Source organism: Colossoma macropomum, unplaced genomic scaffold (assembly GCF_904425465.1).
Source record: "Colossoma macropomum unplaced genomic scaffold, Colossoma_macropomum, whole genome shotgun sequence".
Lineage (NCBI taxonomy): Eukaryota > Metazoa > Chordata > Actinopteri > Characiformes > Serrasalmidae > Colossoma > Colossoma macropomum.
In genome coordinates this window covers 16885527-16957615 of record NW_023494787.1, presented here as the reverse complement: position 1 = coordinate 16957615, position 72089 = coordinate 16885527, and positions in this window count along the sequence as shown.

The window sequence follows — 72089 nt, the reverse complement described above, 5'->3', positions numbered from 1 at the left end:
TGCAGGAACAAGGATGCTACAGATTATGGTTGTAATTTCTGTTGTTACTGTTTATAAACAACTGTTAATTATGATTTATGAATTGAAGATATATGTTCAGAAACAGAAACAGCAAAAATCACAAATGTAATCTAGCATCCATATGCCTGCATATATGCCCTCAGCATTTAGGTATATAGTGATGTTTTGTGCACGTTTATAGTTCACAGTAAGTCATAAACCACATCATCAAGTCTACATGACCTTACTCAAGCTGTCGATGCAGTTAGAGTGGGCTGCGAGACGTTTTGGGATGTATTTACAGAGAAGATTTGGGTGACCACATGTTTGTTAGCAATGTTAGTCTCCTATCTCCAGTTTAGTGAAGCAAAATTTGGACGCCAAACATGTCTTGACTGATTGACTACATCTGGGAAAAGTGGGTTGATTTTCATCAAACTGTTTCTTTAAATTAGTTTAAAGCTGCGCTATATAAGATGTTTTTGTTAAAACTTAAGTAGAAGGACTGAGTCAGGAGGAAGAACATGCTAAAACATCACATCTGTGCACTGCTGTGAGTCACAGTGTAAAGCAGGCCTGTTAAACTGGGGACCTTCTGGACTAAAGTGCTGAGATTGGTGTTTACTCTCATCTAACGCTCTGAATTCAGTCATGAAAACCTTACTAATTAGCTGATGAGCTGAATAAGGTGTGTTTAATGAGGCAGTATGGCGAATTCTGCAGTGTTTTGGCCCATGTGGACTGGAGCCTGACACACGTGGTGTAAAGCCCGACATAATAATTTAAAAGTAAGAGGCGTCAGGTTGGATTTTTGTGGGAGCAAAAACATCATATGCCTTTGCATATTAACATCATAGGCACAGGCTCAGAAAGAAGGTCTGACTCGATATTTACGTATTAAATGCAACATGAAGTTTATACTGATGAAGATATGATGGCAATAGTAGAGAATTCTGTTAGATCCTTGGAAGATTAAAAAACTATAATGCAGTATTTTGGCATTTCTACCAAAATCGGCCTCCAAATCAACAAAACATACATAGTGGCTTCTATAATGTGCTTTAAAGCTTTCTGTTCTCTCCCTGAGTCCAGGGAAATCACTGAAATTATTGTCAATAGTGATCAACTGTATGCTACAGATGTGACAGATTTTAGGTTGAAAAATACTGGAATATTAATTTTAGACTTTTGCCTCCTAATAGCTTCCAGGATACTTATTACATTAAGGATTCTTGCTTACTTGGTTTGACTCTTTAAATGAAGGAGCAATGAAAAGTGCCATAACTGTTCCTCCTCTAATCCTGCAGTAGTGAAAATGGACTCTAGCGGAGATGTAGTAGAATGTGAATGAGTGTAGGCATGCTCAGAGGATTGGAGAGCAGCATATGGGGAGGGCATAGCTGGTGTTGAGCTGTGGGGAGAGGGGGCTGGAGGGAACTGAAGGTGTGTGATCCGTCTGTCATTTCTCATTAACGCCAGCTAACGGCATCGGGCCTGGGGGCACCATGCTGCCGTCTCTGAGGGGCCCACCACCCTCCACATTATCACCTGTCACCATTTCCAAGGATGTCAACCTCTCCTGTCTCTCCCTTCTGCCCACTTTTTATCCCCCCCTGTGCTTAATGGAGACATGATAATATTGTCTGTTTCTCCTCTTAGTTTGAAACCTAGCTTTGTGCTTGGTTAGCCATACTAAAACTGAGAATTGCAGCGAAACTGACAACAAGAGCAGCTCACCTTCCCTCTCTCCAACTCTCCAAGTGTGGATGACAGGATTTGACAATACAGCAACTTACTCTCATAGCAGAGAAAGAAAAAAACTGAAACCTGAAAGAGAGAAAGAAAAAGACAGAAAAGAAGTAGTGCACAAATGAGGCTTTCAGGATGTATGACAGTTCAGACAGCTTCATGAGCGGCTGCAGACAGGGATTAGTGTTGGGGGAGATTTTTAACCATCGTTACTGAGCCAATTTTGCTTTGTGAATGATTGGTTAAGCTGTGATGAATAACATAGCATGGATGTGCAAGTACCTTAGGCATACAACCGAAGAAGTGGCTATGCATTCTTGGGTAGGATGAGTGGGGCACATCTAACACACTTTGTTTTGTACTAAAAAACAGTAAAAATATTTGGTCACACTTTATTTGGATGGTTCTCTATAGATGCTCTACAGATATTTAAATCATTAACAAACTTTCTGGTGATATTCAGTTGATTATCAACAACATTATGGTTAGGGTTAGGGTTAGGAGTAAGTATAGGTTTTGCTGTGAGGTTAGGGTTAGGTTTAGGGTTAGGAAGAGATTTAATAAACTCTTTCATACTAAACTTAAAGTTCAGTTGCATTTAATGAAAATTTAGTTGAATGTTACTTAAAGACAGACTGAGCATTTACAAAGCATCTACAGTGGACCATGCAAATAAAGTGTTACCAAGTATTTGAGCAAGATTAAGCATTATTTTATATGCCCAACCTCCACATCTCTGCTACAGATGAAAACTTAAACTTTGTTTCAAACACCTACCATTTGTGACAGCACGTTACCACGTAGCCCTTAAAACAGACTGAGAGGTTGAAACAGTTGCTAAAAAGTTTGGTAAATCAAAGCAGACAGTTAATTTAGTACAATTCTATGTTGGTTGAATCAGCTGAACTTTTTAATCTACAATGCTGTGAAAAAGTCAGACCACCTTTTATTTATTTAATTTCCAGTCAAAATGACCATTATGTACAAGTTTTTTCAGAAAAAACATACAGAAAACATATATTTAACAGAAAATTACACCTCCAAAGTATACACACTCCCCAAATGTTGACTCTTAGGAGATGTTTGCATTTTTTGTTTCTCACAATCCAAGTAATCCCAGACACATTCAATGATTTTGATATCTGGGCTCTGGAATGGTCAATCCATTGTCCTGAGGACACCAGCAGCTGCTTTGTTTGATTTGCAAATTCTCTTCCTTTTTGTCTATTTTTCCTTTTCTCAGTAAAGATTTCTTGACAACAACACATCCTTTCAGACTCATAGTGTTGAGTTGTCTTCTCACAGTGGAAGGATGGACAGAAACACCTGTGGATTTTTCAGATCTGAATCAAGTGGAGCTTGATGTTCTCCTCTCTCTCAAAGATGAAAGCTTTAAGTGCTGTTTATCTGATGTGGACGGTTTTATTGGTTTACCAGGTCTTGCACAATTTGTAGCAGTCTAAATTTCTTTGTATCTATTTCTAACAGTGGAGTTTGCATGTTCTCCCCGTGTCTGCGTGGGTTTCCTCCGGGTACTCCGGTTTCCTCCCACAGTCTAAAGACATGCAGTCAGGCCAATTGGAAATGCTGAATTGCCCCTAGGTGTGAATGTGTGTGTGATTGTATCTGTCTGTCTGCCCTGCGATGGACTGGCGACCTGTCCAGGGTGTATCCTGCCTTCCACCCAATGACAGCTGGGATAGGCTCCAGCACCCCACCGCGACCCAGAAGGATAAGCGGTTTAGATGATGTATGTATGTATGTATGTATTTCTAACAGTTTTAGGAACTCCTTTCCCTTTTCCCTTGCAAGCATATATATATATACAGGAATATCCCCTGAAAATAAATATACTGTTATATAAATATATCTTGTACTTAATAGTTGTTTTGACTGTAAATTGAATAAATGAAGTGGGGGTCTCTGACTTTTGCACAATACTCTAAATATATACAAAGTATATACAGTATATATGATTAGTGAAAACGTTGTGCAAAACCTATTTTTTGACACAAAGTAGAAGCAAAAAAATAGCACAAGAAATGAAATGTATATAATTTTAAAGAAATTTATAGTACATTTTTAATACGTATGTGCATAAAAACAAAAAAAAAATGAATTTATGGGGAGGATTATGGAGTTACCCTATTCTGGACATCATTCATTGTGTAATTTCTTTTTTTTTTACAACATCCAACAAATGTTTTGTGTTTTAAATGTTTTGGCATGTAATAAATTTTAATGTGCTAATCATTTTCACATTAACAATGCTGGATTTATGTTATTGAAAACAGAGATACAGTAATATATCCTTTTAAAAACCTTTGAGTGTAGGTTTTGTGATTGCTTGCAACAAAACAGGGGCCAAGTTCCCCTCAATTCCTCACTATGCTTTAAAACAGCCTTAGGTCTCAGCCCTAGATGCAGTCGGAGGAAGTTAGAGGGAAAAAAGACATGAAGAGAGAGGAAAAACAGCGTTTAAGCCCCCCTCCTCCTCAGAGTCTGAGAGTATGGTGGATATCCATCAGAGGCTGGTGGTGGGGGGTCTGATATTTATCAGTGGAGGCTGCTATCGCTGGTGGGGGGATGGCTCAAAACACAATCAATAATACCACTCCTGCACTACGATGATGTGGCCGTATCCATGGGCCATGTGGAGGAAGAGGACCGGGGGAGGCCGCTGGTTAATTAATTCCTCCGAGTCGTGACTTCAGGCAAAGTCATTACATGTGCCTAGGAGGCAATGGGGCAAGAGGCGTGTGGTCAGGGGTGGATGGGCTGATGGCTGGTCAGAATGTGGAGCCTATGAGGGGCTAAAGGACAAAACCAGCAGGGGGCCTTCTGGGAAATAATACAAGCCAGCCTACATCAAACAGCACCATCCACAACACAGTCCATTACAAACACAGTTCATGTGGGAAATGACTTTTCCTTCGAGACGCACTCTGTGTGTGTTGTGTGTGTGTGTGTGTGTGTGCGTGTGTGTGTGTGTGCGTGTGTGTGTGTGTGTGTGTGTGTTTGTCTGCACCTGACAGTGGGGACACCTTGATTGATCTGAAGCTGCCGATTGGAAAGACTAGGTGCTAGGTGTTAGAGAGAGAGAGAGAGAGAGAGAGAGACAGAGAGAGAGAGAGAAGGGAAAGAGGGAGAGACAAAGAGTGCAAATAAGACAGAGAAAGAAAGAAAAGGCAGAAGAAAAGAAAGAAACAAAAAGATTGATAGAGAGAGAGATGGGGAGAAAAGGAGAAACAAACTGTGAGACAAGAGGTTGTGAAAGAAGAGATTGAGAGAGAGAAACAGAAAAATAAGGAGAAAAAGAGAGACAAAGAGTGCAAAACAGAAAGAAAGAAAAGAAGAGAAGAAAGAAACAGAAAGAATGAGAAATAGAGAGATGGAGGTGAGAAAGAGAGAGAAACAAACTATGAGACATAAAGAGACATGGAGAGAGAGAGAGATAGAGAGAGAGAGAGCAAGAGGAATATAAAATATATAGAGAGAAAAAAAGAAAAAGAGAAAAATAGAGAGGGAGAAAGAAGAGATTTTGAGAGAGAGGACATAAGCGAGAAAGAGAAAAAGGGTGCAGAAGACAGAGAAAGAAAGAAAAGAGAAGAGAAAAAAACAGAGAGAATGATGGAGAAGAATAAACTGTGTAAGACAAAGAGACATGGAGAAGGTGAGAGAGATAAGACAGAGATAGAGAGAGAGAGAGAGAGAGAGAGAGAGAGAGAGACAGAGAGAGAGAGAACAGGGGAGAGAAAGAAAGAGATGACAGTTGTCCTCTGTGGGGAGAGAGATATATCCTGACTCCTCCATTAAAGCGACGGAAAGGAAGAGAGAAATCTATAACACCCTGACAGAAAAACTGACCAGCTAAACTGTTCCCACTTTGTGCTTTTGGCCGAGGGTCACCAGGCTGTAAACTGGCCCCTGTCGTCATGATGAGAAATAAGCCCTCATCAGCGGGGCGTCCCCCAATCCATCTGCGCTGTGGCAAGGTGCCCCTTCTGTATTATTCTGATCTCTAAAAATACATCAGACTTGAGGAATCAATAGCTCCACACTTTGCCTTGCAGCGCTCCATGTACAGCACATGGTGTAACATCAAATAGAGATGCACAGCCTCTCAGAGGTGTTTATTAGCATTATTTTTCTTTGCCTAAAAAAACAGACTTATGAGAAGTAATATATTTTACCCCAGTAGGGCAGTGGACCTATACGTCTTGAGCTGAAAGAAGTCTTTTTTTAGCGGATGCCCTTTCCGTGGCTTATAGTGAGTACAAGTCCATTGACGCAGCAGTCTGTTACAAAAATAAATAGCTTGTCAAAGTAGATAACTAAATAGGTCATCCAAAACAACAGCACACGTCCCATTTTTTCACTTTAATATCGCCTGGATGAAAAAGATAAAAAGAACAATATATACAATGAACTTTATGGGATCTGTCATGACAATTATCAGTAATGGTAACATCATTATTATATTATAGAGCAAAATCTGTCAGGACAAATCATAACAAATGACATCTTCCATAACATGTTTATGTAGCACAGATATGTAGCACAGACAGTGTTATACACAAAGTTTTAAGGAAAGTGTTACCATTGTTTTCTTGGTGTATTCTGTTCATTCATTTTGGGGGCTTCTAGTGTTGATTTAGTTTTTGAAAACTGTAATTTTCACTTTATTACAGTTAATGAGTGCAGTTTTAGTAATAGTTTCCTTTAATGATAAAATCCTTGCTTCACTGACTTTTAAAAATATAGCGGAATTATTTTTGATGCCAAATAGAACCATTTCTAGAAGATTCTGTAAGTAACCATGTCCAACTGTTTTTTCCATCATAAAGAAGAACCATTTAACCATGTAAAGAATCATTTATGCATTAAAAATGTTTCTTTTAATGCATAAATGATTCTTTACCTTTGATTTCTGTTTTATTTATATTTTAAACCACTTATGTGATAAAGAACCCTTAAAGATCCCCCTTTATTTACTGCCTTAAAATCCCAGGCTTGCATACTAACACTTATTATTCATTAACTACAAGAACTTCAATGCAAACTGATTGAGCTATTTTTAGGTTATGGAGTGGTGCTTGAAAGTTTGTGAACCCTTTAGAATTCTCTATATTTCTGCATAAATTTGACCTAAAACTTCATCAGAGTTTCACACAAGTCCTAATAGTAGATAGAGAGAACCAAGTTAAGCAAACGAGACAGAAAATATTAAACTTGATCATTTTTTATTGAGGAAAAAGTTCCAATATTACACATCTGTCGCTGCCTGTCTGCAGTTTGCTAAAGATCACATGGACAAGCCAGAAGGCTAGTAGAACAATATTTTGTGGACAGATGAGACCAAAATAGATCTTTTTGGTTGAAATGAGAAGCTAGATATATTTGGAGAAAGGAGAACATGGCATTTCAGCATAAAAACCTGATCCCAACTGTGAAACACAGTGGTAGTAGTATCATGGTTTGGGCCTGTTTTTGTTTTTTGCGCAATGAAGCTTGAGGCTCTTTTCTCACATTGTGATTGTAGCAAACACTTAATCGTGTTAATAATAGACTTTCATGATAAAGCTCCTGCATCTGAGAACAGTGGAGTGCAGTAGTGTATACCAAAGCCAGGAAACCATCACTCATTGAAGAGAAGTGTGTGCAAGGCATGTGATTAACTCTGTGTTGATATAGAATTAATATATTCTTATCATGCTTCATTCACCGGCTGTGTGCATAATGACGCCTCCTAAACGGGGCGCAGGCAAAGGCCTATTTCCTCTTTGATGGAAGATGCCTCCTGGCAAGAGCAGAATCCAAGCCAAGGTAAAGAGACACATGGAAGCGTCTGCTCATTGGCTGTCCAGGCTTTCGAGGCTTGCAGCAAGTGCTTAAATTATGCAGCATGTTTGTGCTTTAACCCCACATGCTTGAATAATGCATTTTGTGTGTTTTACTATGTAGGAGGTTCACACATACAAGCTAACCTTGAAATACTTCACTAGAACGCATGATCACTGATTATAATAGGTGAACAGGATGTTAGCCTTGGTTAATTTAACAATTTGGATATCCATCAGTCAGGGGCAGAATGAGACTTGCTCTCTCTACTATACTTGGTTGGAAAAATAGATGAAAGGAGAAAAGGTAGCTGGGAATTGGGAAATTGCTACTACTTAACATTTTTTCTTCATTTTTATTTGCTGGCCAACTAGTAACAAAATCAAAACCCTGACTATTAATATGCTACATACTAACAGTAGCTAACTAAGAGTTCTTGTCTGTATTCTCCTTGAGAACTTTTCTTTCTTTCCTTCTCAGTGCCACCTTGATTACTGAGCTCAGGTGTTTCAGCCACACCCATTGCTAACTGGTGTATAAAAATCAAGCACATAGCTATGCAATGCCTATACACAAACACTGATGGTAGAAATAGTCATACTGAAGAGCTCAGTGACTTTAAACGTGGCACTGTCATAGGATTTTTTCCACAAGTCAGTTTGTAAAATATCTGCCCAGCTGTATAAACTGCAAGTGCTATTATTGTGAAATGAAAGTGTCTAGGAGCAACAACAGCTCAGCCATGAGGCAGTAAACTACACAAACTCACAGAGCAGGTCCAGCGAGTGCTGAAGCTTGTAGCGCATAAAACTCACCCATCACTCACGACAGTGTTCCAAACCGCATCTAGAGGCAACATCAACACAAGAACTGTGCATTGGGAGCTTCATGAGCCAAGTGTTGGCTGGAGCGGTGTAAAGCATGCCACCATTGGACTCTGGAGCAGTGGAAATGTGTTCTACACTATCTGACAGTCTGACGGACAAAATCTAGGTTTGGCTGGCGGATGCCAGGAGAACACTATCTACTGAAGGTACAGTGACTACAAGAAAGTTTGGTGGAGGGGGGATAATGATCTGGAGTTGTTGTCCAGGGTTTGGGCTTGACCCCTTAGGTTCAGTGAAGAGTAATGTTAATGCAACTGCATACAAAGACATTTCCGACAATTCTATGCTTCCAACTTTGTGGCAACAGTTTGAGGAAGGTCTTTTCCTGTTCCAGCAACACTCTGCCCCTGTGCAAGCAAGGTCCATAAAGACTTTAGTAAATTTAGTGAGGAGGAACTCACAGAGCCCTGAACTCAACCCCGCTGAACACCTCTGGGATGAACTGGACCACTGATTGTGAGCCAGGCCTTCTTGTCCAACATCAGTGCCTGACCTCACAAATGCTCTTTTGTCTGAATGGGCATAATTTCGCAGACACACTCCAAAATGTTGTGGAAAGCCATCCCAGAAGAGTGAAGGTTGTTATAGCTGCAAAGGGGGGACCAATTCCATTTTAATGCCCATGGTTTTGGAATGGGATGTCCAAAAACTCTTATGGGTGCGATGTTCAGGCGTCCACTTACTTTTGGACATATAGTGTATGATTAATGAATGAAAATTGCGACACTAGTAAGCAATACAAAATGCACTCTGTATTACACTACATGTCCTGTCAATCAGCACTACATTCATGCTACCATGCCAAATGTGAACAGGCTGATGTTCTACCCAATCTATGAACTTAAACTGACTAGTTCCAATCAGCAAACTGTTTTAGGAGAGGATTTTGGGAATTCTTCTAACTCTCCCAAGTACGTAGTATGTAGTAAGTATTCAGTAAGTAGTTGGTAAGTATTCTCTGAAGATTTGTACAATGGTATCTTGGTGAGTGAAATTAGCTTATATCTAGTTAATATATCTAATATTTCTTATTTTGAGGCTGTAGCAAACTTTTTATAAGATTGTTTTCTCTTACTATAATTTCACTTGCCAAGATATTATATGCTGCAGTGAATGAAGCAGTGAAATTTCATGCAAAACCTGCCATTGCTAGTCACCCCCACATGTGTAAATCAAACCGAATGTGTAATCAGCTGCACTTATATCTCCACCGATGTTTTGCATGATCCTCTCTCAGATGCAAATGTATGAGGGAGAAAAAAAAAGAATTTTGTGGTTTTAATGTACATGGCACACAAATTGAGTTTAGATTTATATTCATATCTCGAAAGCTTTGAAAGTCAGAATAAGTCTTATTTGCATCTGACAACCTTCAACAAAAGGCTTAACACATGTGGCCCTCAGTACAAAAGAAGAGTTTATCTCAAAATGTTCACTATTGTAGTTCTTTCAACTTCAGAAGGGAAAACCTCAGGAGAATCTTTTCGTTTTTCCTTTGTGCCGAGTGACATTTGGCTTAGAGTGTGACATTTGGCTGTTGGGGGACTTGACCTTTGATAAAGTTAGCAGCCTGTGAGTCTTTAGTTAACCTGTGTTACCTGTCTTTGTTGTGCATGGTCAGATGGTCCCTAATACATCCCAGTGGCATACAGGAGGGGACACTGGCACTCTACAGTTTTTCTTTAACTCCTCATAGAAAGCTCGTCCACCTATGCACAACCACATGACCCAGAGCTTCTCCCCCTGTTTATTCACTAAAGACCTTGGCTCTGAAATGAGTCATATCTCTACTTCCACTGGGATATTTTCAGCTTTTATCTAAGCTGTGTGGTGGGCAACATCATCTCTAGACCTGAAGTCCCCTCTACCACTCTGCAGAATAGAAGGGACGAGAAAGTGTGTAGGTTAGCAAAGCGTGCTTTAGTTTTCTAAAAAGGGTGATGTGCTGTTCAATATAGTGGGTAAACTTCGGTTACACTATGTTGAGTGGTCCTTGGTAGATGACTAATAAACTCTTAACAGAGTATCAGTAACATGTCAGTGAACTAGCAGTAGTGCAGCATCTGAATACATTGAGGTAAATATCGTGAAGAAATAGTGTTTATACACTACTGACATTAAGTGGATGTTTTGTTGTTTTGCCATATGAACTAACAACATTTGTGTGCATTTAGAAACCAAAAACAGCCCTAGTTCATTTTCCAACCTCTCTTCATCCCTTGGAATTAAATAGGCTTTTTTTGTTGTTGTGCCTTTAGAACTGATATATGTGAATATCCTCTGTTCTGATTGTGAACATATACTCTGTTCTGATTGTGCCTTATTCAAAAAGCAGTCTGTACTAAAGCACTCCTTGCAACTTCAACATGAATAGGCAGGATTGATCTGCTGTAGTCTGAATAGGTGGATATACATAAATGTGTTGGTATGGAAACAATGAATTCAAATCAGCTTAGTTTGCACATATGGACAGTATTGACTGAAGTGTAAATGGGACATTTTGTAACTTCAGCTACGTTTATATTCTGCATCTTATACTTTCACTTCATAAGTGTAAAGAAAGTTGGTAATATTGTGGCATTTCAGCACGCCTGTGTTAAAAAAGTTTAAAAAGGAATGTTTGTATGCTTATTTTATATCATTTAGTTCTTTAGTATTTGTTGTACTTGTTTCTGTTACATAAAGTTTTATTCAGGGGTCTAGGTATGGCCAGTGCTGGATATTATTGTAGCAAGCTTCAAAGAGCCTAGCCAGCTAACAGCAGGAGCTCAGCTAGCTAACAATAGGAGCCTAGAGCTAGCACAGCATTATGTATTTATTGTATGCTGTTTTTCTGCTGAAATTCAAGTAAAGCTGAGCATGAGCTAGAACCTTGACTTGTCTATGTTTCTTCTGAGAACCCCCTACACTACAGTACTTTTTAATAACAAGCCCCAATAATCGTCAATCATTTTCTAATAGTTTGTCAATGTTTACATCTTATTTTAAATGATTAAGTAGGTATTTACTATCTTTTTAATGCATACAGTTTTGTTTAATGATTTGTCCATCATTATTATGTGTTAAATATATACTTCTTTTAATGTTAATAATCTTTAATTGGGCCCTCATTGTAAAATTAGAGTGCTTTATGGTGCCTAAATTATTTGTGTGTCATTAAGTAAATGCTTAATAATACAAAGAGTAGCACTTATTAATGTAACGATTATACAATAATTAACTATCATTAACAAACATTTAGATAATGATTAAGTTGTTATTCATAGGGGCCTATTATTATCAAGTGTTACCAGAAAATTGAGTATTCCATGTTATGGGCTGCTTAAGAACATGTTTTGCCCTTTTACAGATGGGAGATTTTGATACAGCAGCAACAGTATTTTACATAGCATGAAGTTAGAGTCTGGTGGCTGTGTTACGATGTCACTTTGCCATTCCCTTTGATTTAGTAAGCGTCAGTAAACATACTCCCTTATTTCCCATGTGACCCCTCCGTTGTGCGCCAGAGAACGGCTGTGTTTCCAGAGAAAGAGTAGCGTCTCCCCAGGCCTGAGCTGATAAATGCAGCTTGCATTATTAATGCAAAGTTACAAAGGAAAAGGGTCACTAAAGAAAGCCATGTCAACGCAGTGATGCATGGAGGTGGAGACGATCTACTCAAGCTTCATGCGCTAACCCGCTTTATGGCTGATTGGGTCTCCAAGAGGCATGAAGGCGCCCAAGGCCATGCGCAAGCAGACAAATACACAGAGAATATTTAACAGTTTACAGTTTATGTACTCGGCCAGAAGGCCCCATCTGGAATCTGTAAGGATTTGTTCTAGGAGACACACAAGCGCTGACCTTTGGAGCTGGAGGATGAAGCCACTCTCATGACGCTGGTGTGGAAGGATGGATGCGATGTCTGCGAGGTTTAATATCGAGCCTCAGGGCAGCCACAAAACCTTTAGATGAGAGACCTACATACAGTGCAGCTCCATTTTAGATGGAATGTGTAAGATAAATCAAAATGTACGCCCATGACATTTATTAGCGGTAACCCATGAGGGAATAGAACTGACTTGAGGGAAATATATTTTGATTTATTGGAGGGGCCTGAGCCGAGGTGAGACTGTTTTTTGTCTCTGGTGTGTGTATGTGTGTGGCAGGTGTTGTGAGATCAGGTGGTAGTTAGTAATTCACTAAGCATAATGATTCACGGGGGAGCTGAGTCATGTCCGTAAATTTCTGCGCGACACAGGTGCATATGTGTATGTGTGTGAGTGAGAAAGAGTGAGAATGATTGAGTGCGAGATGGCGAGGGAGAAAGGGAGGCAGTGACTATGGGCTACAGAGAGAAACAAGCCTGCAATGAAGATGGATGAAAGAGTGCAAGAGATTTGGAAGAAAATCAGGAAAAAAAAAGTTTGCATTTAGACTCACTGTTGTTAAAAATGAATAAATGACATTCAGCTGTCAAGCCATTTGCTTGCAGCTGAGCCTTAATGCACTGCTGCTCTAAAGGCAGCAGGAGTAGAACTCGGCAGCACTTCTTAGCAGAGTAAAGAAAAGGGGAAAAAAAGGAAGCAACCATCATCCAGTTTTTTTCATTCACACTCTTTTCCCTCCTCTTTTATGACACTTTTTTACTTGTGACCTTTGTGTCGCTCTCCAGTCGCAGCTCTAACAGTAGCACACTGAATCACCAATGGTGCTTCTGATGTGTTGGGCTGGAGTTTGAGTGAGGATAAAATTGCTTTCCTGTGAAGTGGCCTCCGCCATCTATCCAAATTTCCATTGGAAAACTCCAAATGGGCTCCTTTTTCTGGGCCTCATTAAGTTCCCTAAAGGCTGGTTTGTTGCTTTGCAGGGGGAGCGATAGTTCTTACCCAGTGGGGCTCACTGTAACAATAAATGGACTGAGGGCAAAATGGAGAAAAGGAGACATTGTTAGACAAAAGGAGGAGATGAAATAAAGCAATACACTTGTTGGTTTGTACAAGCAGCAACAGTCCAATCACATCACACTAGTTTTGATGATTTGGAGCATTATTAATTCTGTTGTTGTGAGGCGGTCAAGGGTTTGCATATTGCTGTTGTTGGAAGAAAACCTTGTATCTCCATTTTTGTCGTTTTTCAGTTATTAACATAATTGGAAAATACCTGTTGCCCTTTACATTGTGTGTAAATTTCATGAAGAATGGAACAAAAGAAATGGCCCAAAATGACTTGGAAAAAAGTCTAGTTCCATTGACTTACATTAAAAATAAGGTATGTTTTTTCCTTCTCCTGTAAAGTTACCATTTTGGAGATATCAGGTTTTCTCTCAACTACAGCGATATATTCATTATTTTACAACAGATTCAAACGCAGCTCAACTACTCAGATTTTAGGATGGATACTTTCTGTTTTATAATTCAAAATAAAAAGTATACTGTAAATCCAAATGTTTAGGTTTAAGCGATTGTTTAAATACATCACAAAGTTTACTTGAGCTGTTCATCTGTTTGAGAATAAACCGTAGAAAGTGTAAAATCAAATAAACCACAATGTTGAAGAAAAAGGTTGTAACTCATCCAGCATTTCTATAAGAGTAATAATAGAGTTTCCAGCAGTAACAGTCTCTACTCTTCTGGGAGGGCTTTGCACCAGTTTTTGGAACATTGCTGAGAGGATTTGATTGCATTCAGTCACAAGAGCCTTACTCAGGTCAGGCACAGCTGTTGGAGAATTAGTTCTGGATCACAAATGCCACTCCAACTCATCCCAGTGGTATTTAATTCCAGAGAACAAAGTTCCACTGCTCCACAGCCCAACAATGGGCCTTATTCACCAATATCTTCCTAGTTTTTTTCTTAAATGTGTTCTTGAGAATGGTTCTAAGAAAAAGTTTTGTCAGATTCATGACATAAAATTTCTGCTTAAGAACGGTTGCTGAATGAGGCCTAATGAATGCATTATACCCCTCTACCATTTCACAGTTCCACAGCCCAATGCCAGAGGGCTTTATACCCCTCTAGCTGATGTTTGGCTTTGGGCATGTTGACCTTAGGCTGCTCCAAAGCATCCCATACTATTGGCATTGCTTTTCAGCTACTTTCACCTTAAAGCTGAATTCACTAATTAGAAAGTATATCTGGATACTTATGAATATTTTACTCTTTTGGATGATGCTTTCAGTGTATGGTTGTAGTTTGGGAGGAGATTGTATGACTGTAGAAAAGGAGAGATCTCTGAGAACTTGGGCTGGAGCACTCCTGGGCAGTTTCTGCTTTGACCTACAAGGTCAGACCCCTCCTCTCACCCCCCATTGTTGAACAGGTGAGAACTGAGGGAGGACTGAGAAGTGGGGAGAAGATTGGGTACTGGTAGTAGGGTGCTTTGTCACAATAAAATGAAGATATAGATGGAAATTGTTCAGATATTAGATTAGAAGGAGGTCCATCTCTCAAACTAGTGTATTTTGAAAAAGAATCTTGTGGCATTTAGGCTTTAAAACTGCATCTTTAATGACACAGTTCAGCTTTCCTTGAATTGTTCTCAAGTAGTGTTCAAGAAAAGTGTTAAAACCTGAACATTTGTGTTTGCAGTGTACAAGAGTTTTTCCATGTTTTAGAGTAACTCACCAAAAAGTTATGTTTTTAGTAAATGTTCTTTTTCGCTTAGACAATGTGACAATATGAGCTTATTCACAATAACGTGATAGACAATATCTTCTACACTTGACAGCTTGATGATGCGCTACTAGCTGATCTATTAATTGTGCCACACTGCAATCTGTCAAGTGTTCGTCATGCTGCACAGAGACATGACAGGTTGTCGCAGGTTCTAACCTACTACTTCACTATCTGACAGGTAATTATGGTGTGTTGTCTTTATGTTGCTAAAATACTGTTTGGTTTCCTCCACACTTCAGAAAAAAAGCCAAATTTTTCTGTCATCCCTTTTAGATGCAAACATATTTCTTGAAATGCTCAGGATATACACTCACCAGCCACTGCATTTGAAACCCCTTACTTGTAGCTCCGCTTTGCTCATGTGCAGTTAGAGATTATAGCTCATCTGTGTACAATTTGTGTAAACCATCTACCAGCCCTTCAGTTTCAGACCACATGGCCATGTGTGACAGGATAATTTTGGGTGGCAGACCACTCTCAACCTAGCAGTGTCACTGACATGTGTAAAAATCCCAGCAACACTGCTGTGCCAGTACCATGTCAGTGTCACTGCTGTGCTGAGAATGGTCCACCACTCAAATAATAAGGGCTTTGTGGCCGTAGGCATAACTCCGGCATCCTGAAATAAATAGGTGTTGACTCCATAGCTGCAGAAATCAAAGTCTCTAAGCAACAACTCCAATATGATTTCTCTGTATAGAAGCACATTATGTTTCTCTTTCCACCCTGAAGAGAGTCTGAAAAAGAGCAAAGTTTGTTAGGATAGCACTTTATTTAGATTCGAACATTTTAGATACTTTCTAGACACTTACCTTTAACTAGCATTCAACTACACATTTATTGAAATCAAGAAGAATTCCACATTTTTACACATTTCTGCATTATTCAGTTGTTGAGATGTAAACTTGTATGCCAAAGGGAAAATAATAGCATGTGCTAAAATGGCATATAAAATTATCACTCAAAAATCAATAAAACATCATTTGACCAGTGGTGTTCAACAATTCGCATGTCTCAGGCATCAGGTAGCATATTAATAAATCATTTTGTGTAAGAACTTTCTGTGAGGTTGCTTTTAGAGGCTTTAAGTGCTTTAGATGTCTGGTTCCTGTTAATCACAACTGTGAACGCTTCTCAGAAAGTTTCTCTAGAATGGAGTATTTCACATGAAACCACTCTGAATGATTTTGCTTACATCTTAACCATTTAATTATGGGGAAATATAGAGAAATTATTGGAATTCTCCCAATCTTAACCCTAATGCTAACCTTAACACTGTTGAGACTCAAATGAGTTTGACAAAATAGTTTGTCAACAATTTGAACATCTGTAAATAATTTATAACGAGTGGATGAAGAGTATTATACTGTTCTATCCAAATAAAGTGAGATTGCTAGCTATGTAGTTGGGTTTCTTGTTGAAAATGGTAAAAAATTTTAAACTAAAAAAGGATTTCAAAGTTGATTTACTTAAAAAAATTATATATATATATATATATATATATATATATATATATATATATATATATATATCAGAGAAATAGAGAACAATATGACCTGAATTCAGTAATTTTTTTTGTTTTGTTTTGTTGCTTGTTTGTTGTTGGGTTTATTGTTAATAATGAACAGCAATTCTACCAGAAAGACTCAAGGTGCGGGCATGAAAGAGAACTAAATTTTAATCCTTGATAGGATTTTACAATTTAAAAGATAACAATTACTAGAAATTAAAATTCTTAAAATTCTTTGGCTTAGTCCCCAATCAACATAACATACGTTATGGTTCATAGTATTTAGTCACTCAGTTCATTCACTGGATGTGAAATGCACCACTGCATTGACACCTGTATAATATTTATGCGATTTTACTTCTTCTTTCGTACTGCACATTATATTTTATGGATGTTTTAGTATTTTCTATTATATGACTTCTTCTAATTATGCATCTGTACAATAACGCACGACAATACTTTTGTTTTGCTGTTTACTTTGTGCTGCTGTAATAGACAACTTTCCCTCTGGTATTAATAAAGTGATCTATCTACCTACCTACCTACCTACCTACTTATCTATCTATCCATCTATCTATTGATCTATCTTTCTATCTATCTTTCTATCTATCTGTCCATCTATCTATCTATCTATCTATCTATCTATCTATCTACTCTTGTTGATCTTGCTGTACAGGGACGGCAGGGGCGGAGTCTACTCCTTGGGCAACCGGGCAGGGACCGAACTGGTGGCAGTGAGGAGGAAGGAGGGGAACGTTGAAACATCAGCACCTGAAAGCAGCAAAATAGGTGCACAAGTCGAGTCATTTTAACGACAAGAGGAAGCCAGTGATTGGTCGGAGTAATGAGTGACGTAGCACTGGAATCTCCTTAGCAGAACTTATGCTAAAGCTTTCATTTCTGTGGTCAGAAACTGACCAATTTTAAATGGGGTAGAAGGCGCACAACCAAACAACAGATGAACTACAATAGTGATCTCTAGGGAAGAGGTTGATTAGCTGGAGCAGGTGTGGCAAACTGAGTTTGGGACTAGGCTCTGAAGTTGGCAGCTCTCCAGGACCAAGACTGGAGACCACTGAACTACAGTCTAAAATTGTATATGTCCAAAAAACAATAGTATTATTTTTTTTTGTTCTGATTTGATTTTTAATGTTCTGCATAATTTGAGCTCAGCAGCTGTTCTTTACATGTGTAAAATTTTAATGATGAATGGACCAATAGAAATCAACTTACATTGAAAGTAAAAGTATTTTTGCCCTCTCCTGTACAGTTTCCATATTAGAGTTACTTGTTTTTCTTTGGACAGTGATGATATGTACAGCTTATAGTACACTTTTAAGGTAGGTTGTCCTCATATAGTGCCTATTGAATAGTATGCTACAGCTGAACTACAGCAGAGTTTGTTTTAATTAATGTTTAGCACAAAGACTCCGACCAATCACTATTTCCATAAATCAGTTCAGTTGTCAACAGCCCTTTAAAATCCACTCTTCCAAACGCTTCTCATTATGATAGCTTGACAAACTCACCATGATTATGTTGACTTTGAGTGTATATGGAGGATATGCGAGTGTATGCAGGGAGGGGAGGTTGCTAATGACAGCCTTGACAGTTAATGCACATGATGGATGTAAATCAGCAGCTGAAGCAGACTCTGTGATCATATTAGGAGTGTAAACACTTGGTGAAGAAGAACAGTGTCACTCAAACTCTAAAACAACAATTAAGCACGGCACGCTGCTGGCAGTAATGCCCACGGACAGAGACTGCTCCGTAATTACTTTTAATTAATCTCACAAAATTGAATCGGTGGGAATTTACTTCTGTGACAATCATATTTCCAACATCACATGGGGACAGATCATCAAGTGTGGAGGCAGAGGCGGTGTTTTAGATTAATCAGAAAGTGCTGTGTTAGAGACAGAAGCAGAAAGACACGTAGGATGACTGACTGGCGCAGAGAGAGAAAATAGTTTCTTCGGTTCTTTCTTTCTTTGTTAATGAGCAATAATATCATAATAGGCTTGTAAGTAAGTTATTTAGAATCCATATTATTCTATACTATTATCTGTTGTTGTACTTGTATTTCTATATATTATTTCCTTTTTCTGTTATTTTTGTTTATATTAATTGTTTAATGACGTAACATTTATGGTAATAAAGCACTGCTGAACTGAACAGAGAGGAAGAAAGAGAGAAATAGAACGAAACAGTCATTGACAGAGAAGAGAGCACATTTCAGATGACAGAGAGAGCTTAACCTTTGATGACAGACATTAGGAGAAAGATAAATATGCAGGCTGCTGTCTGCGAGTGATGGAGAGCGTCTCGTCTTCTCACAGTCCAGAGCCACAGCTCTGAGAGATAATAGCAGAACGTCAAGGAATATGAAGAGGAATTTAGAATACAGTGCACAAAGGTAGTGCTTTACATAAGATTGATCTCTTCCTCAACTGTTTCTTTGCCTCACATAGCCAACAGTGAAGATAGACAGACCACTGTGACATACATGTGCTGTGAAGGGGACAATATTTCCTTTTTTTACATCCTTTCTCTCATCTGACAGTCCACCCATCCATCCATTGATCCATATATCCCTCCATCCTTCCATCCATCCATCTATCCATCCATCCATGTTTCTTCCCAACCATCCATACATCTATTCCTTAATCCATCCATCTATCCGTACTCACATAGCCAATACTGAGGATATACAGACCTTTGTGACATATGTGTGCTGTGAAGGAGACAATATGTCTATTTCATTTCTCTCTCATCTGACAGTCCACCCATCCATCCATTTATCCATCAATCCTTTCATCCATCCATCTATCCAACCATCCATTTTTCCACCAGCCATCCATCCACCTATTCTTCAATCCATCATCTATACATCCATTCCTCAATACATCTATCTATTTGTCCATCTAGCTATAGTCTATTAATCCATCTATCCATTTATCCATACATACATCTATCCATCCATACATTCATCTATCCATCCATCCGTTCGTACATCTGTCTGTCCATCCAGCAGTGCCTTTATGCATCCATCAACTGATCAATCCATGTATTTATCAATCTGTACATCTTTCCATCTAGTCATCAATGCATCCATACATCCACCCATCCATCCATTTATCCATTTATCCATCAATCCTTTCATCCTTCTATCAATCCTTTCATCCATCTATCTATCCAACCATCCATTTTTCCACCAGCCATCAATCCATCTATTCTTCAGTCCATCATCTGTGCCTCCATTCATCAATATATACATCTATTTATCCATTGATCTATAGTCCCTCTATCCATACATTCATCCATCTGTCTATCCATCCATCCGTTCATACATCTGTCTGTCCATCCAGCAGTGCTTCTATGCATCCATGAATTGATCAATCCATATATTCATTAATCTGTACATCTTTCCATTTAATCATCAATGCATCCATATATTCACCCACCCATCCATTCATGCAATTATCCATTTATCTATCTGTACATACATTTATTAATAACGCCATCATTTACTATCTTTCTATGCATCTTTTAGTTTTTACATCCATCCATCCATCCATCCATCCATCCGTTTACCCATAGTTAAACTGAAATTCCGAACAGTGAGCTTTAAGGAGTGAAAAAACTGTATACGCTGCCCTTTACTCTCTCTAAAATAATTCCAATCAGTGCTGCTGCTGTTGCTGAATGACAAGTATTTGCACGTGATCACATGTTTGTCAGTGCTTGATGTGATTGAGGCTTGATGTTAATCGAATTCTTAGAGTATTTTGCTGCCTGTTGCAGCTCTATGCAGCCTGATGCAGTGGTGTACTTGGCATTCTGTGTGCTTTAGAGGCCAGCAGAGCCGTGCTGAGAGGCTACGGGTGAGGGAGGCACAATTTCATTTCAGCAGTATAGCACAGTGCTAGTATCTCTCCCTCAGGGAGACACACTCCTGATTGTGTCCTTGACCTTCTGAGGAACTCTGCAGGAATGATATGGAGATAACATACACACACACACACACACACACTGGCTCCTCTGCCTGCCAGCACAGCCTCTGATTTGGCCGCACTACAGTCTTCTCCCATTAACAGGTGGGTTGCAAAGCAGTCGTGTGTGAATACTCAGTGTATACAGATCTGCTTTGTAACTGCTGCTCAGTAAACTTGATTAAAAATCTCATATGACATATGGCTGCATATCAGGTTGAATAAACAGCAGAATCAGAGCCATTTTGTTTGTACTGTAGGTTATGCCTGTTTTCCTTCAAAGTCAGGACATTTTTGCCCTGAAAATGTACAAAAACAAACACTGGGCCCAGCAGTTTTGTGGCAGTTTCAGGCACAAATTGGATATGTTCTGCCTACATCTTAAGCTGGGCCTACACTACATATTTTTTTTGCCTGATTGTAACCCTAAATTTGCCCCTTGCAACAAATTTTCACAGTCCAAAGTGATTTGAAATGTGGAGGAGCTACATATAAAACACAGGCAAGTAATGTATGGATCCAGACCTCAAGACACTCTCTTTACAATTTCAAGTCAGCTGCCAGTTTGTAGTGAAATATTTCTCCAGCTCTCACTGTGATGTTAGCATTTCTCAGCCCCATATTAACTAAGTTTAGCTTTGTTTGTGTAATGTCATATCTGAGGAGATCTGGGATTTTGAGTTCTTATTCATAACCAAACTCGTTATGTGTGTTATAACCTCTCTTTACCTTGTCGTCAAGTGTGAGCGCCCACAACACAGTAAGACAAGAACTTCTGTGACAAACTTACGTTAAATCTGTGATGCTCTCCTTACATACAAACCTGGTGCAACCTGAACTGGTGCAATGTCAGCCTGAATGTGCAGTTTTGGGTCGTTTGCATATTAAGTGGGTGGAGATATGACATGTGTGATAGTGTGGTAGTTGTGTGGTACTGACAGTGGCTGGTTTTACACTGATTTTCCTTGGCTGATTTGCAATGGGGTCTCAAAAGATGTGCTTTTAGACTTTTACAATGTCTAAGACTTTTAACAATGGCAGCAAATACAGAGGTCGAGCCTCGAACATGTGCTGAAAGCATGCTTACCATTAGAATAACCCTGTTTAAACTAAGATAACTAAGTATATGTGAAGACATGGAGCATGGTGCAATGATGTGGCATCAGTAGGCATGCACTGTCCATGTTATTGATTCCCAAATTATTTTTTTTCTTTCTTTTTTTTTCTTATCTGTGATAGAATTATATCCCTGTAGAATGCTTTGGTGGGAAAGAATTAGATTTATTAATATCATAATCTTTTCATCACTGAACTTTCTTTCTTTGACTTGAGCTTGTTGATGAATCCATTATTTCACTGCACCTTTTAAACCCTGTACCTCACAAGCAAACAGTTTGTGGGCGGGACTGTGCACAGTTTGCCTGATAAGCTGCAGTCTTAGTAAATCAGAAACACGGTAAGCAAATATTATGGTTGCATCAAGGCACATTTTGTACTGTACTTGCGCTCTTATTAAGGGCACAACCTAATTCATTTATATTTTTGCTGAATAATAAAAAAAAGAAAGACTTTGTTTTCAGCCAATAAAACTGAAATGTACTTTTTTACTTTACTTTGCATCTACAGTATGTTTTCAATAAATTTGCGCATAAAATTGTTCGAAAACTAGAATTTATATTGGGGCGTCTGGATTTCTGTCATTGTTTAATTTAGGAGGCATAGCCAAGCTAGCTCTCACTGTGAATTGTTTACATGCTTTAAAATCAGGCACATGCAAAGATAGACCACCAGGGTGCTTGAGCCCTGCCCATTTGCCCTCAGACTGAACAAGTGCCCTCTTAGTTAGTGTGTACAATAACCGCATTTCACATTGCCTCCACTGTTCTTCAGGATTCATTTCAGCAAGATGAGGCTCAGCCTCGCCCCAGAAATAGAGCTTGTAGGTTGACTTGGGTTCTATGAGATTCCTCGCTCTTAGGCACCCCTCTGGTGCAGCTCCCACTGCCTGTGGAGATTTCTCCTGTCACGCATCACCACAGCTCTGACAATCCCGCCAGTAAACCACTGATAATCTCTTTATGAAAGCATCACATTCCTTACTGTGTTTATTTTGAACATCAACCAAACATTATGTTGGCAACAAGGGGTGTTAGTAACATTCTACTCCAAGATTTCATTGTTGTAAAAAAACAGGCCTTGATACGAGACTCTATGGAGCTCTTAAAAAAGATTTGGACAGCTAAATATTACATAACGATTAAGTAGTGCAGTGAGTAACACCATGGCTTTGCATGCTGGCAACAGAGGTTCAAATTCTTCATAGATAGTAATGTTAGTGCTTTTGATTGCCTTTGGAAAAACTCTACGTTTGATTTTATCGGAAACATGATTACACTGTCTCTAGATAAGAGTGAATGCAATTTAAACTAAGTTTGATTTATGTTGTCCTTCTTTTCCTTTTCCCCAAAATCTCTGGCATAGGCCTGCTAAAAATAGTACTATATTACTGACACATGGAATTCAGTAATCATAAACAATTATGATGAAAAAAGTTATCTTTATGGTACGAAATCAGTCTTTGCAATGAATCTCTAGAAATGTCTGTCTGATTGCTGTCAAAATTTGCATATGAAGTTGCTATGAGTGTATGAAAACATGAACCTGTTTAACTACATAAATTATCCATGTTACATTTTACCCCATTAGTTTGTGTCCTGCCCTACACTGCATCTGGCCCACTGTGTTTCAGTGCATTCAGTGGTGGACAAAAGCCCAGCCTGTGGTGCCTGGTCTCTGTTTTTATGCTGGGCTCAGAACACGCAAGCACACACACATACTCAGCCTGGTGGAGGGCCAAGCCTCGGCTTGCCATGCCGTCGCTTGCAGCCTTGATTTTAATCAGAATATCTAATAGGTAAGAGGCAGGAGGCACGCATTGTAAATTAATAGGATTTACTAGATGAGCCTGAGTCAGTGCCATTTTGCTCCTGCCCCCTACACATGCACACACCCACACTTATGCGCACACACAGATGCATGCTGTGAGGCTTTGCCTGTCAATTACATTCTCGCTGGGCGAGAAACGGCGGTGACTTCATCAAGTGACAGTATGCACCAGCCTCCGCCTCAATGTGCCCGTGACATGCTAAAAATTTGCCATATCAAAGTGACATTGAGCACCAGCTAAGTGCAGAGCAGGAGCAATGGAGACTGGGGATATTCATAAATAAAGGGAAACATACGGTGAGCTCAAGGCCTTGGAAATCCTGTTTTTCCAAGGCCTTGTACAAGATCTGTTTTTCCAAGGCCTTGTACACTGCACTGTGCAAAAGTAAGAAACCACAATGTTGTCTATTTAGTTTGCAGTCACAAAGGCCATGAAGTACACATTATTTCGTTTTCAGGAGATACTTTTGAGGAGGTTAGATTTAAGATTACCGGTGGCACTTTATTTTAATTGGTCCTTTTAGATAAAATAAACACTCAACAGACTCTCAGTAACATATAAACAACATATCAAAGATGTAGCAGTATATTATGAAGAACCTTAATTAACTACGTGAATAAAATTTGTTTATAATCTGCTGAATTCAGTTAATTTTCATTTTTTTTGGTGTCCAAAGTCATATGTGTAGATGTTTAACATGAGAGGTCACTGAACATGTAACGGGTATAAAACAGACAATCTCAACACCCTCAACATGCTGTTGTAGACACACTGCTGACACCATTCTGTAACTGGAGTTTACCTGGATTAGGTTTTGGTTAAGGTCAAAGTTAGGATTAGGGCCAGGGTGAGGGTTAGGATTAGGTTTTGGGTTGAGGTTAAGGTTGGGGTTAGGATTAGGTTTTGGGTTGAGGTTAAGTTTAGGGTTATTATTAGGGCCAGGGTAAGGGTTAGGATTAGGTTTTGGGTTGGGGTTAAGGTTAGGATTAGGTTTTGGGTTGAGGTTAAGTTTAGGGTTAACATTAGGGCCAGGGTTTAGGGTTTTGGGTAAGGTTGAGTAAGGTTCAGTTATACCTAATGAAAGTAACATATTAAAACTACTTCATGTAACAAATCAATAATACATATACTTAATGCAAGTAATGTATCCACATCGTCCATTTTCACAATATTTGCCTCAATGTATTCAGATGCTGCACTACTGCTACTTTACTGATATGTTGTGTTACTGATAATCTATTAAGAGTTTAATAATCATCTACAAAGGATTAATCAATAAAGTGTTATAGATTACCAACTTGCATAGGGAAAGCAATTTCCAAAACTGTAAAAAATGAGACTCCTAACAACCGTGCAAGACCTGGTAGACCACCAAAACTGACACCATCAGATAAACAGCACTTAAAGCTTTCATCTCTGAGGGATAAGAGAAGATCAAACTCCACTCTTGCTTATATCTGAAAAATCCACAGGAGTTTCTAGTTATCCTTCCACTGTGAGAAGACAACTCAACGATATGGGTCTGAAAAGATGTGTAGCTGCTGCAACCAACTTCTAAAGCTGAACTTTGGAGATGTTTGCAAGAAGCATGGAAAAATATCCTTGCAGATTTTGTAGAAAACTGAACTCAAGTCTCCTCAAAAGAATGCAAGTTGTAATAAAGGCAAATGGTAGGCATAGTAAATCCTAATAAAAATGGGATATTAGATTTAATTGTTAAGACTTCTATATAATGTTCTGTTAAATATGTTTTCTACTTTTATTCCAGATGCTGAATATGAAAAATTCATGCTTAATAGCTGTTCTGACTGGAAATTAAATAAATGAAAGGGTCTCTGACTTTGCACTGTATATTAAACACATGCATAGGCATCCTGGGCTCAGGTTCATGCGCTTTAAAGACTTTCAAATCCTCTCACACACATACACACTCATACATACACGTATTCAGTCACATACATTTCTGTTTATTTTTGTTTGTTTGTTTTGTTTTTTTGTTTGTTTTATAAGGATCTGTTTTAAATGTGATGTATAGCAGCATAATGTCAAGGTTTTTGCTTTGATATTGGCACCAAAGACGGCACTGGGGAGGCAGATATGATTATTTGTAAGGCAGGGAGTGTACAAAAAAAGTACAAAAAATACAGCATGTTATTCATCTGACTCTAGAAAATGCTAATGGACATTGTAACGTTGTGTCTACTAGGGAGCCACTCAACTCAAAAAAAAGATTTGCCTACCTTAAGCCCTGTAGAGCTTGATTAGTTTTACCTGGGGAAATTTAAGTGCAATTTAAATGATTACCATCTGTGAATTTAATATAATATGAATCTCATACAGCAATAGTTTTACAAATTTGAGAATTAATAATTGTGAAGTGAATATTTTCTGTAATTGGCTGAACAATGGGCCTCATTCACCAATACGTTCCTGAGTTTTTTCTCAAGTTTGTTCTTAATAAAAGTCCTCAGAAAAAGTCTATGCCAGATTCATGACACGTTCTTAAACCACAGAATTGTTCGCACTTTTGTGCTCTCGGGTGTGTGTAGATTCTGTTCCTACCTAAGAACAAATCCCAAATAAGGAAACATTGTTGAATGTCAGAATCTTCATAAAAACTGCGTAAGTGGATTTTAAGGAGAAATTTTTCAAGTACAGTTGGTGAATGAGGTCCATTAGACTGTTTTATTAATAGCTGTTCTGTTTCAATTCACTTAACTGTAATGTAATAACACAACTTGCAAATAGATATATCGTACACTGTGTTGTTATTTTTACTGAGTGTGATGCCTGTCCTGTAAATGTCTAGGCTGGGCTATGATGTTTCAGTCTGGACTATCTGTGGGAATGAACAGCATCTCACGCAAGTGAGTCAATCAAATTACTTACAAATTACATTACAGAAACCACTCTGATAACATTCATCCAGCTCAAAAAGTGCTTTAGGAACCCAGAGCTGTGTTACAGAAACAAGCTCAAGATAAATCTAATTTTAGGAACAAATTCTTATTTAGGAATTGTATCTTAACTTACAGCATCTCATCCAAAATTAGAAAAACTTCTCTGTCGTCTTACGTCTGATGTAAATATCTATTTAAAATAATACCCAAACATGTATGTTATAGGCATATTAACATTTACCTCAGAAATATAAAAAATAGAAAATAATGTGTGAGGAACTGGAAGATTAGTAATCTCAATAAAAAAAGTAAAAATTACTGTGCCATTGCCTCCTACTGCTGTGTATAATGGCGCTGCTGCTGCTCAGCTTGAGTTTACATTTCCCGAGCTCGAGTTCAAATAACCTGCTTTCATTATTCACTGTCATCACCAAAATGTTTTATTTGTCAATATTTTTTTTCATATTAGGACATGCAGGCAAAGAAAAGTTGAGAATGTGTCTCAAAAGTGCCTTATGAATAAATTAAATCCTTGTCAATTCAGGCAAAGTTGTTTGTCACCTGTCACAGTTGCCAAAAAAATGAATTGCTGACATTAGAAACAGAAGCTTAAAACAGAAACACAAATTTAGTCCTAAAGTTAGGACACTATTCAGGAAAGTGAGGTCACTTCTGTAATTTCATATCCAGAATTAAAGTGAGATATTAAACTTAGGAAAAGTTCATTTGTGGCAGCTGCTATTCTAAATTGAGCCCTGAAGTTGTGAGATTTCAGAGTTAGGGTGTCTCCGTAATACGAAAGAAGAAACTTTTTGTCGAGAATGTTATTCTCTAATATCATTTCCGCCTGCAGGAAAGAAAGAGCCCAACTTTTCAAAGGGCAATGACCTTTCCAACTAAGCTGTAGGTAATACAGGGTGTAGGAGGAGCCAGGAAAGAGAAGAAAAGAAAAAAATAAAAGAGTAATAGCCCTCCACTTGCATTTCCGCAGTACTCTGACCCTGTGTCTCTGGTGGCCGAGAGCCTGATGCCAAACCCTATATTTACATCTAGGCCTTCTCCCCCGGGGTCAACATAAGGGAAATTACTTTTGCAAGGCCTGAGAGGCGACACAGCCTGGACCCAGGAAGGCTTTTAGTGGAGCTTTTTTTGTGTGTGTTTGCAGTAGAAATCCTTTTTTTTGTGACAAGTCCTTCAACCCTCTCATTGCACAAGGCTGGTTGTATGCTATTTGGCCTGGCTGTCCGCGGGGTCAGCAGGGAATTAGCCTCATTGTTTTCGGCGTCCTTCCACCGCACCACTTCAGTTTGTTTGTATTCATCAGTTTCCGTGAGGGTTTTTGTCTATGGCATAGCACTACTCTCAGCCTGTTCGCTCGGCCCCCTCGCTGGAGAGCTGCTCCGCTGGCCTCTCTCACCCTCAAGCCTGCTTTTAGCATTAATGCTTTCGCCCAGTGCATGCTAGCTAGCTCCCACTGCTCTTCAACCACTCAGCAGAGGAAATAATGCTGCGGTCAGCCTACAGATATATGTATGTGACAAGAACTGCCATTCTGAGGACAGTGCTGAAGAGAGACATCTTGACTAGAACTGTCTCTCACATATACAGTGGAAATTAATGGGGTAAGTCTGTATAGAGTAAGTCTGTATGGAACTGCACATTTATTTATGTAAAAGATATGATATCACCTTTTTTTAAGATATAAATAAATAAACTGAGAGCTAACCAACTGTCAGGAACGTGTGTATATAAATGGAGCTACTCACTTAATGCTAGCAAATTGTGTGCCAATTAGCAACAGTGACAGAGAAAGGGTATTTTAAGGAAAATATAAAATATGAAGCTGATATATTAAGCTGGGAGGTGTGATTGAAATGCCAGCACTATTTTTAAGACCTCCTAGATGTTTGCATCTTCCATATAGCTTGTTAAATGCATACACAAGTTCAGAGATGCAATAATTGCCTATGAAAGTTAGCAAGCAGTTTGGAGATTTGAAGAAAAGCTTGTCCATATCATAGCACCAGCATGAAATGGGGTCAGCAAGATCAACACTTATCTTCAAAAAAAAAAGAAAGCAATTCTTAGACATCAAAGTCTACTCTTTACACATGTACATGTCCTCTTGGCTCTATTTTCTACTATAATGGACTGGTCTAGCAGGACAGTGAGAGGTGATGGAGGTTGACGAGATGGTGCTGAATGCCGTATTGCAGGGCTGTGAGTGCTTAGAGTGGATGATCGAGACTGAAATATCAGAATGTGGACCCGGACTCCACCCATGTGATTTGTTACAGTTTGTTAAGCCATGGCAGAAGACTAAAAGAAGCTCACATGACAATTCTAAAGCAGACATTACCACAAAATGTAATGCAGTGCTTTTTGATGAATGTATAAATCGTACAGATCAGGCATATGTGCTTGTAATTACATTCCCCTGTAATATTGCTTTTTAAGGAGGATAGGAAATCTAATTGCTTTTATATTTGCTCGTCAAAAGTTTCTATGACGTTATAGTTAATGGTATAAAATGGGTTTTTAGAAAGAAGTCTTATTGAAAAGAAAACTTACATAAGGAGAGGATGTTCCACAAAACTTTTCAATTTCAATTTTGCACTTATCCCAGATGTAGCTAAGCAGCCAAGACATATTTGATGTCCAAATTTAGCTTCTTTAGTTATATGCTGTAGCTACATGACTAATGTTGCTAACACATAGTAGAAGTCAATAGTCACCCAAAATGTTTATACAAATGCATCTTGCAAAACTCCTCTCAAACCACATCCAGGTCTTCGTCCAGGTCATGCAGATTTGTTGATGTGGTTTAGGACTCAGTTGGACATTTGGTTACACATTAACTATTTTTATGGTTTACTGTAATTCATACAGTGTTTTAAACCACATTACCAAGTCTGCATCACTTTAATGAAGACCTGGACACAGATAAGTTTTGGGGATAGACACTTTTAGACACTCCTATCTTGTCAGTCCACCTTCCAGATGTAAAGTCAGAAACAGTAGGTCATCTGCTGCTGTTTGTGTTGATCATCCTCTAGTCCTTCATCAGTGGTCACAGGACGCTGCCCACAGGACGCTGTTGGCTGGATATTTTTGGTTGGTGGACTATTCTCAGTCCAGCAGTGACACTGAGGTGTTTAAAAACTCCAGCAGCACTGCTGTGTCTGATCCACTCGTACCAGCACAACACACACTAACACACCACCACCACATCAGTGTTACTGCAGTGCTGAGAATGATTCACCACCCAAATAGTACCTGCTCTGTGATGGGTCCATGGGGGTCCTGACCACTGAAGAACAGGCTAACAGGGCACTAACAAAGTATGCAGAGAAACAGATGGACTACAGTCTGTAATTGTTAAACTACAAAGTGCACCTATATAGTAAGTGGAGCTGATAAAATGGACAATGAGCGTAACTCCTCGTGTTTGTTAGCAATATTAGCTTCAGTGCTAAACTAAAGAAGCAACATTTTGACATCAAACATGTCTTGGTTGACTGACCACATCTGGGGTAAGTGGAAAGTAATGTACATTTGATTTTAAGGTGAATAATAATAATACAAATATTATAATATAATTAATAATACAAAATCTGACATTAGTTTGTTAACAAGTTGAGCATCTACAGAGAACCTATACAGGACTGTTCCAATGAAGTCTTCATAATGTTTAATACATGCACACTGTTTGTATTTAATTGTATGGAAGTTGTTTCCAGGCTTTTCCCAAAGTACTGCTGGTTTGAATCCTAAATGTCCTATTTGCAGATGCCTGTAATCTTCCTCCCCATTGTTCTGCCACTGTCTGGGGTAATTTAGCAATTAATACCTTCACAACCATTTGCATTTACACTGATTAAACATTTAGTCATTTACCCAATGTTATTGCTCAACGTGACTTTTATTATCCAACTGTAGCTTCACAAGTGATTATTTACCTGCTTATTTGGATCAACATGATGCATAAACATGCAGAGATTTTCCAAATTACATAGCAACAGTGACCAGCAATTCATTTTATTACATGGTGACCACCAGAGGTCCTGATAATTTTGGCAAACATGTTTATTATTACAGGTTAATAATAATAATAATAATAATAATAATAATAATAATAATAATAATGTTTTCTCTTACTAATTAGTATGTTTCACACAATTTTAGGCAAATGAAAGCTGCTAGGCAAATCATCAGCATGGAGACCACTATGTAATCACTTGTGGGGGGGCAGATATCAGCAATGCTGGTATTTTTCATACAGAAATCATGAATATTTCATCAAGGGTGAAGAGAAAACACACACACACACACACAGTGCTCCTCCTGGATACAGTGCAGATTTTGCTATGATCCTCAGTTCTGCCTTGACCAACCTCTGCTGTGAAAAAAGATTGAAGGTTAGATTTCATCTCCTGTTGCATCAGCATGGCTCAGATACATAGACCCGCAAAGACTCTTAACAAAGATCAGGGAATAAAAAGACACAAGCTTCAATGAACTCTAACAGTATCGCATAGACTAATCTTTCCCTTTACACCAAACGAGGAACCTCCTGCCACAGTGCCATAATGTACACTTTGTCTTCTTTGGATTTTGTCTTGCATATTATTACTCGTCTCAAATTTGATTTTGAATAGATTTTTGGTTAAGTAAGAAAAACACTTTAAACCGCTGACAGGTTTGAGTGTTAACATTACAGCAGGAAAAATGTACGATTTATTTGTAAAACAAATTGTGTTAACTAAAGTGCTGTACATAGGATAAGACATAAAAGACATAAGGTAAATAAAATAAACTTAAAAGAGCAGAGCACAAAGAGCACAACACAAATCTAAGATGAAAACAATACTCTATTCCAAAGCAAGTTATAAAAGACGGTTTTAAGAACACACTCAAAAACATGGATGGAAGCCATTAGTCTAACAGATGATGGCAAACTGGTCCACAATTTTGAGCTGCAAATGCATGATTACCAGTTTCAGCTGTGTCCTAGATGGACAACAGATTCCGTAATGAAGATCTCAAGGATCTTTGAACAGTGTAAAGTCAGGAAATCAAAAATATAAGGCGGAGCCAATCCATTAAGAGCTTTAAAAACAAATAAAAGCACTTTTAAAGAACTATATCATAAAATGACCTGGCAGCCAGTGAAGTGATGCAAGGACTGGTGAATTATGAACTTTTCTTGGTGCCAGTAAGAAACCTGGCAGCAGCATTCGGCACTAACTGTACACTCTTAAAAAAAAATTCCTTGACGTTTTTTTGGTAAAGAAAATGGTTCTATATAGAACCATGAACAGTCAAAGAACCATTTGCATGATTAAAGTATTTTTGAATCATAAAAGGTTCTTCAGATTGATGGAGAATGTGCTGTAGATGGTTCTATATTGAACCTTTTATAAAGAGGTTTCTATATAGCACTAAAAAGGGTTGTTCTATTGTAACAAGCTTGATATCAGAGCAATAGAATTGGTGCTGTGCAGAACCCATTTCAAAAGAGTTTTATTTAGAACCATCTACAGCACATTCTTGATCAATCTGAAGAACTCCTTCATGAGGCGAAGAACCCTTTAATTATGCAAATGGTTCTTTGAGTGTTCATGGTTCTATATAGAACCATTTTCTTTATTAAAGAACTCTTAAAGAACTGTCTTTAAGTTGGAATAGTGTAGTGAGTAACACTTCTGCCTACTACACTGTAGACTGGGGTTTAATCCCCCACCTAGGCCAGCACCCTACACTATACCAATACGAGTCCTTGGGCGAGACTCCTAACACTACCTTCACCTGCCTGTGTAAAATGATCAAATTGTAAGTTACTCTGGATAACAGCATCTGCCAAATGCCATAACTGTAAGTCTTTTTTAAGAGTGTAGGCAATATAATCAGGACTGGTTAATCCCAATGTGTGTACTGTAATCAAGATAAGCAGAATGCATGAACAAATATTTATACATGGTATTGTTGTCCTTTCCTTTAGTATGTTCAGTTATTACAAACTTACAAAGAAAGCATTTGCGTTCATTCATAACAAAAATGTTGTGATAAAAATGCTGCAGTGTGCTACTAGTTTGATTGATGGCATGTTTGAGAAAACTGTAAGATGCAAATACAAATATTGATGTACATTCGTACTCAAATTTTTCATCATCGTGCTAGACTTACTGGCATGACAATGGAATCTGAACAGTGCTAGTTGATGCAATGGTAGTTCTGTCATGTTCTGATGAGCAGCTTGTCTAGAAACAGGCTTGCTGGTCCCACTGACAGATTGAATTGTGGGAATGCAGTATAGACACCTGGAATTGTCAAGCTCCAATAAACATTGACTGAGATGAGAGGTTGCTATCCCATCAATCCTGGGCTGCGAGACTGAGAGGAAGACTGATATCGACTGGCTCTCTAAGTTTGCCCAACATAGCTTCAGGCTCATTTTCTTACTTTACTCTTATTACTGTAGGTGAGATCAGAATCAGAATCAGAACGTGATGAGATGTGATGAGAAATATCAATGGTTTCAAAGTGCATCATTATGCATGAGGAAATACTCACAGATTTGGAAAATAGCCGAGGAAGTATTTCAGTATTTTAGCATGGATTGCAGTGTGTGCTTCCACCTGCCTGGCAGAATATATTTTGTAGAAAATATGCAATCATAAAATGGTCAGTTCATCTGTGGAGCTTACAATGAAAATCTTTTTAAAATGTAGATAAGTGATGTTAAGAATTAAGATATATAATTGGCACAACATCGCTCTCTTTTACACTTTTAAAAATGAAGATTCCTAACTGGTTCTCGGTTTGGACATAACGTTCTAGGAAAAACTTTATCTGATATAGAGCGTCTACATTATGTAGAGGCATTTAAAACTTTGATAAGGTCTTTCACTCCCACATATGTCAGTTACAAAAATCATTCTTTTAAGAACCGTCCATTGAAAGGTACTTGAGGGAACCAACAGCGGTTCTTCAAAGGCATCACTCCAAAGAACCTTTATTGGCCCCTTTGAAATATTGTATATTGTGTAAAGTAGTGTTGCTTTATTTTACTAAACCTCAAATATTTACAGGGAGAAATTGAAATGCCCTCATAAACTGAGAATATATGTTAGTTCGTTAGGGAACCAAAAGTGGTTGTTTTATTGAAACACTCCAAAAACCCCTAATTAGCAATTTTATTTTTAAGAATGTGGGCAGCACGGTGGCGCAGTGGGTAGCGCTGTCGCCTCACAGCAAGAAGGGCCTGGGTTTGATTCCCGGCTGGGTGACCAGGGTCATTTCTGTGTGGAGTTTGCCTGTTCTCCCCGTGTCTGCGTGGGTTTCCTCCGGGTACTCTGGTTTCCTCCCACAGTCCAAAAACATGCAGCCAGGCTGATTGGACGTGCTAAATTGCCCCTAGGTGTGAGTGTGTGTGTGACTGTGTATGTCTGTCTGTCTGCCCTGCGATGGACTGGCGACCTGTCCAGGGTGTATCCTGCCTTCCGCCCAATGACAGCTGGGATAGGCTCCAGCACCCCACTGCGACCCAGAAGGATAAGCGGTTTAGATGATGGATGGATGGATTTTTAAGAATGTACAAAGTGATTGAAAACTCAGGGTGCAAGTGGGTATTATTTAAAAGTAGCACAGTGAACGACACATACCAGAGGCTAAACTAAGCAAAGGTCTGTCATATTTGGTTGAGCATAGACTTGCCCATGTAAGCTCCTAATAATTAATTTTGATAAGTACATTACTGCTCACAAAAGACATTTAATGCAAAGTGTTTTGTGTACAGTAGCCTATAGCAACATTATGTAGACAGTATTACTTTGTCTGAGGTTGAGACTACTGTTAGACAACACTATATTAACATTATCTTAGGTTGTGATAGCAAGCACTAATAGTTGAAATTAATATTGCTTTAAATCTAGCTGACCTGACCTTCTGTAATATATGCTTTCCTTTTTTATCCTGTTCATAGAGCAATCTGGAGAGGTGCAAATGGCAAGATATTAGGTATCATTTTGAGGGCACAGTAAGAACTTGCTTGTCTAAGTTACTTAACATTGTTATCTTAACATTACCTATATAACATTGCTCCCATGGTTCGCTTGCTAATATCTAACATCATACACTTCCAGATATTATACTATTATATTATATTACAATACCAAGGGTGATGTTAGGTCTGCTTTTATGTTCCAATATCAATTTGTGTTCTTATGGTAGGCTTCAAAAAAGAAAGTATTCAAGAGGTTGAGGCTGACAGACATGGGGTGAGAGTAGTTACTTTATATTTTATATAGAAGTGAGGCAGGGTTGGGTTGCTTAGAAACACATTATAAGTCTTTTTCATTAATTGTGCTCTTTGCCCTCGTTTCACTTTTATTACACAATGTTCACATACATTTAGATGAGGGGAAAAAAATCATGGTTTTTGTGTGGTTTTGAGTGATAAAATGTCTAAAAAAATTATTTTTGTAATTTATTTATAAAAGCATTAACATCTACAACCATGAAACTCAGACACTGACCATTGTTGGATGTCTATCTAGTGTTAAATCACTTGAGAAGAAGCTTTTTCTCTCTAACTGTATTGTACTTCCAACCATTAAAACTATTGCATTTTTAGGTCGGAATTCTTGTTGTATTTTCAAGACCTGTTTAAAAGCTATTGTGACTTCTTTTTCATGAGTGCATGGTCCCACTTCCCCAATGTCCTGTTAAGCCCCTCCAGTGTTCAACACAAAGTTACACCCTTGGAATCGAGTGAATTGCAAACAGGCAGGAAGAGATATATATATATACATATGCAAAAACAGTAAAGTACATTAATTGACTTCATTAAGCCACTGAGACAGAAACAGATAAGCTATTAGCTTGAATCATAATTGTATGATATCATTGCTGAGAACTGGAGTAATATTACATAGATTGAACAATATTTTTCCGACATTTCTTACATTTTTTCCATGGTTGACGCCTGTGTAAAAATTTATTTCCCTTATCTCTAAACAGAACAATACTTTGCAGATTTTTATCTGGCATCTTGACAGAGTTATTAATAGAACTTTGCAGCTGCGTTTGCCTGTATTTGCCTATGTACAGAACGACATGCCAAATCAATAGCACTTTCATGAATTAACTGTTTAATTAAGCAGCAGATTGATGGTGTTTGTGTGTTTGAAATCAATACACTAATCCATCAGAGACCCTCTTCTCAATTAGCAATTTGTCCATCAATATTCAAAGTGCACAGTGTACAATCTTACTAATAAAGTCTTAATTTGAGGAAACTGAATTTGGACCATATATATGTTCTTAAATGGCCATGACTGACTATGAATAAAGCTTGCAAATATAACTATGGGTTTTCATATTGCCTCTGTTGATTACTGCACTGGTAATTTTATAGGAGCAGGAAAAAGTTTTCTTAATATTTTCTATTTATGTTAATGTAATAAGATTTTACTATGAGGAATATTGGTTTAAGTCTGTTGGTCAGTTCATCATGAAATGTTCAGACAGTGTAACAGGGCAGCTGTCTTTTTCAAAGATAATGTAGATTAGTGGTCTGAGTACTAAACACTATGGCAAGGATAAATGTGTGAAGTGTATAAGACAGCAAGGAATCGAGTGCATCAGTGGATTTACAAACTTTTCAGTGCTGCTATACATCGGAGAATTGAGAAAATATGAAGCCAGTTCAAAGCAAAATTGATTGTGGAAACCATGTTAACATGAAACCAGGGAATCTTTTAGCCACTGGAATTTAAAACAGCAGGTTTTCATGTCAGATGAGGAGGCTTTGAGTGATGGAGATCGCACTTTTAGATGAGCTAACACTAGAGATATTAGTTGCAATGTTAGGCTGAGGAATACATGCTTTATACCTTAAATCAAAGCCAATGATGGCATGCTTAACAATGCATTAGTATTCATCTTTGCACATAATGTTTTTGTAATCATACAGTCTTTTTTAACCAAATTAAATTTTTCAAACTATTTTTAGTTTATAATTTTTTCAAACTAACAGCTACATTATCAGATGCTAACTTAGCTCTCTTATTGTTCTTTGATGTTATTAATCATTAGACATCAGATATAATATTAAAAGTAGTCTTAGCAAATAGAGTAAACTAGAAAAAGTTAAGGTTGCCCTTGAGCTGCTTGGTCTACTACCAGTGAGCTGTGAGTTTGGTCTTCAAGAACCCTTTGCAGCTTGACATACAAACAAGCAAACAGAAAAGTGTGATTGAGAATTTCCTCAGTATAACCTTTTTGTCATCTTTTATTCTTAGATTTTTGACTAATTTACTGCTGTTGCTGTTCTCACTGCAAGTTTGTTCAGAAGAGTTTTTTCTTCAGTTGATGGGTAGGTTGTGTTTAGAGATGGCTGAGAAGGATTGATTGGTTGAGAGTTGTGTCAGTCATTATTTTGCAAATAATCAATTGGCTTAAAACTTTTAAGAAGCACTTAAAAAGAGGAGGGTCTAAGGTGTCAACTGTCCAGTCAAGGTCCTCAAATGTAGTACTAGTAGTAAATTACAGTACTGACTCAAACAGTAGGATTTGCTGTTATTGGCCTGTCAAATAAAGAGAAACACAGAGATAATTTGAAGGAGTTGCAATTTTGAAATAATTTGTTTTGATTTTTTTTCATTCTCTTTTTATTAAGCAGTATTTGATCAAGTTTCTTAAATACTCAAGCTGCCCTGATGTAGACAAAAACAAATTACAATCAGTGCTTTTAGAAAAACCTGGCACCAGAGAAACACAGATAAATCCAGAGGATAGAAAACAATTTTACATTTCCATCATTCTTTATGATCCTCATTGTTTGTTCGGCTGGAAAATAAGATGCTGATTGGCAAATGACTGATTCACCAGCCTCCATAAAGTGCACATATAATGGCCTATTGAATCAATATAATGATTGTTAACGAAGAGATTCAAGTTCAAATATGATGGAACACACCCGCACACACATACACAAATAAATACACATGTACTCATAAGGGCACTTAACTCACCGACCTTACCCCTTCATTCATTCTGGAAATAACACAATGCTGCAGCACCAGACCTCAAGGAGCGTTCTCATTAAGAGATATGAAAGCACTCAAAGCTCATGACCGAATCCTTTTATTGCCTTCGTGTCCGGGCAAGAATATCTTTTTAAACAAACTCTGAGGGGGATGATTGTGTGCTGGGGCTATGTCATCATAGAATGAATGCAGGCCTCCAAATAGATTCACTTCAACAGGTAGTGGTGTTAAAGCACAGCAGCATCTGGCTGGTTTTGTATTGTTTGTTAAAGACGTGGGGTGGCTGGGATGCTTTTGTATGTGCTGACTGCAGACTGGAGCCTGTATCTCTGTCTGTTCCTTATGCAGCGCTCAGTGCCTCCCACCACAGAGGCTTACACACTTTGATTTTTTTTTCAATGTGTGTGTGGATAGGAATGGAGAAAAACAAACGACAGAGAGCAAAGAAACCAGAGGGGAATTATGACAAAAAGGGATAATTAATAAGAGGAATGAAGGCTGCTGAGAGAGAAAGAGAGAGAGAGAGAGAGAGAGAGAGGGAGGGAAATGAATACAAAAACATGAAGCCTCATCTCATGTGGGCGTATTGTGAGTATGAGGCAAGACAACTGAGCTACTGTGGAATGTGACAGGCATTAAAAATTCATGCCATCGTCATGACAAGTAAATCAATAGATTTAACTAGCCTTCTTATGGTCTTGTCAATCAAAAAGGACCTATTTGGCAATGCTCCATAACTTCATTTTCAGTATTAACAATTCCACAACACATATCCTGTAGCAGGGACCTGTAGACATGCATAAATTAAAGTAACAATTTAGCATGTAGATCTGCTGCTTGTTTATGTTAGCCACAGTGAAACCTATCAGCATGCAGAATGTGAGCTACCTGTGTTTTCTGTTTGTTCTGTCACTGTGTAAAAGAAACATGAGGCTCCCTTTATTGTTGGATGCACTGTGATTCATGCACACACAAGCTCATTCAGAGCACAATTCAGATTAGTAAATGCTTATTATTGTTTAAATCTTTATATATCAAATCAATGTGCCAACAGCACTGAAAATTGTGTTTCTAAGAGAGAAGAGCGGATTAAATAGCATAAATAGCTTTGTAGATGATTTATAAACTCTTAACGGGTTATCAGTAACACATAAACAACATATATGTGACGTATCAGTAGTGAAGCATCTGAATACACTGAAGTAAATATCTTGTAGATGTTCTGTTGATACATTACTTACATTAAGTAGATGTGTTGTTAATATGTTACTTCCATTACACAAAACCTAATCTTACCAACCTTACCCAACACCTAACCTTAACCATGGCCCTTATCCTAACCTTAACCTTAACCTCAATCCCAAAACCTAACCCTCATATGTTTTCGACATGTTACTGACAGTCCATTGACAGTCCATTCATCTAAAAGCACCAAGTGTCACCTTATGTTTGTATTCAAAACAATCATGTATACGCTGCATTTCACAGTACTATTATAGGTGTATTGCAGTACTGCTCATTTCTTTGTTAAACCCAGAATTTTTTTTAGTCCATGTCATATCTAGGTAGATACAACCAAGCAAGTTCTCCCATTGGTTAGGCCTTCATGATCTGAACCTGAACCTGACTTTTGGAAATCCTAATTATGTCACTAACAAAAAAAAACAAAAAAACACAAAACACAATAAAACACAACGAAGGAGTGGTAGCCTAACCAATGGGTTTCTTTCAGTTGGTAGAAATGGAACCAAAAGAGTCATTGTAAAACTGTATAACGCTGTTGTTGGTAGAAAACCTCGTATCCCCATTTTTGTCGTTTTTCAGTTTTGTGACAGTAATGACTTGGGAAAAGTTTGGTTCCATTGACTTACATTAAAAGTAAAGTAGGTTTTTTCCTTCTCTTGTAAAGTTACCATTTTGGAGATGCGAGGTTTTCTTCAGACAACAGCGATATGTTAATATCTTACAGGCTTCAAATGAAATGCGCAATGCATTTTACAAGCTTCAAATGTCTGTGTTTAGTATAGAATTACCAAAAAAAAATGTTCATGTCCATTGCTTTTAGTTTATCACTAACATACTACCCAAATCCCATAGGGTCACTAACAGAAATGAGCATTATCACAGAAGTAGTTTTTTCTTTATTTTTAAGTGCACTTCGATATGTATGACAATAGTTTGAATTACTTTGGATTTACAATGATGTGACTATGCCAGAGACACATATCTTGATTTTTGTTCCCAGATTGTTATTATGGTTTAAAATCTCAAAAAAATATTGATGTTAATGTTCAACATGTTGTAACTATAAGTATTTAGTTAAAATGGAAGCAAAATTCAGGCAGAGTCAATACAGAGAGAGTGCAGGGGGTCAAAATGGAAAGCAGGGTTAATAACTGTGATATATTCATAATGCTAAAATCCAAAAATGGATCAGGTTTATCCCATGACTATTTCGAAATATAGTTATATTTGTGTTTTCTCCTCACTGAAGGAAAGCAGGGTGGATGTGACTATTAAAACATAACATTAGCATGAAAGTCACAGAAGAAAACTTATTTTTCTTTCAAAAAAAAAAAAAAAACACAAAGCATACAAGCATAATCAAAATGTAGATATTGTGTGGTCTTTTTAAGCTCTGAGCTGCACTGGTTTTCTAGTTTTATTGATGGTGGATGTGCTAAAATACAGGTCAGACTGTCCATGGCTTGAAAAAACATGAAAGTAGTGCTAATGCGATTGGTTCCAGCACTTCAATGCGCTTCTATAATCTTTCTGACTGTTACGATCCCTCTTTCAAACCATTCCCAGATGCTTTATTAATGCTTTTCAGACCCTCTAAAGCAAGTAAATTTTTATGATATTAATTAAATGTGAAGATGAAGCAAGTGCATGTTGGCTTTTACAGTTTCACATTCAGAGAAAGGGACCCTGTATCAAAAATATAATCTCACTAGCTTTGGGGGCTGTAATGGAACATATGTTATTTAATCCCCTTTTTATATAACATTGACTTCTGTGCTAATGAAAAGTAATAGACTACTCAACAGAAGTCTGCAGTCTCTGCTAAGTTGGGTGATGTTATGACAGGCTAAGGTTTGATCAAACATTTGTAAGAGGGCTGCATTTGATGCATACATTTTTTGTTGTTTCATTTTTTTGGTGTATTTGATTCATGGCAGAATTATTAGTTGGATGTATGTTTGGCCAATTTCATTTTTGCTGAATTTATGATCTCACATCCTTCAATTCACTGATGTAAGCAAAATCTTCTGCCATGCCATGTTCATCTACAGTCCCTGCACTACGACAATGTAAGCACCATATTGACATCACTGCTGTGCTAAGAATGATTCACCATCCTAACAATATCTGGTCAATGGTGATCATAATGGGGGCTGATAAATTGCACAGTAACAGAGCTACAGGGCTACAGTCAGTAATTGTAAACCTACAAGGTTAACTTACATGGTAGGCATTCCTAGAAAAATGGACCTATACACAGTAAATGTACCGGCAATGTGTTTAAAAGTTTTGCATACCCAATTTTACAAGTTTCTAGGAATGGCAATAGTGATTTCTTTCTGCTCAGTTTAACAAGAACAGGCAGTCCAGGAACACTCAGTTCTGCAGCCGAGCGGATAGGTTTCCATCTGAATGTCAAATAAAATTCAGGCAAATGACTGGAATGATGCAAAAAATGCTGACTAAAGCTGAGTTTCCATTAGTTCTACACAAGAGAATAATATGAAAAAATGCCCCAAAAAAAAACGTTTTTGAGAAATATGGGCTGAGCTACTCTGCTGTCAGCTTGTGTTAATTTTATTGCTATATTTTACATTGTAAGACCAAAAGGGAAATGCACTGACAAATATAACAAATATAACAGGAAATTTACATTTACACCATTTGGTAGATGTTCTTTTGCAAAGAATTAGAGGTCAGTGAATGTATTTTTAGGAGTCTTGCCCAAAGACGTTCAATGGCATGGCTTACCTGGGCAGGGAATGGAGCCCTAGTTGTGTAATTTGCCAACAAGTTGGCCTTTTGAGTGAAGGGGTGAGGTAGGGGTGTTCAATCTAATCCATAAAGGCCTTTCAGAGATAAGATTGGATACCCCCTGTGGTAATATACCAGTTTCAGCTTATTCATAAACTGAGCAGAATTCTTGGGACAAAGTTCACCCTTTTGACTTGAGATCCAAAGAGAAATCACAAGGCACCAGGATGTCTGGTCAAAATCTGACCAACCAAGTTTATGGCCCCAGAATCCTCTAAAGACTCTCTCAACCCACTCATCTGCCATCTTTCTCACCTCATGGCAGCACCGTGCAAGAGAGGAGGACCTGACCTCAGAACCATCTCTCTTCTTAACCGATCCAGTATGTCTGGAGACTTTTGACTTAACAAAAGTAAATTCTGGATAAAAACTAAGTTTTATGACTTTTGGAAATTCCCTTCTGGGGTCCCTCTATTTATCCCCACACACACACACACATACACACACATTTATCTCATCTTCCTACACCTTCCTCAACCCTTTACTGCCATTGTGTCTGAGGAAGAAATCTGGCTCGAGGACCAAGATAAAAAGTCTGCAACGCTAATGAACCCCCTCACAAAATCTCTTTTGCAAACACTTTGTTCACCTCTGTCCCTCTGCCTCCCGACAGATATGATAGTTATTTTATGATTCTTAAACTTTAATGCAGTTTCTTTCATGAGAATTTTTTTGATAGTTTAGAACTCTTTCTCATTTATTCAGTTTTAGATATTTCATAAGGTTAGAAAGTTAAATATATTCTTGTGAGTCATGTTTTAAGCTTATATTTCTTTTTCTTTTGTTATCATGTTAATTAGCCTAAGCATAGTTAGATGTTGGTATAAATATCCACAGGAAATATAAATATTAACTAGATAATGTACTCAGTACTTTATACTATTATACTTATTTTCCATTTAAGCATTGTTTAGAGATGATATAGTGTTGATTAACACTAACTTCAAAATTCTGTTCTTAAGAAATTCCATTTAGTTTTCTTAGTAATCATGTTTCTTTTAGAATTAGGGTTGTTAGAGGTTTGAAGTAGCTTTGTGTGACCATTGTGTGAAATCAGAGTACTTCAAATATAGCAGGTTGTATGTTCATTAGTTTCTGGCAACATTTACCATTAAAAACACTAATAATGCTTATATATGAAATTACACACTTAGAATGTTCTTTTACTTAATGCTATGCAACCACAATCAGAAATCTATGTAAGTGAAGTTATTTTATGTTGAATTTGAGGAGATATTTAGACAAAGAGATTTTATGTTCATTAGGAAATTGACTACAAATCCTCTTTTTCCTTGCCTTAGGTCCACAAGAGGTCTGTTCATAGACGAGGACAGACAGAGAAAGAAAAAATGAGACTGATAACACAAGAAGAAGAGCTCACACTTTGCACTTCACATCTGCAGATTCTTATTTTTGTTTCTTGCGTTTGTTCAGTTTTTATTTTTTTCTCTTCACTCACACGGTAATCTGACAGAGGTATTGTTAATTATTACACTTTCTGCATTTGCCAATTGAATAGACTAACTTAGCTGCATTTGTTTTCAAGTTGTGTCAATTCATTTGAAAATTCTAATTAACCAACGACAAACCATTACGGAATCTGCAAATGTTGTTTAAGAATTATGGACAGAAATAAAACAGCACCAACAAGCCATCACAGAAGTTTGCTGCAGTGGCCCATTGTTAAACTGCAGCCTGATGTCACCAGCCAGCCACTGCAGAGGAACTGGAGAAGAGTCCCCCATCCTCATGAGAGGCCGACATAAGCCAGCTGAGGTTCACTGTGCTGATTCATCCACACCGTTTTTTGTGGTGTTTCTGGGGTAACATTCCCCAGTGACTCTACTGTACCCATGGATCCTCATCTACCCAGCACACAGGCCCGTGGCTCTCCTTGCCAAGCTTCAAGGCAGTAAGGCACTCACACATCTTTAGCTATATGATTCAGTCTCAGCACTGTGTTACTCTGTCTGCCTTTTTAAATTTAAACCTAGATCAGTCACTACATTAGCATTTATATTCCATTCTGGATGCTGCTCAAATTCCTTAAAATAACTATTCCTGAGTTTCAGCTAACTACAGAATGTTCATCCGGTGAATCTCATGTCTCTTGTTTCTGTCTGCATACCTTTTAATCTACTATTTAGGACCAATTTTCCTTGTTGGCAATAAAAGACCCTTTATTGAGGTTATCACTTATTTGGTTGTGTGTGTAATTATCGCAATCTGTTTAATTAATCACTGGCTACCCTTTATTAATCGCACAATGGGGAAATTCACCTCCTCACTTAACCCATCTGTGCAGTGAAACACCCATATACACACTAGTGAACACACACACTTGGGGACACAGGGCGGTGGGCAGCCCTATCCACAGCGCCCGGGGGGCAGTTGGGGGTTGAGTGCCTTGCTCCAGAGCACTGCAGTCATGTCCTGTCAGCTCAGGGTCACAAGGCTGGTTCCCTAACCTCCAGTCCACGACTGTCCCCCTATAAACGTAGGTCTTATCCAATGTTGTAGGGGTAATGGGGTAACCCACTACACTATACCAAATGCTAATGTCCATTAATTAGCAGCATGCACTTGTCTTGTCATGAGATTTTTTTCATTGCCAAAAAAATTTAACTGCCTCAAGTAAGCATACTTCTTTATAAATTTTGGTGATTTTGTATGATATATGTTATTTCCTTCGAGTCTTTTTAATTTGATATGCCAAAATATGCATAAAAAATGTATGGATGAAAACATATCTTGGTCACATATACTGTAAATGCTCAGAGGCAGACTCTATTTTAGTTCTTATCATTTGAAATATTTAGCTACCATTGATTCCACTCTTTGGAAAATGGGATCTATACAATAGTAGAACCTCTTTGGTGTTATGTATAATTTGTTGAAAAGGTTCTTTAAAGAACCATGTACAACAGATTTTCCATCATGGAGGGGAACCATTTAACCATGCAAAGAACGATTTTTATATTAAAATGGTTCTTTGAGTGTTCATGGGTCTACATATGGTGATTGCTTTCACTAAAGAACCCTTGAAGAACCATTTTTAAGGGTGTATGATGTCGTTTATAACAGTGAGGACAATACAGAGCAATGAGGGTCCTCATGCATGTCAATCATTTCCATTTATCAAAGAAACATGAGTTCATATGAGTTTAATGATCCTCAAAATGTTTCATTATTAACTTTGTCTTGCCCGTATCAAATGAAGACTTAACCTCATTCCTCTAGTGCTCAACTCTCTCTCTAAATATAACCGCTCTGCTTGGTCGAGACATCTGCGCCACATTTCATGCACAGTTGCATAATATTTTCTTCAGTTCTCCCTGTGAATAAACACATTCATTACTGCAATGACAGCAGCTTTCATTTCATCACCCCCTCAGCCCACATGTACATGTATTATACAATGTTTTTGTTCAATTCTACCCTCATTAAACACAACCCCCACGACACTCACGTCTCCATTCATAAAGGCCTTTCGCTATGTGTCATATCCATGCTCCTAATATGCCTGCAGAGACAGGAAGGATTTTAATAAATGTTTGCCCGATGCCACCTCTTCTGTCCTCTGCATGTGTGAATTTGCTCTTACACGTTGGAGAGGGCCAGAAATGCGGTTTATTAGACAATGCTGTGAAAGGCTTTTGAAGGCTGTGCTCATGCATGCCCTGCCCTGTCAACTGGATGCATTTAACAATCAGGAGTAATCAAAGTGTGTCAGATTTATATACAACACTTTATGGTAATTCTGCTTTATCTATCACATTTTAGCATTTTTCTTATATGACTGACACAAAGTGTGTATGTGAAACTGCAAGAGACTGAGAGGGATAGAGAAAGTCGGTTGTAGAAGTAGATTCTGTGGCTTTGTGTTTAGGTGTGACTGACAGGTAGCTCTAGCCACACTCTCACTGAATTTCAAAAGTGAAAGAATTATTCCAAAAGCAGAAGGTACACTAGACCTTCCTGCGCCCTTGGTTAGACAGCACTACAAACAGCGAGGAGACAATAAAAAATCCACAGCTTTCCACTGTGTTGGCTATTGATCCAAAGCTTTATGAAAGTAGAGTTTTGGATGATCTGAAAATAACTTGTACTTTGGCAGCACCTTCAATATTCTGCCAGTTTTGAAAGGTCATAAATTATGCATCAACTAAGAAAATCTTTCTTATATGCAGATTTCTGCAAGGTTTTACAAACTTCATGTTAAAACTAATAGGGGTAAAAATGCATTGTGACATTGTGATACAAAAATGTGGCACTGTGCATTGTGGATAGTGAACATTGTATTATTTGAGTCATTCTTTCATTGTGGTGGCAAACATGGTGTAAATGCTCAAATGTAATTTAAGAGCACATGTAGTCTGTTATATTGAACATCAGTAAAGTTGTAATACCATTGACTAAAATCTGAGCTTTTCTAAAATATAGTCCATCACCGCTTTATTTTCAGTCACACTGTTTGTAGAAAACTTTAAATACTGTATTCATGCTGTTATTTGTCTCTCCATTTGAGATCACTGAATCTCTCATCACTGACACAATCTTTTTGAAGTAGTTGCAATCTTTTGAAGTGCCAAATGTATCAAAAAATAAATAAATAAAAAAGAGATTTCATTGACTGTGAACTTCTCAGAGTTAGTCATTCTTCCTTTGAGAGATTCGTACAGGAATTAATTCAAACAAGACCTTCCTAAATGACTATGAATGTTTCTGCATCACCACTTACAAAGAATCTTTAGATTCAAATAAAGTTGCACTTATATATTTAAAATGCTATGTTTATTTTATTGGTCCTACAAGGGAAATTCTGCATTTTGCTGCCTAACTATGCCCACTCTGGGAGCAGCACTGCACCACCTGGAGCGCTGTGCACCACCCCGAAAATAATTGTTGCACAGGACAGGCACAAATTGTAAAGTACTTTTACCACTTGAAAAAAAATCAAAATTGTTGTTACATTAAAAACTTCAACACCTGTGAAGTCACTATTGTGACTATTTTAGTCCAACATGACTGAAAATCACTGAAAAAAATAGTAATCAGAGGTAACTTATATACACAAACAGACTTTCTGTGGTTTGTTGTTATTTTTTCTGGGTAGAATGACCCAGTTCTGGCACTGAAAGCAATTGTATTGTTTGAGCACCAAAGTTTGCAAGCAACCAGCACCAATCAACAACCCATTCCAGCATGATCATTAATAAGCCGTGCAACCACATGAATACAGTTTTAATTTTCTATTTATTTATTTATTTATTTATTTATTTATTTATGACACACATTTTGAGCAGCAGGAGCTGTAGGGAAGAGTTCCACTGCATGAATCTCTGTTTTTTACAATAATAAAAGCTAAATATGGCAAGTTTTTAGTGCCCCCTACTACCACGTTTTGTTGTTGTTCAGCATGACTGCATAATGCAATATGATGGTTTCTTAAAGATATTATCAGCACTTCATGGGTGGGATTACTAGCACTGTCATGTGCATGCATTCATGACAGGTCAAAGTTATTGAGATGTAATCTCCAAATGTGGCCAGTACTGGAGCAGAGGGGGCCCCCAGGAGCGACAAAGCCTTGCTGAAATGGATCTTCAAAAACGGCCATATGCATGTTACACATGACCACAGGGCACTACTACAGTCAAACAGTAAAGGAACAGGGGCTCAGGCACCCTCTGCATTTGCTGTGTGCATGCTAAGTAAGAAATATATACCATCTGGGCGCTGCTTTCAGGGGCAAGTTCTATTCATTTCTCCAATTGGACTGTATGATATACTGGCCTACATGTATTAAGCTTCTTATAATGTTGATGTGGGATCAAGCTACACCTTTCAAATAATTGTCTCTGAGACGCCTAAAAATATGTATCATTGTTTGTTAAAAGCATTACTGGCCTTTGCAATATTAATATCATCTCAAATAACCCAATCACAAATGTTTACTGTATGCTATGAGCATCCTGACCAATCACAGATGAGCTTATGTGGAAATCAAGGCATTAAAATGATCCGATAAATTTAAATCATTCTGGTAAAAAAAAGTGGTTATATATTGGTCAAAAAACAATGGCGACCTTAAATTAAAGATGAATGAATGTGGTTTAATATATTATAAACTATTTCACAATCACAATAGAGAGATATAGAATTCCATCCACATTGTGCACCCTTGTATGAGCAAAAGAACAATCTTCCATTCAAGAGTGAAAAGGCGAATAAGCCTGAAAAGCCATTGGCTGATTGGTGGCCTGCAGACTCAGGTCTGTATGTCTGTCCCTGTAGGCAAAGGTAGTGAGGCGGCACTGAGTGCTCACTTTCCTTCACCATTGTGCTTAGAGACTGCACAGATTGGAAGGTAAAGTAGAGTACACCTGTCCTGAACCCCTAAGCACTTACACACACACACACACACACACATTCCCATACACACTCACTGTCCATCTGCCTGACATCCATTTTGTCCGCTAGATGTTAGAATGACTGAGCACAGCATTTTCAATTCTACTTTATATCATTTGGGGACTATTGTAAAAGATCTGTCCAATTTCTGGAGTCTAATTGAAGTGTATGTAGTTCAATGCTGGGGTCAGTCCCACTTCATTCAGGTAGAACCAAAGAAATGAATAGACTGAAATGTGAACTCACAATCAGCATTTATATTCCTATTTTAGCACATTGAAAAGGATGATGTACAGGTTGTACACCTTTTTTTAAATGTCTCAACAATTTAATAATTTAGATTAAACAATGTAATTCAGAGCAGTTTGATGTGAAGTGACTACATCACAAACATGAGATGGTACAAATACATTGCCTGATGCCTGAGACATTTTTTTTTTATCATAGTTTTGTAATGAGGCCTAAAAAAGTATAAATACAGGTTGATTCAAAAAGATTAATCCAATTTAAAAATGATCTATTTCACTTGTAAATCATTACAGAATGATGCAGTAAAATGTAAATGGTTTAAGTGAGCATAAAGTTTATTATGTAAATTTACAATCGGTATGTGATTGGTTCCTAGGCACCTCACGGTTGTAAAAATATGGCACTTTGAAATCGGATTAATCTTTTTGAATCACCCTGTATATTCTATTTTACCATTTCCAACATTACAAATAAAAACTCAGAAGATATGTGCAGGTTCACTGGTCATTTAGATAGTAAATAAAATGTCTATACTTGTAGACATTACAACACCTGAATCCTATCAGCACCACTGTAAACAAAAAGTTTCTCTATAATGCAGCTTTTCTTATCAAATCACTCTGAATGACTTTGTTTACATCTCAACTACTGAAATATGGAAAAATTCTGAAAAATTCTAGCGATAGCGCTGCTACTGTGAAAAGACTTTGAGATGGAAAGGTTGCTATGAAAATAAATGATTATTGCTGTTGTACTTATTTTACCTCAACTTGCTTGGTTTTTAATAAATGTATGTACTGAAACTACGACTCTCTGATGCCTGAATGAATGTTTCAAGGCTTGGCCATCAATTTTCCAATGCATTTTCCAATACAGATACCGACATTAAAATATTTAGTTTTTACTAACTACTAAGCTTAAAAGTGGGCAATTTTTAATTGAAGTACTTCACTTAAGATGAGCATGTAAAAGCTCTCAAACACTCTACTACGCCACAGGAAGGAATACACAGAACACAGTGTGAGTAAGTGCTATTTCTGGATAGGTTTATTACAGGATTTGAGCAGATTCATTCAGATTTAGTCATTTTTGCCACCAATATACAGTCCAGCATTTCTTCTGATATTGGTTCGGTGTCATCTCTAATGGAAATAAAAGAAGAAAATTCAGTGTTGACCTTGTGAGTACAGTGGATGTTCATGTTCAGTGGCACCTGCAAATCACTTTAAACATTTTACAGCAGTATTTCTCAACCCTGTTCCTAAGGGCTCACAGTCCTTCACATTTTAGTGCTTTTTCCCTTCCCCTGAACTCAATAACGGGCTGTTCATGAGCTCATAATTTGGATCAGGTGTGTTGGGAGCAGGGAAACACTAAAAAGTGCAGGGCAGTGGGCCTGGGCCTCCAGTACCAGTGTTGAGAAACACTGGTCTATAGATTCCAAGCCATGTGATTTTGTGCTACTTGAACATTGTTTGCTATATCATGGAGCTGTCCACTGCAATATCAGCAATACAGCCCAATAGTTAGGCTAAAATAGGAAAACTTTAAAGACAGTCTTATTAAACATCCTGAGATTTCCGAAAGTGTATTGCAATGTTATTAGCATGACTTGCATTCTAGCAAATGACAAGAATTAGTCCTGAGTTACATGGAGAAATCGACAATTTGTGTTAAACAGAAAGGATTGCTGCAAATGATATGGGCATACATTGAACACATGAGTTTGGGCATTCTTATAAGGTATTCTAATGCCCCAGTGGTTTTGCTTACTTTATAGGTACATTAAAAAAGCCTTTCAATTTGGAAATGCATGCATAAAGCACGCTTTCCCTTGCTAGATGTATTTCTTTCATTGTTATTAACTAAATATATGAGAAATTCATAAATCAGCTCACTGTACTGCACTACACTAGGAAACGCAGAGTAGCACTCTGGACTTGACTTCCCTGAAGTTCTGTTTTTAAAGTCCAATGTCCTTATTTTATAGTCTGGTGCCATCCGTGCCAGAGACACCCCACCGTGCATTATTGTAAGAGTTTTCGTCCCTAGATTTGACAGTGGATGAATACTCGACTGTCAGAGCCTGAGACGCTCCTCGATCTCACATATGAATTCCGAATATGTCAGAGACTGTGATATCTCACTCAAAACTCAGACCCAGGGAGTAATGCAGCATCCTGGGAGAGAGAGAGACTAAGAGAGAGAGAGAGAGAGAGAGACAGAGAGACTGCTTTGTGGATAGTAACTTGATTTATGGCAATATCTAAGCATCAAAAGCATTGCCTTCTAGATTTGGCTGCCCTGAATTATGCATGGAAAACCGTAGAAAGACTGAAACCTGATTTCACTACTTCAAATGAGGGCCATTTCACACTGTGCATTTCACCCTAGCATAAATTGAAATGCTAATGGAAAAATATTTGCGCAAACTCAAATGTTTGTGTCATTTCTTTTTCCAGGCAAACGTAGCTGTGTAGTAGTATGTGGGAGTGTTCTGTGTGGGCTCTTGTAATCCCTAATAAAAACAGTTTATTCCAATGAGATGGACCAAGGGAAAAACAAACTAGATTTAACATTGTAATTTAATACTTATGCCCTCAAGGTTTACGGCTATGTGTGCATAAAGCTTTAAAATGAAAATACAATCAAATCTCATTGTCAGCATTAATAAATCAAAATGTCCACTCCACTTTGCCTTGTGTACTACTGAGCACAACTGTGTGAGCTTACAGGTTCCCCACGAGTCTTGTATGGTTCAGCTGTGCTTCACGTTGTTAAATGAGTTTCCACTGAGTGGAGAGGTACCTGTTCCTAATAATACTGACGCATCACTTTAATTGTATGCAGAAAGAAACAGAGAAAAATGTCTAAGAAATGCTGTATACTTGAGAAATTCTGTAAAGACTTACTCTGGGTTTCAACTGAACATAGCAGTAAACTTTTTTGGAAATGTAGAATATGATTTATACATGAAAATAAGACAGGATTGATCTAATAATAAGAAGAAGAACAACAACAATGACAATGGTAATAATAATAAGGATTAAAATAAATATGATTGCAAACAAAAATTCTAGAGTCCAAGAACCATTCAGCAAAACGAAGCTTAATATGCCAAAATTGGGCCGTTTTGCAGATTGAAGATAATTGAAAGGAAGTAAGAGTTTTTGAAAAAGATCTATATTTAAGAACAAGAACACTAAAGGGCATTCTAAGTCAAATTTTGCATGCCTCATATGAATCTCACTCTATTTATGGGTTTAAATGCTGTGGCGATCAGGTCAGAAACACTGTCTATTGTTGTATCTACAGAGGCCAAAGGCTGTTTCAAAATGTTCACATCAAAATCCTAGGACTAGTTTGAAAAAGAGATCCAAATGATTTTTTTCTTTGAAAACATGCAATTGCAAAGTTGTTCAGCTTACTTGAATAAGTTATTTCAAAAAATTATGTCCACATATGAAATATAGTAAGAGATATACTACCTACTGACCTGGTTGTATACACTTTCATGTCCTTATGCAAGATTTGTTTAAGCAAAAAAGAATTTTAATTTCTCCCTAATGTATCCAAGCCTTTAGGTCTTGAACAGATAAGAATACACCTGCTTGATTCGCCATGTTCTTAATCACAATGTTAGCATTACACATGTTCTTAAGCCATCATGTGCCCATTTCATGTGTGATCCATGTAAAGCATTTATGTGTAGACCTTAAAACTATTCACTCTAAGACTAATTGAGGCCACTACTGATGGACTTTTAAAGCACTGGTGCACAAAGAGCAAAGAAAAATGGTAGGCACTGTCGAATAACATGTACACATCAATATACACATTCAGAAACTTCTGCATTCCAGCAGTGCCTCGCACCACGACATCATTAACGAGAGAAAAAAGCATGCATGGGCGCCGCTCCTCAAGTGTAAAAGGTTGTTTACTGACGAGATCTCAGAGATTAGTGTTGTTGTTTTCTTTTTTCCTTCCTCCTTTCAAAGTCTCAGATGCAAGAAAGAAATTGTGACTCGGTTTGTGTTAGACAGCACAGTGGCAGAGCGCGGTGTGTTTGTGGCAGCCTCTCCAGGGAGCACTTCAAAGTTTAATAGCAAGAGCCTGATGCTCTCTTCAGTTAGTTCCTACTTACAGTCTGTCAAAATGCAAATGTATATTAGTTTGCCAATAAACAAAGATATCACTCTCTATTAGGATTCCACCTAAAGAAAATGTGGCTTGTTTGACATGACATGACAACACATTTTTTTCTCTGTTTATCACCAGAAGTGAAATATATTTTTTTATATTTTAAGACATATTTTTTTCATTACAGATGCTCATGTGTTGGTTTAAAGGTAATATATAAGATGATGAAGGAGTCCACCTACGTAATCTGGAAGCTGTGCACCCAAGAGCCAAAAGATTTCAGAGCAAATCTATTTGGAAGTACTAATGACTGTATTTTCTATGATTGTCTGTGAATAATGCATTCAAAAATCCATAGCATCTCATAATTGTGTAAGAACGTTGAGGCATCTAAAAGGAACTATCTTCAAAAATAAATGTATACTTTGTGTAAAACTGGTAAGGAGTCTTTTCAGTAAACATCTCCAAATCAATAACGTATTACAGAATTACTAACCCCTCTAGATGTCCCACTAGGTTAGAATGATATTAAAACAGCTCTAGGTTTTCTTTAGGATCATGGTGAAAACAAGCAGCAAAACCCTCCAAAATGAGACGCCTGCAGGTCTTTCATTGGTGCTTAGGCTACAATTGCTACACCATCTTCAGACCTAAGATTTATAGCATTATTTTCTCTTTTTCTGTGACTTGATTTTAAAGCTTCATATCTGAGAAAACAATAGAGGAACATTTGTATTTATTTATGTATTTATGTAATTGTTTTTTGTTAATTGGGTGCATGTCACTGAAATGTACACGTTCAGAAAAACAAGACGCCCATAGTGACCCTATTAACACTTATCACCAGCAATACAATTACAGTGTTATTTGAAATTAATCATTTTTCACTCAAAGCTCATTTGTAAAACTCTGATTAAAGTCCAGATTCTAAATTTTCAATTCATACCATGTTTTTCTTTGTAAATTATGTTTTATTATGAGTTGAAGGCAAAACACTATGGGCAGACATGACAGCTTTGGTTAAATAATCAACAGAACTCTATTTATTTTAACATGTATACACAAACACATGCAAAAAAGCATACATGTGCAAAAATCATTTTCCTGGAGTTTTGAAAGTGAAATGTTTTCCCGTTCTTGTATGATATACAATTTCAGCTGCTCGACAGTTCAGGGTCTCCTTTGTTGTATTTTTTCATTTCATAATGCGCTGTTATCAGTGGTGACAGGTCTGCCTTCACAGATGTGCACATCACCCATGCCATGTGCACTAATGCACCTGTATACCATCATAAATACTGGCTTTTGAACTGTGCACTGGTCTTTAGCCTGGAGGACACAGTGTCCATGATTTCCAAAAAGAATTTCAAATGTTGATTTGTCGGACCACAGGACACTTTTCCACCTCACCTAAGTCCATTTTAAATGAGCTCAGGCCCAGAGAAGGTGGCAGTGTTTCTGGATCCTGTTTATGCACAGTTTTGTTTTTGCATTTTAGAGTTTTAACTTGCATTTGTGGATGCAGCGACAAACTGTTTTCACAGACAGTGGTTTTCAGAAGTGTTTCTGAGCCCCTGCAGTGATTTCCACTACAGAATCTTGTCTGTTTTTAATGCAGTGCTGCCTGAGGGCCCAAAGATCACAGTCCAACAAATACTGATTTTTGGCCTTGTCACTTGCATAAGCAGATTTCTCCAGATTCTCTGAATCTTTTAATGTTATTATGTGCTGTAGATGATGAAAAGCAAAAGTTCTTCGCTATTTTATGTTGAGAAACATTATTCTTGAATTGTTGCACTATTTGATCGTGCAGTCTTTCACAGAGTGGTGAACCCCTCCTTATCTTTACTTCTGAAAGACTCTCAGATTGGGATGCTTTTTTATACCCAATCATGTTACTTACCTGTTGCCAATCAACCACCAGGTGTTTATTTTAGCATTACACAACTTTACCATCCTTTTGTTGCCCCCGTCCCAACTTTTTTGGAAAATGGGCAAATATTTTTCAAAAAACAATAAAATTTCTCAGTTTGAACATTTGATATATTGTCTTTGTACAATTTTCAGCAAAATATAGGGTTTAAATAATTTGCACATCATTGAGATATCTATTGTTTTAAAAAATGACCCTATAGGACAGGACAGGAAGAACAGACTCAGAACTTGATTCGGCTGTTTATGTAAATCAAATGTAAAAATAATTAATTACACAGCACACTGTGCATATAAACATGTAATGGCAAGTAGTTTATACAAGTCTTTGTGTAATTAAATGTGCGATTACATAATTCACTATGTAATTAAATAATGTAATTACATGGTTATATATTAACAGTACAGCAAAGCAAAAGTAATAACTATTGTTCCCTTTGAAGAGTTAAGTTATTTTTTTTAAAGTGAATCAAATTAAAAGAGCACAGAACTTTCTGGTGTACTGTCTGAAATAGGGTAACGCAGTCTATATAAAGTGAATGTTGACCGTAAAGATTGTGCTGTGTGTGCAGATCAGGTTTGGTCATGCCATTTTATTCTTTAACTGTGCTTTTTCTCCTCTGAATATAATCATATCTGGAGGGAATGTGATTACAAAAGCATGCCGTCCATATTTGAGGTTTTCCCAATTCAGAATCCATTAGCATTACCCAGCTATCTCCTGCTGTTTACTGCTGCTGAGCGAGTTTTCTTTCCCCTGCCTCTACCATCCCAAGGTTAATGTAAACACAATATTTGGAGCAGGAACTAAGTGTGATAATGCACTGAAAATATCCCAGGGCCAAAGTCAAGTGTCGCAACCAAGCTACATTAAAGACCTCATCAGCATGATGGAACAGCTTTTTAGCATTCATTTTCACCTGGCCGCCAGTGCTACTGCCATTTTCACAGGCCCCGCGTGCCCGCCTTATGATCAGCTCTGCTTTTATGTGCTTACGCATAGAAAGAGGTATGGATGAGTGGATGAGTATTGAAAGTAGGTGACATCTGCTGAGAAGTCTTTTACATAAAATGTTATGTCACTGATAGTACACTCGTAAAAAGCAAGGTGCCAAAAGAGGTCTTTGGAGCAAAACTACAGTAAGAGTCCAACAGAAGCTTTAGTGGATTGTTCTTTAAGTGAATAGTCCAGTATTTTTCAGTGGCCAATGAATTTGTTCGTTCTTATTATTCCTCTAGATGCTGTTTTCCCATGTTATGTATGTATTTTAGTTATTTAAACCACAAATGTGTTTTGTGTCTCTGTTTTGTAGTCAGTTTGTGTGGCTGTAGCAAAGTGACTTAAGTTACAGTTGAAGTTTTCACCTATGTCTAAATGTCTGATCATTACAATTGTTATAGATATAGATGAAGTCACTTTAGCATAATTTGACATTTTTCTCACATTATAATCAGCATTGTAAACTTAATCAAATCTGATCAAGTGCACAGCAGTTGCTTTAACTCAAAAAATCAAATTACAGCATCATTATAGTTTGGGTGCACACAATTAACCCTTTAAGACTGAACTTCATAATGACCCATTTGGTAATTTGGTAATGGACACTTCAACTCATTCAAATCTGCCAACAGAGGTGTTCCAGCATGCACATGTGCACATTGGCAATGGTAAAATGTATCAGCATATAGAATTGGAGCTTTTTGTGTGCTGTGTTTTCTAGCACCATACAAAAGATGCACACAGCTTCCTGTATTGTATGGATACACTGTGTTTTTTAGCACAATTCAGAGCTCATAATTGCTATATTTATTCACAGTAGCAGTAAAATGTGACTGATGTTTGACTTAAATCCCTATTTTTCTTGTTCCAAAAGGTAGTTTGTGACACTAAATGAAAAGCTACAAACTTTCAGCTTTGCTAGATAACAGTCTTTACATATGAAACAATGTGCGCTGAGGTTTTCAACAGCAGATGTAGCCATTTTGCATCAGTCTTAAAGGGATGCAAACAACTGAAAAAACTGGGCTTCAAAAATGTATTTAGGGCTTACAGTAAACGATGTGAAATTCTTCTTTACTGTTCTTTTCTAAATAAAGGCAAAAGCTTCTAGATCAGTGGTTCTGAAACTGATCCTCAGGGATCCCCATATGGTCCACATTTTTGCTCCGACCGCACTCACAACACATAGGGATAGAAGAAAACTGTGAACACTCTGAGGGTCCCTGAGGACTGGTTTCAGAACCTCTACTCTAGATTACTATCCATAATAAGTGGCTGTATGCTACAGATGAGGCAGATAGAAAAATGCTTAAAAGTTCTTAAAGGCACACAAAGTAATTCGTCTATGGCAGAGACCTTCAAATCCAGACCTTGAAACCAGTTTCCACTCTAGGATTTTCGTTGGATGATAAGACACTAAATGGCCAATCAGTTACATTAACAGTTTAGTTAACTACCAGTAATTCTTTAAGCACATGAAAAATTGTATCCTTAACCTTAACCAGAAACATTTAATGACCTCCAGAAAAAAGGGGCTCATATAAAACGTGACAAATGCTTAACTGTACAAATGCTTAAAAAGTAAGGTGAAAGTTACCTGTGAGATTGCATGACGTTGATTAACTGGCTGTGGCAGGCTCCTCAGAATTTCTGCGCCCTTTCAAATAAATGGTTGAAAATTTTCTTTCGCACTAACATTGTGAATCAGACTTCCTGCATGCACCCTGGCCTTACCTTCAACACCTTTCAGAAACTCACTGAGACAGGCTTTCTATGTGTTAATCTGCACTCATTTATCAAAAGGAGCTCTCAGTGGGCTCTTGATGTAATTAAAAGATGAAAAGTCTACCTGGGTGGAAAATAAAAAAATAAATATATTTAAGCAATCATTTGTTACAAGTTTGAACCATAGCTTGATGATTCCTAACAGAAAATTACCAATTTTACAGCAGTTTGCATTCAGCAGATGTTCAAGACCATAAAGTTTATCAAAAAGCATTGTTTAATTGTACTATAATCAGTATTAATCAGTATTAATTTCATAAACACACACACTTCATTAACAATGCTGAAGGAAAATGTGCAGCTTTAATCCCTTTGAAAGGAAGGATGTGCAATACGTTTGACTCAAGAACTAAGGAGGACTGATAATGGAACAATATTTTGATGGTTTACTGTCAACAAGGTTCTCCTCTGGGTGACCATAATAAATGATTCTGCTCCCGATTGGTCCACTCCCACTCCAGCTCCACCCCAGCACTGCCTGCTAATAATCATCTCCACCTGTTTCATATTATGAACTCATTAGAGCCAGTATAATATACATCCTCGTGTTTGCAGTGCTACTGCAACTTTACATGCTCAGTATATTTCAGTTCAACCCAAACATATATATTATTTATGTATAGTGCTGAGCCTTTTCCTCATTGTCAAGTTTTTTTCATTGTTTTAGTTATCCTGATCTCCTAGTTTTAATTTTTTTTTCTGTTTTTTTGATATTGTAAGGCTGTGGGAGAGAGGAGGGTCCAATATGTTGGTTTTTGATGAATAATTTGTAAATGAAAAATATCATTTACATGTGGCAATGCATGTATATACTGACCTGATGGTCAATTAAGATGTTGTCCATTGTTATTGAGCACAGAAATCTATATTGCCAAATTCTCTTACGTTTGCAGGTGCCGGAGCCTGTGGGTTTCCTCCCGCGGTCCAAAGACATGCAGTCAGGCCAGTTGGACACACTAAGTGTGTGTGTGAATGTATATGTCTGTCTGTCTGCCCTGCGATGGACTGGCGACCTGTCCAGGGTGTTTCCTGCCTTCTGCCCAATGACCGCTGGGATAGGCTCCTCCCCGCAACCCCTAAGGTTAAGCGGCTTAGATAATGTGTGTATAAGTGTATAATTTATTTATTAAATAATATAATGTAATACCATGTTTGAGAATGAACACCTTGACTTATGAGACATCCCATCATGATCATTAATTTTTTTTTTCACTTCACTGTTCAAACAAATCATTGTAAGTTTCCATTTATTTCCAGCTTCTAAAAAATTGACTTTCAATACCAAGGTGGCAGTTTTAAACAGAAACTCCATATGCCTAACCTTCAAGATTCAAATCAATTAATTTTCCAATACCAAAGCTAGAGTTCAACAGCATATGCTCACAGAGATCGAAATAAAAAGAAATAGATTGTTGCCTATTTCAAGGAGGAAGTGTGCACCCTCTTGTGAAAAAATGCAGCTTCAGCTGCATGAAAGGTGAAGAGGAGAAGGGCAAAGGGATTTCATCAGCTATATTCTCAAGAACGTTTTGGTCATGCTGCTTTGAGCTGTTCTCCATTGAGGACCTAATGCTTTCTTAATGAGTATACATGGGTTTGGTAAATGGTGTGTGATTTGCCATTTCTACTGCTCTTTTACACTATCAAAACTAAAGAAGCCAAAAAGGGTTCTTTGGAGTGGTTGAAAAGATTTTATGCAACATGTAGCAATAAGAAACTAGTAGCAAACTTCCTAAAAGGACAACCATATTAACCAACACTCAAACTGAAAGAGCTACAAAGCCTTAGCAACCTTATGCATCCCTGTCAGCACAATTGCTTTGATAATATGCAAGTGGAAAGTTTATGAAAGTTCATGGATAGATTTCTCTAATAGATAAATGAAATGGGAGGTAAGAGAGAAGCCAGCAGTCATTCAAAAAGAGTTGCAGGAACACCTGAAAGCAGTAGGTACAATAAGCAATGAACTGCACTGCAATCATCTCTGTTCCTTTACCTCCCACACCTCACATTTAGACAAATCAGAGCTGATTTGGAACAATGTACTCTAATCAGAAGAAACAAAAAATAGAACTTGGGCAATAATTTCATTTCATTCATCATGATCAATACACCATTTTTGTAGAAAAAGGATTGTATTTTGATCTCTAAAACATCCACACTGAAGAGGTGGGACCATCATGATATGAAGCTGCTTCTCTGCAAACAGTACTACAGCTCTACATGCCATAGAAGAAAAATGAATGAAGCATGAACATGTGAATAATAGAGGAGAATTTTGGGGTTTAACTTTAAAAAGTTTGTGTCTAGGCTGCCTTAAAACTTTAAGTTATTTAAACTTCAAATAATAAGTTGACAGTGGATAAAACAGAATCTTGTAGAATTCGCTTACTATTTAAAATTCAGTTAACTCAAAAATTTAAGGCAGCCAGAACACTAACTTTTAAAGATTAAACTTCATTTATTTATTTATTTATTTGTATAGTGAACTAGAAAACGACCCCATACATACACCCAAATAACTCCAGATTGACTTCTAAAGCCAATCTTCTGACATGAATCACACTGAAAAAATATGAAGGAGTTTGATATTTTGAGTCCAGCAGAAGGACCCTCATTACCTTAGGGAAATGAAAACAGTTTGAAGAGGATGGGCCATAAATGAACCACAATGCTGCTTTTGAATTACTTCTTACTGTAGATCAAAGCTTTAACTGCCAACAACGGACTGGCAAAAAAGTAGTAATGTTATTCATGTGTGGTGTCTGAATACTTTTTTCCTTATCAATTATATTTAAACTTATCTTTGCTGATGCCTGTTGATGCATATTTTTGTTCATTACTGTCAACTCCAGAATTAGTAGCATCCTTCATGAAAATAAGCTAAAATCAATATATTAAGAAAACCACACATGCAATAACTGACATTTCAGCCTTTAATATTGCCACCCCAGTATTAAAATTTTCAAATGTTCAACTGTTCCATGCTTTTAAAAAATTTGCATCATCCTGATTGTACTTAATAACAATTTGAACTGACAATTTTTTATAACCATTTTCTAATCTGTGCAGGTCTCATTTGAGTTGACAGCTCTTTGGTTTTATGGTGATAGACATTGATGTATGACAAAAGTGATTTTACCTGTGTGTAACCTCATGTTTATACACCAGGGAAACAGGAAGTAGGCATCGACAACAATGGAGCAATAAAAAGAAAAACTTTCTTCTGCAAAGATGCAAATTTCTTTGGTTTCATTTAAAATACTCATCAGGGGTGTCCCAAATGTTTTTTAAGAATACACTATTCTAGATATAACATATTAGATACATGGTAAACAATTTTTACAAGCATTTTTGGGGAATAGTTGAATTATTACATGTATTGCTTATTTTATATGACTTTTTCTTGATAACTGCCAATAATTTTGGAGTTGACTGTAAGCATGTAAATTTGAAGTGGACATACGTACTGTTAGTATATTAAATAACAAAAAAAAAACAAAATGTGTGAATACGTTTCCCCTCTCTCTCTGTACAAAGACCTTTCAATTTTATAGATTCTTACACCATAATAAACTATTCACCTTAAAGAGGACCAGTCATGCTGTCAAATAGTTTTGATCAACTTTCTAGCTCTCTAAATTAACATTCAGAACAAAGAGCATGTTTTTTTTTTCTATTTCATAACCTACAAGACATTATTCCAACATTTCCAATAGTTCCTTGGTACCTTTTCAGTGTGACAAATGCATGCAATAAACCTTGCTGATGGTTAGATTATGGTTAGATGGTTAGTTAAAGCTCCTCTAGAGCTCTGCTTTTTACTGTTCACTCATCCATGTACATCCAGTTCTTCATTGCAGATTGTGCCTCATTTTTCAGCAGTAATGAAAGGATATCCAGACTCGCAGACACTATGCTTTGTTACATGGGTATAGATGTTCTATTTAAGATGACACTACTAATACATTGAAAAAGAAATCATTCCAGTTTCCCTTCCAACCATACTTAATAGTGATTAACAGTGTCTCTGAGGTGATTACACAAGCAGCACAGTGTGGGTGATATCCCATGTTTCTTCCAAGAACATTTTCACAGAATGAAGTCACTTGGTAGGTAAGTGTGCACATTAAGTCAGCAGCTCCTGCTTAGACAAATTAAACAGTAATTACAGTACTGCCTTGCAGGCTTGCGTGCAATGTATATGTGTATATGCATCCAAATATGCACTACAGCTTACATAATTGAGCTTAAGGCCATCATTAGGAGACGTAACATCTCAATGATAAATCTCTCTCTCTCTCTCTCTCTCTCTCTCTCTGTCTCTCTCTCTCTCTCTCTCTCTCTCTCTATATATATATATATATATATATATATATATTGTGCCGTTTGCCACAGGCCAGGCTGCCATGAGGAGCTTAGGAAGAAAGGAGGTAAGAAGGATGATCATTCTTCTTGTTGTTGATTCTTTGCTGTTATTAGTGTAGTTATGTCCCTTTTAGTAAACTGTGTCTGAGGATGGTGGGCTTTGTAGTGTAACTAGTGGTTAGAACGGTCTAGCCTCCGTATATGTTGTATTCTTCTGCGTTACCCCCCTCCTGTGTTTTGTTTTGTGGTAAGCGCTGGGCTGGGCATTTCTTGCTGCCTGTTGAAATGCCTGTTCAAAATAAAAGAGCTTTTGCCCAATGTTTCCATGTCTTCTTATATGCCAACATTACAATATATGAAAACATCTTCTACAGCATTGTTCCTCAAACAGATCCTCAGGGATCCCCAGATGGCACAACTTTTAACTCTATCCATATGTGTGAGTTGGGCTGAAGCAAAAATCTGTACCATCTGGGGTGATGACTGGTATAAGAACCACTGCTCTAGAGGGAACAAAGTTATATATGGCATTTTTCTTTTTATTTATCACATTGATATATATATATATATATATATATATATATATATATATATATATATATATATAATATAATATACCATTGAAGAACAGGGTGAAAGGGGGCTAACAAAGGCCCATTCCCATTTCTCCTTTTTACCCCTATCCCTTGTTTTCGAGTATCACCCTAAAACCTTGGAATTGAGAGATCTTGCCCTCAAATTAAAAAAAAACAACAACATTGCTTCATTAACAGGCTACTAGCGGTGCTCTGTAGGCGACCCGGCCTGTCTTCAGTGATAGCAGAGAGGGGAAAAGTTCAGCAACCTCACTGCTGGGCTTTAATTACATTTAGGGCATCATATGCCTTCAAAGAGGGGATATAAGACAATTATTTATTATCATCCACCGCTAATTCTTTGGTGATACAAAGCTGAAGTCAGCTATTCACCAACTTTTCCTGTTCCACCTTAAATGGTACATTCTGGCACTGCAGGATTTACTCAGTGAAGTGGCCATTAATGTGTATATATTTATAAAACTGTCTTTATTCTTCATTGTTATAGACTGAGAAACTGAAGAGAGGTTGGGGACCAAACCAGAAACTATTTTTATTTTCTATTAATCTGTTTCTCTGTGAAACAAGCAAAGCCAGCTTTTAGCAACTCTAATAAAGCAACAAATCATAGTTAAATGTGTGGGGATATTAATACTGCATTTGGACAGATCAAGTTGAGTGATTGGGTTAAATCCCTGGATTCATTCTGGGGTTGTGGTGCCAAATGTATTTCTTTTTGTGGCTCTTTCAAGCCAGAACTGGCTAAAGCCCTGTGGAAGAAATACACAAACATCTCAGGCTACAGGGGATTAAGGCCATAAAAAGGTTAGAAATGCATTTGTCCATGAAAAAACTCACATTTGGATTACACTCCAAGACTCTAAGAAGGGTCACAGGGAGAGAAAAAAGAACAGAGAAAGGAGTAAGAATGCATCTGCACTTGATGCTGGATTCACTGGATTTGATTTGGTTTTGTCAAATTTATGAAGATTTATGGAGGAACAGCCATGTCTGTGTGGATCCTAGATGCAAGACTTTTTCACAATCGAGGTTTGAACTTCAAGGAGTTTGTTCTTTAAATAATGAAAGAAAGAAACAGTGGAATGTGAAGTCTTTAAATGGACGTTTTGTATTATTGTAGTTATGTGGTATTGTATTATATAAGGCATTTTGTAGTATGTAGCATATGTAGTATTGTATTGTCTATTGAATTGTTTACATAGTTTACATATCACTGTTGTAACAAAACCTCATAAGTTGGAAGAGCAAATTTATAGGAACATGAAACAATGTTCTTAACTTTAATGCACATTAACGGAAGTTTTAATTATTTATTCCAAGTAATTTTGGAGCATTTCTACCTTCAATGGCCACTTTATTAGGTTCATCTACCTACCTATGGAGGTGCATTTTGTAGATCTACAATTATAGACTGTAGTCCATCTGTTTCTCTGCACAATTTGTCTGCCCCCCTTTACGCCATACTTCAATGGTCAGGACCTTCAGAGGACCACCACTGAGCAAGTGAATCAGACACAGCAGTGCTGCTAGAGTTTTTAATCACTGTGTTCACTCACTGTCCACTCTATTAGACACACCTGCCTTGTTGGTCTACCTTGTAGATGTAAAGTTAGACACATGAGCACTTCTGTTGCTGGACAGTTTGCATTAGTCATCCTCTAGTCTTTATAAGTGTTTCTGACCACACTACCAATACTTGCTATCCTGTCAGTGTAACTGCAGTGTTGAAACTGATCCACAACCCAAATAATACAATAATTTTCATTATACATTATTTATAACAAAATATTTGCACATTGCAGCAGTGCAGCAAGTCATTTTACATTGTGATATATATATAGTACCTATTATATATATTCTAATATATTCTGTTTCAGTAGCGACAATTTTAGCTAATTTTGAGCATAAACTCAAAAATTCTAACCAGTACATGACTAGCAAACACAACTTTGAACAGTTATACAAAAAATCACAATATTTTTCATTAAAACCTAAAAAATATTTATTTGCAGAAATATTTTTTTTGTTTTAGTAGTGACAATTCTTAATATCAGACACTGATTTGGGGCACATCAAAATGATGGAATCTAACTGCTCACCATATGGCCATGAGGGACAGGGATGCATGTCACTTCCTGCTCAAAAATGCAGGGGTGTGGCTAAAAAAGGCTCCGCTTAAGGGCTAAAAATTTGCGTTTTGGTAGTGACATGAAAGTTTTATATTTGAAAATGTAAACTCATGATAAAACTTCATCTTTTAACTTCACTTTAAATATATCTTAAATACAACAACAACAAAAAACATTAGAAAAAATGCAAAATGGAAAAAAAATGCAATATATACCCTCCCAATAGAAAGTACCCCATAAATTATGATTTTGTATATATTTAGTTTATTGCTATCGCTAGTAATGCCTTGGGGTAAATAGATCATAACGCAATTATTGCAAATATGTAAATTATGTATATTAACTAAAATAGACATTTTAATATGTCAATGATATTGTACATCACATACACAGGGCTATGTCAGTCATAGTGTTAATATTCATAACGTGTGTTTTGTAAATTTTTGCTTGCCAACATGAACTTGTCCTGGGGCTTGCTTTAAGTCCGAGATTGAGCACAGGAGTTTGTAACACATGCTTTCGGAAAGTAAAGGCAGGTGAAACAGCCTCTAGTATCAAAGCCCTCTACCCCTCTATATACATTTCTCGCTGCTGAGAGCAGGAGTGCAGTACAGGCATCAAACGTTGTGTTGTTTTTGTCAGTCACTGAGACGAGAGATGCCAAAGCCAGAACATGAGCCATATCACAGTTTCGATCAAAACTTTGTTTGCTTGTTTGTTTGTGCAATGGTGTGCTTGCAAGCATGAGCGTGTGATAGCAGGTCTGTCTCAGAAGAGAAAGTGAAGGAGAGAGAAGAAATTGACAGCAGTGTGTAATAGTAGGAAATGAAAGTGGATGTGAGGAGAACTTGTCTAGCTGTCTCTTCCAGCGCATCACTAATTCAGCTCTAATTCAATTAGTGTCAGCACTCCTCATTTATCTGATTTCAGTCATAATGCGATATGAATGAAAAATGATATCCTGCTTTATCACCAGGAGGTAATGTATAGATGAACTATGAATACTTAAATAATGCATATCATTGCTATCATAAGGAAAGCTTCTTTTGGTAACACCTTACTTGAACCCTGCTACATAACACTGACATAACCATGCCATAAATATTTCATTGCAGATGTCATATGCTGTTATGAGTTGTGATGACAGATTTTGTTCAGTAATATAGTGTAATATAACATAGTAATATAATGTGTCATGTTACGATTGGTATCTATCATAACAAATGCCATAATATGTCCTAAAGTCATGATGTCATGGTGGTTAAGTATTTATATTTATGGTTATATTACTGAACAAAATCTAGTGGAGTTATTACAGCATATGACATCTGCCATATGTATATCATGGTTATCTCAATGTTATGAAGCATATGTCTGTTTATGTATTCTGTTTGAAAATGTCAGCTGCTCTTTACAAATGTATAAATATCCCAGGTGGTTGTGTTGTTAGGCCATTGCTATGGTATCCCAGGTGCTTGTTAAGATGTAGCTAATTATCCCTGCCACATGTAAACATACATTTTCTCTCTATATATTTTTGGGGTCTCTAGGTCTGTGTGTTGATGAGCTGATCATTTGGCAATATGGTTTCTGCTTGTCTGTGCTGGTTTGAATTATGCTGAAACATTTTTGTTTGTTGGTATCGACTCTCAGAGGGAGCCTGGCAGGTTTAGTTTACGCCAGCCAGCTCCCTCAGCTTTATGAGTTCTGTGGCTTACCACCAAGCATTCAGTCCTCATGCAAACGACAAGCAATTTGTCAAAGCATCTAATCACACTAATAAGAAACTGATAGGAAAAGATCCCCATGCTGAGGAAGAGAGCATCCCAACTTTACCTAAAAAGACCAGACTCATATTTCATTCAGGGTTAGCTCTGTAAGCTTTATATTTTATTTATGCAGTTTTTTCCTTCTACCTTCCAGTTTGTTTGGGTTTTAAAGAGAAGTATAAAGGTAAAATAATCATGAGTCATGAGATTATTTTTTCCAAGTCGTAATGAGAGAAGTAATCCCAATACAGTTTGAAGAAATAATTAATATTTTGTAATGGATTACTTTTTTTCAGTGCTTAAACTGGTTATTATACCCTGCATACACTGTGTAAAGCAGTGTGTATTGTTCCGAAATAAAATACAACATCAATCAAAAGCTTTTCTTCTTTTGTTTCTGCCTGCAGAGTTCAGCTACAATCCATCTAGACCTGAACTTCAATATTTCAAAGTTGGCTACAGGACCTGAAATTTTGTCCATTGAGCTGTCTCTGTACTGTGGTGGAGCTGAGGGTTTGGGCTAATGAGGCCATATTCTGTTGTGTCTAAGTAACCTTCACTAGCACTAAACCACCTCAGCCTGAGCCCACTACCCAGCAGATCAAAAGCCCTGGAGAAGAGAAGGCACTGTCCCAGAATGAAAGAGATACAAGCCTTGATCATTACATAGCAAAAAATGAGCAGTGTCCATGGGAGTAAATGTGTGGTTGGATGTGTATCTATGAGTGCATCCACTGGTCCTCCTTCCATTATCTCTCTTTAAAATGGATGATAAACAAGTGAAATTATCAAAGATCTAGTTACTCATGAAAGTCATTTTTGGCAGAACTGGCAAACATGGTAAACACTATTGGCCAGATTCATAAATGCACCATCAGATTTAATTTGATGTTTATAATGGCAAATAATGTTGCAGTAACACATATCTCATGGTGAGTGAGGATTACTAGCACATTTTACTGTTTGCATGGTATGTGCCACTGTTTAAACATACAAGCAAATCAACAAATTATGCATGCACACCACCCTGTTGATTGACCAAGGCAATTTTGGTCTGTTTGGACTGAGCATTTTTATAAACATTGCAACAGCAGGTACAGGTGTAAATAAAGAGGGTGGTGTCTTGCTGGATAAGGATTTCAGATTGCCACAGACTTTTGCTGTATTGTATATTGTTAACCCTTTCAGACCAGTCGCCTCTCTGGCGAGATGAAATACCATGCATCACTGCTCTTTAGTAGTGTGAGCTAGAGAGAGGCACTTTTTCCTGTTAAAACTAGAGAAACCGTGCTAAAAAATAAGCCAAAATTTGTCTTTGTGGGCCGTTTACTTCCTAAGTAAACCTATAGAAAACATGCATACCCTTTCCATGCACATCTTTCTTGGCACAATGCTTGTTTAATCACTTTGTGATAATTTTTAGTCTCCGTATAGTTGGACTTATGTATAGTTGTATGTACGTATAGTTGGTAATGTATAGTTCACATGGTGCATTTGATTGACTTTGGTTGTGATTTGAAGATTTGAAAGTTGAAGTGGGTGCATCCTTGCACTGTACCAGAAAACTGGTGTGTAGATTGGCTTTGGTTCGATTACCACAACTAGCTGTTCCTTCAGATTCAGAGAAAGTCACGGTGGCAGTGTTTTGGGCAACTTTAAAAGAGGGGAAAGAGAAAAGAAAGAAACACAACTCGAAAACTGACTAAGAGGATCATTTCTACAGATAAGGCTCTAGAACTGCTGTTCCAGCAATGAACAACACACAGTGAGACAACATGACCATGAATCATGTTATTCAGAAGATGTGAATGATTTTGGCATCATGATGCAGACTTAGACTGCGTAAAAAATGACTGACCTTTCCTGTGTAGGATTTTATATATAAGCAATGTTTATAAAAACACAGACTGACACTGTCCAGAAAAGAGAGAACAGAAAGATCAAGTAAAATATAATTTTCAAATAACATGTAAGTTTAGATCAAAGGCTTTTATGCAGTTTTTTTGTGTTTGAAGTTTCTTTTGGTGCTGTAGTTTAACATTATTCATTAAATAAAAACTGGAAAGTTAAGCTTATTTTTGCGCTACTGTGGTTTTATGGGCTGACTGACAAATACAGTGTGTAGAAATATATATTGTATGGAAACAACAATAAAATACAATAATGGTCAAGGCATGGAAAGATTTTTTAGTAATAAGCTTTCTGGTGGACAATTCCCAGAACCCTCTGAGTGAACACATGTTCTCTGTGTCATATGATCTATGTTAGATGGTTTATAGGGCCAGCCTTTAGTTTTAGTCTTTGCAAGGTATTGCCTCTCTTAGAGCTACTGCGCGTTCTTTCCCATGTGTTTGTTTACTGTTCCTGGTTCTGACTTTGCTTCTCTGTTTTTGACTTTGCTTTTTCACCTGTTCCCTTTTGGATTTGTTTGCCTGATCATGTTTTGTTATGTTTATCTATTTATTTGGACCTGACCTTGGCCTGTTTTCCAACATCGACTTTGGATCACAATGATTAGTAAAGCTTTTTTTGTTCTTTTTATCAACAAGCATCTGACTAGGTCTGTCTTGTTACAAAATGATGACAACAGTAGGCCACACTCACCAAGCAACATAAGATTTTGGTCAATGATTATTCCGTAAACAGAACAATGTTTTTTAATAATCCGAAAATGTGATGCAACATTCTGGCAATTGTTTACCAAATATTTTTCTGTTGTTAACTTGTGTTGTATTTTTACCAAACATTTACTACTTTTCTTAGAATCCACCGCAGCATGTACATTTTGGATCCCAAACAATCCTTCACTTAGTGCTGCTCGTGAACCCCTTAAATGGCCAGGGCCCACTTGCAGGCCCAAAGTTTTATCACACACTTCTATAGCCTAAAATAGCTCAGCCAGTTTGCATTGAAGTCCCTGTAGTTGCTGAATAATGCGCCTTAGTATGTAATAAGCCTGGGATTTTGAGGGGTTAATACGAATTAGCTCATTAACATGTTGATATCGATTGACTTTTATCTATAGCATATGCAGAAATGCTGCAGCAGCAAGGAGAGACCAATGCATGTGACTTTATTAATAGTGCTAAATCACCACTGCACATTCTGCATGGTGTAGTGAAGTTTAAGCAAAGTTTTATGAATATGGCCCTGCAGCTTTAACGATGATGAGAAATTCAAACAGACCAGTAAGCTTCAAATGGAAATATCCAGTTTAACTTGCACTGAGATGTTAAATTTTAAAACAATTTCAGAAAAATGTGTGCACATTTTAGTTTTAAAGGTTTGTTTGGAAAACATTAAATACCTGAATCATATATTGTCCATCATTAGATCAGTAGTGTCAAATGCAATTCAATTATTTATGAAAGACCCACTCTGTGGCCTCCCAAGGGACTGCTGGACCACTATAAATAAATTTAAATGTAGGTTAGCTGACATGTTTGGTAAGCGAATATTATAGGTTTTAACTGCACACAGGGGATTTTCTTGTGTGCTAATTTAGAAATGTATTGCACCACAAAGCTTTTACATTGAGCTTAGTAGTTACTGTAGTATTCCACTGTCTGTCCCCTAAGCAAGCAAAAACCAATGCTAAAGTGAAATGTATAATAGTCCCTGCTTCTAGCTGCTTCTATGTATGGAGTAAATTATCATCCAATCCTGTTTGAATATCTAACTGTATATCTAATACCTAGTCACATATTTTGTTTTCAGAACTTTTAGTATTTATGACACGAAACAAGCAAACTCCAGAGACAATGACAGCATTAGTGCCAGAAAAATTGATTGGCAATCAGCTTGCCTCTGGGCACTATCCAAGTCTTATAAAAGATTGATAATAAATTAAATAAGGCTGTGAAGAATTTGCTGAAGAGAAAATATTGTGGAAAGGCATCCAAACCTTACATCTGAGTGATAGCACTGTTGCTTTGGCAGTGAAAGCAGTATTAGAAATCAGACAACTTCATATTACATTGTTAAATGTAAACGTTTCTATATAGTTCTTGGCTTGGATGTATGGTTTCAAGAAAAAACCTTTAAGTGATACAGAACTTTTGAAAAGTTACAACATTACAACAGTTGTTTTATTATTATTATTATTATTAGACAGGTTTCCCTTTTTCATTGCTGAGAAGCAAAAGTGCTTGGATACAAATGAAATGCTGCCAAAGGGCTCTTAGCTTAGATATAATTCAACAAAAATTGTATTCTCATAACATCTTAAACCAATTTCAAAAGAAGAAAAGTGAAGACTTTAATCATGTTGATGCACAACTTACTATCAGACTACAGCTCTCCCAGCAGAAGGAGTGCTGGAGTGAGTTGCTGATTGGTGCTGACTGCTTGCAAACTTTGTTCAAACTATTCAATTGCATTAGATGCCACAGAACGTCCATTCACAATGCATGATCCATTCTCCACAGTGCACACAGATATGGCTTTGTATTGCAATAATATCACAACTTCACAATGCATTGTTAAACCCTTAATTGATCACTTCTGTAGGAAACCAACCGTTGTTTTTCTATGGAATTGCTGCAAAGATGGCTAGATCGAATGACTGGGGAATGAAGCCTAAAGGCCACTGCACAGCAGAGGTGCCGTGTCGTGTAGCATCCAAAAATTAAAAACTAGTATTTTTAATGGAGATACACACACACTTAGTGACTCTGAGCAGTGTTCTCAGCATCTCACCATAAGTCCTCAGCATTTCACCATAACTAAATCAAAGCCATTTAGAGACCATAGAAAGCCCCAGTAGATCACGTGTCTTGATATTTATGCAGAGAAAACTGCAAATGCTAATGTCACTGAGGCAGTACCCCTCTTGTAACTGGGGTGGGACCCTCAATGATATGTCTCAGTCCCATTAGTCAGGGAACCTAATTGTACCATAATCACATTGAAATTATATTTTCTAAGTTGTATTGACTCCACACACCCTGTCTCGTCTCCAGGCTTTTTGTTTCATTAGGTTATGAAAAGGTTCAAATATGTACTTTTCACCTGAAAAAAAACATATTTAAGGTACACAATTGGACCTTTAAACCACTGTTGTACCTTTGAGGGAACATTTACATTGTTTGTACCTTAATGTACGAAAAAATATACCTGCACAGAGCCTTTTTTTCTAACAGTGATGCTAAGTGATGCTTTGTGATGCAGCATGTCTGGTGCATGGCATCCTTAACAGGAGGTTTTAACTAATTGTAACATAATTATTAAGTTACTAGTAAATTCTGAATCATTTAGTATTGGGGTGAAATGTGTTTTCTTCAGTAACAAATCTAACTTTATTGTAACTTAGCTCCAATCCCATTTCACCGCTTTGCGCTCTACCATTTAACCCTTATCCCTCTGTTTTACGCGTTCACGCCTAGGGGTAGGGTGTCCCGATTTTTGTTAAGATAAAGAGTTGGGCTACGAGGCTAAATTTCCCATACCACCTTAAATGGTGCAGCTGTTACATTCTGGCACCTCAGGCATCAGATCTTCTGCACCATTTAAGGTGGAATGGAAAAAAAAACAAGAAGCTGGCAAATAGTTGACTTCAGCTTTGTTTCACTGAAGAATTAAAGGTGGGTGATAATAAATAACTGTTGCATCCCCCCTCTTTGAAGGTATATGACTTGTTCTTTTTTTATTATTATATTTTATTATTATATTAAAAATATTAAATTATTATTCCAAGTGCTATTGGATAATTGTTGTAGTCTATTTATCATGAAATCTTGGCATGATGTAAAGGACAGTAGGTGATTGAAACTTTTTTGTTACTGTACATCATCATTTGGTTGGTTCTTGGTAGCAGCTGATTTATTTTTTGCTTAGAAGGCTGCTTTTGCTTGTACTGCTCAGCTACATTTTCAAAGTACAACCTGTTCTCCATGTTCTACAAAATGTACATTTGCAGAAGTGCAGATTAAGAAATATTAATGTCAACAGTAATGTGCTGCGAGTGTAAATGCCGAGGATAGGAGTGCAGACTGCTTTAATTTGCTTTATTTAATGATCATAAAAGTCAGTACTGAAAAGCCTATAATTAAAGGTCCAACGGATACAATTTCTCCAAACCTGATGACATTTAAAACTAAAAAATACCTGATGT